The sequence below is a fragment of the Lycium barbarum genome, chromosome 11 (genome assembly GCF_019175385.1).
Source record: "Lycium barbarum isolate Lr01 chromosome 11, ASM1917538v2, whole genome shotgun sequence".
NCBI classification, from domain to species: Eukaryota; Viridiplantae; Streptophyta; class Magnoliopsida; order Solanales; family Solanaceae; genus Lycium; species Lycium barbarum.
The window spans coordinates 23,672,907-23,744,995 of NC_083347.1; the positions used below are offsets into that span (position 1 = coordinate 23,672,907).

At 35.7% G+C, this 72,089-nt stretch overlaps 4 protein-coding genes and 2 non-coding genes across 10 annotated transcripts; 4 read left to right on the forward strand and 2 right to left on the reverse strand.

Moving 5' to 3' along the window:
* The first annotated feature begins 1,061 nt into the window (after nucleotides 1–1,061).
* Nucleotides 1,062–1,167, forward strand: LOC132620584 (small nucleolar RNA R71). The gene has a single exon (XR_009575027.1). It is a non-coding gene; the product is annotated as a small nucleolar RNA R71 (small nucleolar RNA).
* Nucleotides 1,168–3,160: 1,993 nt separating this feature from the next.
* On the forward strand, nucleotides 3,161–3,619 carry LOC132619571 (uncharacterized). Its single transcript, XM_060334431.1, has one exon. The coding sequence runs from the start codon at nucleotides 3,161–3,163 to the stop codon at nucleotides 3,617–3,619; it is 459 nt and encodes a 152-aa protein (XP_060190414.1).
* A 9,833-nt stretch (nucleotides 3,620–13,452) lies between these two features.
* LOC132618953 (cytochrome b561 and DOMON domain-containing protein At2g04850) lies at nucleotides 13,453–15,038 on the forward strand. Its single transcript, XM_060333935.1, has one exon. It carries the CDS (start codon nucleotides 13,530–13,532, stop codon nucleotides 14,850–14,852), a length of 1,323 nt encoding a protein of 440 aa, XP_060189918.1. The 5' UTR covers nucleotides 13,453–13,529; the 3' UTR covers nucleotides 14,853–15,038.
* A 5,899-nt stretch (nucleotides 15,039–20,937) lies between these two features.
* Nucleotides 20,938–21,018, reverse strand: TRNAL-CAG (transfer RNA leucine (anticodon CAG)). Its single transcript has one exon. It is a non-coding gene; the product is annotated as a tRNA-Leu (tRNA).
* A 27,497-nt stretch (nucleotides 21,019–48,515) lies between these two features.
* On the forward strand, nucleotides 48,516–50,767 carry LOC132616970 (uncharacterized). Its single transcript, XM_060331787.1, has one exon. It carries the CDS (start codon nucleotides 49,308–49,310, stop codon nucleotides 50,550–50,552), a length of 1,245 nt encoding a protein of 414 aa, XP_060187770.1. The 5' UTR covers nucleotides 48,516–49,307; the 3' UTR covers nucleotides 50,553–50,767.
* Nucleotides 50,768–53,048: 2,281 nt separating this feature from the next.
* LOC132620327 (heterogeneous nuclear ribonucleoprotein 1) lies at nucleotides 53,049–62,735 on the reverse strand. Of its 5 annotated transcripts, none has more exons than XR_009574775.1 (5): nucleotides 62,389–62,735; nucleotides 61,681–61,906; nucleotides 59,808–61,114; nucleotides 53,564–53,609; nucleotides 53,049–53,469 (listed from the first exon to the last, which is right to left on the reverse strand). XR_009574775.1 is itself a non-coding variant. In XM_060334993.1 (5 exons), the coding sequence occupies exons 2-4, from the start codon at nucleotides 61,900–61,902 to the stop codon at nucleotides 53,596–53,598; spliced, it is 1,425 nt and encodes a 474-aa protein (XP_060190976.1). In that variant the 5' UTR covers nucleotides 61,903–61,906; nucleotides 62,389–62,734; the 3' UTR covers nucleotides 53,049–53,469; nucleotides 53,564–53,595. The 5 variants fall into 5 exon arrangements, 2 of the variants coding, with proteins under 2 accessions (XP_060190976.1, XP_060190975.1); XM_060334993.1 differs by having other exon boundaries at nucleotides 59,926–61,114; nucleotides 62,389–62,734; XR_009574776.1 differs by having other exon boundaries at nucleotides 53,049–53,609; nucleotides 62,420–62,735.
* Between the last annotated feature and the right edge of the window lie 9,354 nt (nucleotides 62,736–72,089).

Here is a 72,089-nt window from a genome sequence, read left to right on the forward strand (position 1 = left end):
CCTTTTACACCCTGCTTGCTTGTGTTATCAGCTTCCTTCACCATCTCTGGAATATCAGCAACCTTCTTATCAGTAGGATTCTCATCAGCATTGATGGGTGCTTCAGACTGCACCTCATCCTCTACATCTATCGGCTCAAGATCAATCACAGTCTCATCAGCCCCCTGGAGTCTTTTACTACTCCTAGTAGTGATGGCAAACACACGGTCTACACCGCCTCCCCCATTCTTTAGATTTAGAATAGTGTCACTCGGAAGTCCTCCCTTTTTAGAAGGGTGCTGCTCTCTAGAAATATCCCTCATCTGTGACTCAAGCTTCTAAATAGCCACTGTATGGGAATCCACTGTTTCTGTCAGCCCAGATAAAGTCCTTTCAGACTTAGATTGGTTGGCCAGAATCTTCTCAAGCATTTATTCAACCTTTGAACTATCTTGCTCTGTTGACTGCCCTTTCGGTGGTATATAAGGATTTGAACTCTTGTTCCCGAAATTGTTGTTGTTGTTGTAGCTCCCTTGGTTCGCACCACCATAATTATTGTTGTAGTTCCCAGAGTTGTTGTAAGCACCTTGACCTTGCTGAGGTCTCCATTGATTCTTATTCTAATAGCCACCTTGGTAATTCTGTCTCTGGTAACCCCCTTGAGAGTTATTAACACAATTAGCATCTTCAACCTGCATAGGTGGCCATCATGGAACGGACCATCTTGAGTATGGTACATCCCTTTTGGCAAAACTGTATCATCCTCACAAATATTTACCTTCTTGATTTGGGATTCATCAAACTTCTTCGTTACCAAGGAAATATTTGTTGCAAGTTCTGCCAATGTTTTTTGGGTGTCTTGATTCTCCTTCACTATATTCTGGATCATAGCACTACCATACGGTACCACATCAGCATTGTTTTTGTGCCAAGCCTGATTATGAGTTGTCAGCTTGTTAAGGATAGTGGTCACTCGTCGATAAGTTTTGTTCAAGAAACATCCATCAGCTGCATTACTAGCAACTGACTGTGTCATTGGATCTAGCCCTCGGTATAATTTCTCCATTAATATTTGTTCCGGAAAACCATGATTCGGGCTCTTCTGCAAATACTCCTTGAATCTCTCCCAGGCTTCATATAGTTGTTCCCCCGGTCGCTGCTTAAATTCATATATCTTGTCACGAATTTCAGTCTTCTTGCTAGGGGGGTACCACTTTGTGAGAAAAGCAGTCACCATCTCTGCCCATGAAGTAATCAAATTTCGGGGCAGCTTCTCAAACCAAGTTCTTGCCTCTCCAGCTAAGGAATATTTGAATAACCTCAACCGAATAGCATCTTGTGGAACGTTGTTCTGGATGTGATTAGCACACACATCCACAAAATTCTGCAAATGACGTTGAGGGTCATTCTCGGTAGAGTTCCAAAAGTGTCCCTCAAGTTTCAACAATTGGTATAGAGAGGAGTCAATTTTCACAGTGGCAGCTCCAACTCGAGGCTGAACAATAGCAGATGCATAGTCCTCCTCTGGAACAAGATCAGCGAAAATATTCTCATCATCTGATTCATTTGCCTGATTGTTCAACTGATTCCCCTGGTTACCAGCACGTTGATTTTGCTGATTTTGATTCATGTTCACCTGGTTTACACAGAGTAGTAAACAAGGTGTGATGGAATAAGAAAAAGACTTCAATCAAAGCAAACACTATTTAGTAATTTCAAAACCGTATTCCCGGCAACGGCGCCAAAATTTGATACGCTCAAATTACACCTATTAATGGTATAACGCGGACGTTGTCAAATATAGTAACCCAACAAGGTTGGGGTCGAATCCCACAGGGAATAAGGTGTGAAAAGGTTACTAAAGTCGTAGGATGCTAAGTTTTAGGTCTAATGTCTTAATCCGATGATTTTGGTAATGATTGTTTTTTCTATAACTAATTGCTATCTATTGCTTTGGTGAAAATTTATGGTAAAAGAAATTAAGGTTGTGCCCCCGTTAGATAGAGTGTATGATCATGGGTATTGATCTTGATATACTTCTAATGGATCATTATATGAATGCACTTAATCTCTATATGAATCTCTACTATTTCCCAATAAATAAAGATTATGTCTTTCTATGATTTTTCCAAATATAAGAAAGTAACTATGAAGAACGATTAATCATGCCAAATAAATTTTTCTTATTCCTAAGTGAATTTATTAAACAAAGTTTAAAGCTTTGAGTCCTTGTTATTTATTCTTACCAACCCTAATTATTTTCCCAAATAAATCAAGGTTTATGACTTTAATCAATGTTTGCAACCATTAATTATGAATGAAGAATGAAGAATAAATAAACCCTAATAATCCATTATGTGTATATCAATCACAACTCAATCACACAACACCCATCATTGGGTTCACAACCCTAGTAAGGGAAATTAGCTACTCATAGAGGAAGAACAATAAGAAATAATAGGAATCATAATGCTTACAATTGATTGCTTGGACTTGAGAAATTACTTGCAATTGTTTGTAATCTCCAAAAGATTTCAAAACTATGAGTAACTAATGCTAAGAAAAATTAAAACTGAGTTCTGTAGTGATATCTCTACAAGAAATCTAAAATCAGGTATTTATAAGAGTCAAAGTCGTGCAAAATTGGATTGACAAAATTGCCCTCGATGGAACAATGTACAGACCGTACATTTTATACGGTCCGTAGAACCAGTGCCAGTCTTCCGTAAAATCTCTCCAGTTGTCAGATGCACGATCCACTTTTACGGACCGTAAATATTATACGGTTCGTATAACTTGCCCGTAAATCCTCTTCTCTTTAAGACTCTTCTGGAATCAACATACGGTGAGTTTTACGGACCATAAATATTATACGGTCCGTACTTTTGCCTGGACTTCCACTTCATGTTTGAACCTTTTCTGTTAAGCATCTACGATATATTTTACGGACCGTGAATATTCTACTGTTCGTATGTTCCTCCGTAAGATCAGGCTTCAGTTAGTTTTCTTTTCTTTGCACAACTTTTTACTCCATTTGCATGACTTGCTCCTGAAATACGTTCAACATCTACAACATGTCACAAACACATCAAAAAGACCAAAACTTGCTTAAAAACAAGTAAAACTTATAGCCAAAAAGTATCGAATGTGCCATAATTTCACGGCACATCAATAAGGAATCATGTCATCCATAGCTTCGGAATCATGTGGTGATGATTTGGAGAGTTATGCCTCTAGTAATGGAGGATATAACTATGATAGTGATGGAGGCTACGGAGGAGATGATATGACTTATGACCATGATCGATATGGTAGTGAAGAGTACATCTCCGGAGGTGAATATGAGACGAGTGGATCTCATGGGCCTTATAAAGAAGAAGACAAAGGAGTAGAAGAGTTCTATGAAGAATCATATGGTGAAGATGAAGATTCTCATACTACACACCATGGACATGGAAGCGACTTGAGGTATATTCCTTCCTCGCACTTATGTTATGAACCAATTGGTGAAGACTTGCATGGATTGGGAAGTTGTGATGAATATGAGTCTTATGGTCATGCACTTTGTGGTGAATATACACGTGAAGATAGTGGATTTGAACATGACCCTTGTGAGGAATCTTCTAGTAGGCATTCATAATTGACTTGTGATCCTTCCTATTCCAAGCAAAATGGTATAAGTGCGTGGGTTGGACAAAGTAGGAGTCGTCCTAGAAGAAGAAAGGAGTATACATTTCCTACTTCAAGAAATACAATAAATCATGCTTCTTTTCCTAATACGAATATGACATGGTCTCACTATGGTTGTGATGTGGGAGGTAGGAGGGAAGTATTGATAGGTGATGAAAGTAGGAGAAATGGCCCTAAAAGAGACACAAGCACAAGTGAATGTCTCAATGTGTTGATGGAGCAAAAGTACTCCTATTGAAGGAAAATTACTCAAGAAGCAACAAATGAAGGAAAGGAAATCCAACCCTTGTGAAGCGAAAGAGAAGAGTGAACTGGAAGGTTCCCTTAACCCTTCCAAAGGTGTACTTGACACTTGTCCCAACTTCCATGAAATTGAGAGAGAAAAGATTGAAAGGAGTAAGGAAGGGAAAAGTGACATCTCTAGAGTGGAAAAAGGAGAGGATGTGAGGAGTGATGTGAGGGAGTTGTCACAACCTCATTCTAACTCTTGTAACTTTTCTTTCTTCTCTAACAATAGTGCAGGTATTCTTGAGAGAAAAGAATTAATGTTGCAGACTTGCAGTCACTAAACTTATGCAATTTTTCTTAAGGAAGAATATTGGTACTTTGAGTATTTCTTAATATAAAAATATTTCCAGGATTTTCCTCTATTTATTGGGATGTTTTAATCCTTAAACTTGAAATTATGCAACCTTTTGGAAAGAAATGTATTGTTTCAGAAAGAAATGTACTCTTTCAAAAAGAAAAATACTTTTTTCTTGAAAATTCCAATAGCTGGCACATTAAGTGGAGGGCTATTCCTGTTATTTATATACTTTTTATTTATGCATTTGAAATTAGAGGATTCATTGCTTCTCTGCCTTTTTCACAAAATTGCTATTCGCCCCTCCTTCAATTTGTCACGGCCCAATTTCACTAAGTCGTGCGGACACCTATCTTTCCCACCTGGGTAGGCCAACGCTTAACTCCACAATCACAGTTGATAGAAAATAGCGGAATAAGTAAAATAGTGAAAGCCTCACAAATATAATATAAGAAAGCGGAAACAATAGAAATCCACCTCATTATCTGGTCTGGTCATACAAGAGCATCTAACTAAATACTACAAGTCTGAATAATAAGTATACATCAATAGTCTCAAAAATATGTCTTAGAACAGAAATAAAGACATAGTAGATAGAGGAGTCTTCGGGCAGCAAACGTCCACATGTTCACCCTGTAAGACTCGAATCGGTAAATCCTCAAAACAGTCAACCACGAGGAGTAGAAGTCGATCCCTCTTGATGCTCTGCATGAATACAGCAAGTGCAGGTCAGTACAAACAACAAACAAGGTATAAGTCAAACACGAGCCAGAATCCAAGTACACGTCATCATCTATGTTTAGCATCTAAACCCAAATGTGTCAAATCACAAAATACTCAGTCAGAATCTGTATATCACAAGTACATCACTAGAATATCATAATAGAAGTCATAGTATAATGTAATGCAATAATATATGAAATGTGTATGCAATGCATATGCTGTGTACACATGTACTCTGATGATGGAACATCACATCTCAGTAGCACAACCCATGGGGGACCCGCGAAGTCCATGTACCTCACGGTTCCAGCAACAACCTTGGCAACCACTACCTCATGATTCTGGCAATAACCTCGGCAATCGCTACGCATATCCTTGATTCTAGGACAACCATCAGACATCGGTCCTCACGTCACTCTCATCCAACTGAGCCCAACTCATAACAGTGTTTCCTCAAGTATCATCAATGTGTCAATAGTATACCATGAAGGATAAGAATGCGTGCAATGTATGAGTTCAATATCAATAATCAAATCAATATCACAAGTACCACGCATTGGCACACTAACAATATCATGAAAAGGCTACACAACAAATCATGATAGAACACGATCCTCGTATCAAACGTCAACAAGTAAGATACTACAATATCATGGTCAAGATATATCAATAGTCTGAATATATACTATCTCCACGTGGCATCAATCTAACAAAAAATAGAATAAGACAAGTCACTACACAACAAGGTGGCTAATCCCAATCACACAACAGGGCCCAACCTAAAACAATATCCACCCCAACCTCATACCCGAAGATTTACATGCTTTCTCGGACAATATCGCCTAAATATATGCTTCGCTAAACGAAGTCTCACCAAAGGGAAAACCGTAACCTACCTGGAAGGTCGAACAGCAAAGTCTCCAGTAATCAAACCTTGGTCTTCCCTTTCCTTTGAGCCTTGAGATAATGAAAGTCTAAACATATCCGAATCACTCAATTAGAATCAAGAAAAACATCAATCAAACCCTATTTCTATTCATGACCCAAATTCCCAACCTATGGAATAGGGTTTATGAACTAGAAAGGTGAAATTAGGAATCTAAAGATCTCAACAAGAAATTAAAGATCTAGGTGCTCAATTCTCAACAATATCGAACTAGAAGAACTAATAATTTCCTCAAATTCATATTCTAGGCAAAAAACCCAAATTTGGGTATAAACCCTAACCTTAAATTCACAAATTAAGCCTTGGAAATGGAAGACTCAAGTTACAATAGCTAATACCCATCGATATCAGGCCAACTCATGCTAAATCCACCAAATAAACAAGGTTTTATCATCATAAGATCATTAGAGAAGAAAACCCACAAAACCCCTTTTTGTTCTTACCATTTAAGAGAAATCTAGGAATGGATTATTGATTAGGAAAAGCTAATTAATGATTTAGAGACAAGATTGATACCATAGAGAAGAAATCAGTGGTAACACTCCAAAATCGCCTCCTTAAGCCTCGAGAATGAAATACGGGAAAATGACTTAGTGTCTAAGGGTTTAACACATTAAAAGGCCTCTGACTCAGCAATTACCACTTCTACGGCGTCAGGACTGTCACAGCGGACCCGCTATGACGGTAACTCAGATCGTAACAGCGATCCCTCAACAAATCACATTGCCACTACAGCGGCCCTTCTGCCGCAACAGCGGCACCGCTATAACGGTTCTGGTGCCGCCATAGCGGGCACTAGACACCAGGTCACATACTCAAATTTCATAACTTCCACCCGAAATCCGATTATCGCTCGGTAAGACCTGCTCACATGCCATATACGCTAACCCCCATAAAAATGCACTACGAACGCGTTCGTAGTCTAGAATCTCCATCGGAGGCCCCATTGACCGAGTCAACCCCCGAAACCACCAAACTAGTAATCCAAACTAAGTCCCAAAATGCACCCGAGTGCATTGGGAACCGAACCGAATATGCACACAAGTTCTAACAGACCATCCGGACCTCTCGGAATCGACGTATTTTTGAAAAAGATCCGTTTACCCAAAAGTCAATTTTGAGTCAACCATTTTTCGCTTTTAAGCCAAATTTCCCAAAACTCACCCAAATCAATTCCGATGACCTTGGGAAGTGTGCCAACGGTTCCTGCGGGTCAAATATGAGCTAATAAAGTTCGAAAAGGATCAAATGGGTCGGAAATGCAGTAATGGCCAAACGGATCGTTACACAATTCCACTGAGATATGACAAAAATACGGCATTTTTTTATAACAGTTTACTGTTGTATGATTTAAATTTGGCTAAATCATGTCATGAAGTTGCGACTAATTTCTCTTCGAGACTTTATGATCAAGGGTAATCTCAGTAAATTTAGTGGCATAAAACTAAATTTTGTAAGTATAAAAAATTTAGTGTTGCCTTTTTATTTTTTGAAAAAGTCAAATATACCCCAGTACTATCATAAATAGTTTAAATATACCCCCATTATACTATTGGTACAAAAATACTCTAACATTATACAATTTGTTTTAAATTGTCGAAAGTGGTCAGGTGACCGTCATGTGACATGTCAACTCATTTTACTTCCTTCCCTTACCTTCTTCCACCACCGTTACGACATATTTGGTACAACTAAAAAAATACATATTCGTATGAGCTTTTTCTAGTGACAGTAGAGTACAATTACTATTTTGACTAGTGGTATAATTACGAATGGATAGTAATCAATTTTTTCTCGATCTTAAATAAGTTCGGTCAGTCAAATCATTTGTATCCATCACTTTGTCCGTCACGTTTTAACATTACACTCACTAATTAATCATTCAAGAAGATCATGTAAATAATTGTAACGTAATTAACAAAGCCCAAAAGCTTAGTTGGAAACATTGGATTTTTAGTTGATTTCATCGGAACTTCAATTAAAAGACAACCCATTGATTCAATCTTCTTCATTTCTACCTGACAATGTTTCTCTATTTAGAGCCCGTTTGGATTGGCTTATAAGTTGCTTATAAGTTGTTTTCAGCTTTTTTGAGTGTTTGGCTGGCCAGCTTAAAGTCATTTTGTGCTTAAAATAAACTCAAAAAAATAATTTGGCCCATTTGACTTAGCTTATCTAAAGCAGCTTATAAGTTGAAAACAGCTTATAAGCCAAAAAAAATAAGTTAGACTACTCCAACTTATTTTTTTTTTAGCTTATAAGCTGTTTGCAGCTTATAGGCATAAGCCCATCCAAACAGGCTTTTAATGGTTTCTCTTGCCTTCAATTCTGTCGTCGCCACAACTTCCAAATTTCTTCCCTCCACTGACGTCCACCGCCAACTCTGGCATCTACGCCTTTTCTCTTCTCCGTCATCTTCCTTACAATGCTGGTCGTCCTCTTTAAGCCTTTGTATTGTTTTTGTTCAAACCGGAGATCTCTATAATTTGTGCCATCATGTCAAATTGTACAGCTCCAACATAGCTTGAAGCTAATTGGTTATCCATTTCGATCGGAGGTGGCTGAGCAAAGTAGAGGCAGTGAAAATGGTGGTGGTCGTCATGGTATTGATAGTTGCAATGGTGGTGGAAAAAGAAGAAAGTGAGGCCGGAGGAAGTAAAATGGTTTGGGATGTGAGGTGGTATTCCATGTGGCGTCTACCTCATCAAAATATCAGTGATACGCGTGAGAAGATGTCCATTTTGGATAACTTAAAATATGAGGGGTATATGTGAACAAATTATATAACGCCAGGATATTTTTGAGCCAATAATATAATGAAGAGTTTATTTAAACTATTTATGATTGTATAAGGGTATATTTGGCCCTTTCCCTTTATTTCATACTTGTTGCCTCTCCAGTAGTTTTCTCTCAATTTCATCCAGTCGCCACTTAGATTTTTGACACCTATTTCATTAAAATTTTAATGACCAAGATCTGTTTGGTATTAACCCTGGTTTACGTACCCTCTCTTCCCTTACCAATGTTTAAAATCCAAAATTGTCAACATCATCCTTCTTCGCATTCTTTTCTCAGTTTCTTAATTCCTTTCTCAGAAGAGAATTAAGGTTAGCAAGAATTATATCCAGAATTTAATTAAATTGATGGAAGTAAAAGAAAAAAAAACAGATTTAGAGATACGGGAAAAGAAGAAATAATTAAAATGTAAAAAACAACTTTCGTCCTCAGTATTTGGGTAGGCAACTCAGAGTACTCTTTTTGGTGCATACCATGAATCCAAGCACAGCTCTCGTTAAATGAAGTTTTTACAAATTGGTTTTAATTTTTCAGTATTGCATCAAGTCTCTTTTTAGTTTTGTCTTATTTTGTTTTGTTCTTCTATCACTACCGGATAAGACAAGAGTTCAGAATTAAAAACTGGTTGGAACATTTAACAGATTCACTTTTACTCATCAGATACTAAAAACTCATTTCGAAACAAGACATGTAATAAGTTCAAATTCATCAAAATTCAACCTACAATCTTTATCAACAGAAAGGTCTTGCACAGATTCCAAATTGTTAAGACTCATTGCAATTTTAAAAGGGAGAGTAGAAGAGGACGATGGCATGGGTGTGAATAATTTGGGTTCTTGAAGTAACTTAACCACAGTTAAGATAAATCAATTCTTCTTGATCATTAAAATATTAGTGGGATACGTGGCAAAAATCTAACTACTGAACTGGACGAAATGGAGAGAACACTATTGGAGAGGAGCTGAGTCCTGTATTAAATTAGTACTATATAGAAGCATGGGTTTGCATTCATGCTTCGTCGTCCGTTTTCCACCAAAAAAAAAAAAAAAGGTGTGGGTCTCAACTAAACATCAACCATTATTTTAAAAAAAAATGTGCAGGCCTCAACTAAACACCAACCATTATTTTAAAAAAAATGTGTGGGCCTCAACTAAACACCAACTAATATTAAAAAAAAAAATGGAACCCGCCATCTCCAAACTCACGGAAAAACAAAAAAACTTCATATTAACAAAATCAAGCAATATAAAAAAAAATGCATCCCATATTAAAAAATCAAACAATATTTATGTAATTTCCAAAGTATCTCATTAAATCAATAATGATGAATTCATTGTCACATGCGTATCAATCCATTAATGGGAGCAAATGAAATTATTGTACAGCAACATACTTATATATTAAAATAAGATAGAATTTAATTACTTTTTCATTTTTTCGTTACTCTAATAAATGTGAAAAGATATTAATGTCATAAAAGAAAAAATAATATTAAATGGAGATCAAATAATTAATAAGGTAAATTAGTGAAATTATAATTCCAATTGACGTTTCCTTAAAAAACCGTGCAAAAGAAAACATGACAAGTAAAATGACTTAAACCAAAAAAAAAAAAAGTAAAAAAAGTGGAACCCACCATCTCTAAACTCACGGGAAAAAAAAAGTGGATCCCATATTTACAAAATCAAGCAATATAAAAAAAAAGTGGAACCCACCATCTCCAAACTCACGGTAAAAAAAAGTGAACTCCATATTAATAAAATCAAGCAATATTAAAAAAAAAAAAAAAAAAAGTGAACCCCATATTAAAAAAAAATAATGTCAAAAAAAAAACTCCAGACTTTGTATTCGTAGCAAACACTAATATAATAAAGTTTTGAATACGGAACACAAATTACAATGTTATATTAATCGTGTTTTGAACATAGTATATATATATATATATTATATGCATAAAAATAGTGCAAACCCAAGCTTCTATATAGTACTAATATATGCATAAAAATAGTGCAAACTAATAATGTCCAAAAAAAAAAAAGTGCACCCATACTAAACAACATCAAGCAATATATAAAAAAAAAAGTGGAACCCACCATCTCCAAACTCACGGTAAAAAAAAGTAGACCACATATTAACAAAATCAAGCAATATTAAAAAAAAAAGTGAACCCGATATTAAAAAAAATCATGTAAAAAAAAAAAAACTGCAGACTTTGTATTCGTAGTAAACACTAATATAATAAAGTTTTAGATACAGAGTATAAACTACAATGTTATATTAATCGTGTTTTGAACATAGTGTGTATATATATATATATATATGCATAAAAATAGTGCAAATTAATAATGTAAAAAAAAAAGTGCACCCCATATTAAAAAATCAAACAATATTCATGTAATTTCCAAAGTATCTCATTAAGTCAACAATGATGGATTCATTGTCACGTGCGTATCAATCCATTAGTGGGAGCAAATAAAATTGTTTTTCTTCAAAAGGTTAAGTAGTCAAACCATACAATTTTTATTTTTTTTTATATTAGCCTGAGATCTAATCTAGATATTAAACTGTTGTATTTGTTATTCCACCATGTCATTTATTTGTTATGTTTACTAAAATAAATATACTTAAAATATTTATATTTTAAAATAAGATAGAATTTAATTACTTTTTTATTTTTATTCTTACTCTAATAAATGTGAAAAAAGATTAGTGTCGTAAAAAAAAATATCAAATGGAGATCAAATAATGAATAAGGTAAATTAGTCAAATTATAATTCTAATCGACGTTTTCTTAAAAAACCATCCAAAAGACAACATGACAAGTAAAATGAGCTAAACCGAGAATATTTACCAAAAATTAAAAAATAGTATTTCTTCGTTTAAATAGAAAATCAATTTCTACTTTGTTTCGTTTTAAACATGTAAAATTAATTTAATAATTTGAATTAGAATTATCCAAATCAAAATTTGATAAAAAATAATAAGTAGTTTACACCTTTAAATTAACCGAATTAAAATTGAAAGTATCAACTGATGCTTAAATATTGCTATTGTTTTATCTCAAAGAGAGGAAAATAGTTTCCTTTTAAACAAGCCTTCTCTTTTAAAAAATATTAATAAATTTGCCGATTTTATATTCATAGCAAATATTAATATAATAAAGTTTTAGATACAGAGCACAAACTACAATGTTATATTAATCGTGTTTTTTATATATATTATCACTATTCAAAGACAACTACATACACATAGATGCACCATAATCTAAAGTGCGCACGGGCATAGGCCGTCTAGTATATATTAAAATTTGGATATTGCTGTAAATACTTTATTTAATAATATGAAGATTTGAGTAGTTTAGTTCAAAGTTCTAAAATATTTCTCTGAAATAGTAGATTTTTTTTTATTATTATTACATAAATATTGTGCTTCTTTTTACAATCTTCAATATTGTCTAAGAAAAAATAAAATCATAAAAATATTCTTAACAGGTTTTGGGCCTCAAAAGCTTGGACGCATAAGGCAAATATTTTCCTGTACCTTTGAGCCATCCTTGTTTATAACTAGCTTTATTTACCTTATCAGTTAAGTAAATTGTAAAATCTAAGTTGATTTTCCATAAATTGTTGTGAGGAAACTATCCTTTATACCCAATTATAATTTAAAGACCACAATAACCCTACAAATATTGTTGTCCCAATTTTAGTTACATTGTGGTTGATACGGCACCAAACGCACTACTGCTCCAGTAGAAAATTGACTTCTAACTGCTCGAAGGCAGGCTAGAAATGATGAGTACCATTGTCTTTAAATATGTTAAGATGAAATAAGACGCAAAATTTTAAATAGAAAGAGAATGTCTTTTATTTGAATCAAGAAAGAATGTTACTTTCTATATATAATAACTTTACTCCGTCTTATTCAAGACTACAAGGTTCAAAGATTATTTTGATATATTACACACATTATTAATTTAAGATCACAATATTCAAAAGTATTTTCTATTTTCTTAAAATTTTGCACAGCTAAACTAAAACACATTAACACATAAAATAAACTGAAGGCAATATTAGAATAGTAGCTTATCTTATCATTATCATCATTACATCATGCAGTATGGGACCAAAATTTACCATGTTGCTTCAGTTGTCCTTTTATTACTTTAAAGCTAAGCAATTTCCTAGTCCCCACCTAGAATATCTAGTTTTGCATCAAAATAGATACAATTTCTAACTTTTCCATCAAGTTTGGTAGTCTAAACTGATTTTTCTTTTATTTCGTTTCAAAAGTCGTTTTAGCTATTTTTATGCTTATAAAGAAAAAATAATAAATATAAAATATAGTTTATTAAATATTCCTATTTAATAAAGGTAGACTGATTCTTCACACCTCTTTAATGTTAAGGATACAGTTAAAAATAATTGTCAACTTTAGTCTTGAATATCTAAAGTGACAATTATTCTAGGACAAATTTTTTGAGCTAAAACGACAGTTAAAATGGGACAGAATTAGAAGTAGAAAAGAATTTATACACGTTAAGTGTATTTTAACATATTGTAACAGATAATTCACTTTACTTTTTAGCTTATTAATCAGACCCTTTATGTATATTTTTTTGTAATTATCTTTTAAACTGTCATTTCATGTAAATTAAACTCATTTTACACTAAATTTGTCAAATTGAATGGTATGCACCGCCTCTATCACTAATAATTAACTAAACCTAAATTCAAGCTGGCTTGCTTCAAAGCTAAGCTCAAATTAGTAAAGCTAGTTCCCTCATGATTCATTCAAGACTAGTGTCCAAGAAGCATGCAATCAAACTCCAATACCTTTAATTTCATCAAAATGATCCAAAATATCCCTCCTTTAATTCCTTTCATCCACCATAATTTTCATCACTCCCAATTCTTCACCATCATGTTTCCCTTCTTCTTCTCCTTTCTCATTTTCCTCTCTTTTTTCCCCTTCACAATAGTCTTTTCCTCCCATTGCACAACCTCAACATCCACAAAAAAATTTGATAAATGTATGCCACTCCCTTCACAAGAAGCCTCTATTGCTTGGACTTTCCATCCACATAATGCCACTCTTGATATTGTATTTTTTGGTTCATTTATTTCTCCTTCTGGTTGGGTTGGTTTTGGAACTAACCCAAGTTCAGCTGAAATGACTGGAACTCGTGCATTAATAGCCTTTCCTGATCCAAATTCTGGCCAACTTGTTCTATTACCTTACATAATTGACCCATCAGTCAAGTTGCAAAAAAATCCACTTCTTTCAAAACCTTTAGATATTCATCTCTTAGCATCTTCATCTACTTTGTATGGTGGCAAAATGGCTACTATACACAATGGTGCTACAATTCAAATTTATGCCACGTTAAAACTTGTACCTAACAGGACCAAAAATGTACACTTTGTTTGGAACCGTGGGATTTATGTCCAAGGCTATTCACCTACTATTCACCCTACTAACATCAATGACCTTTCTTCAGTAGCCACAATTGATGTCCTTTCAGGGTCACAAGCAATTTGTCGCAACAATTTTTTGACACTGAAAGATGTTCATGGTGTTATAAATGCAATTTCTTGGGGTGTTATTCTTCCTGTAGGCGCGGTCACAGCCCGTTACCTAAGGCATATTGAGTCACTAGGACCAGCATGGTTTTATGCACATGCAGGGATACAATTATCAGGAATTTTACTAGGAACTGTTGGATTTGCAATTGGTATTAGATTGGGGCAGCTTTCACCAGGGAGAGTCTATGGACTTCATCGAAAACTCGGGATCGCGACATTTATTTTGGGCATGTTACAAACATTGGCCTTGTTTTTTAGGCCTAAAACTACAAATAAATTTAGGAGATATTGGAAATCTTATCACCATCTTGTTGGATATGCTTGTGTGGTTTTAGGGGTTGTGAATGTCTTTCAAGGATTTGAAGTGATGGGAGAAGGAAGGTCTTATGTTAAATTGGCTTATTGTTTGTGTTTGTCCACATTAATTGGTATTTCTGTGGCATTAGAAGTGAATTCTTGGGTTGTTTTTTGTAGAAAAGCAAAAGAAGAAAAGTTGAGAAGAGAAGGATTAATTGGGAGTTCTGGAAAATTCAGTGGATCAAGTCATGGTTGATTTAATTATGGAAAATTTATTGTATCACATATATGTCATTTTTTTTTTTTTGGTAGTTCAAAATATTTGAACTAGGATTTTGCTTAGTTCTAATGTAATTTTTTTCATAAAGATGATCATTGCTTCTCCCTAAACAAATCCTTTTACTCTATTCTATAAATTGATTTTGCAACCGAATTAAATAAATGTAGTTATGAATCTTGTTTGTGATTAACATTGTGGAAGAACTTCTTGATATATAACTTTAGCATGACTTATCTTAAGAAGGAAATTGCCATTTTCGTTCATTGTTAACATGTCACAAGTGAATAGATATTTTTCTTCCTCTCTTTTTCATATGCCAAAACTTCACTTACAGGAAAACAAGGCCTTCCTTTCCAAATTGCACCTTATTTTCCCTTTTTGGACGAGAAGAGGGCCAGAAAAGAGATAGTGGTGAGGATCAAATTTTGAACCTTTGGTGTATAATGTACCAGCTCTGATAGTTAGTATTAGCTAGCCAATCTCTGCTCTAACTTTCATGTCTTTTTCTCTTACTCATTTATATTAATTTAGGTGCGGGGGAGAGCATCAGAAGCCTAATCAAACTAAGCCGGTAAAATTCACAAATAGTTACTTTTCATTCCTTATAATTGAAAACTAGTTACTGTTAAATTCTAGGACATTGTCATAAAATTCTAGGACATTGTCATAGAATTTTACTTATAAAATTTGAAACTCTATAACAATGAGTATTTTTCTAATACATGACGGAAGTGATTAATGGCGCTATTTTATCAACTAAACGTTAAAAGTTATCTTGAAGTTTCATATATGAAATTTGAAACTTCATGAGTCGTGACAGTGGCTATCTTTTCAAGATATGGCCGAAAAGTAATAAATAAGTGCTATTCGCAGGAATGCCCTTATTTTGGGGTGGTCTTTAATTTTTGTCCCTCAAATTAGTGGTCTATAATTTTTATCCTTCGCCTAATACCATGAGGTTTGGAGTTCAAACCCCGGCTCAGTAAAAAAAAATTGTAAGGCAGAGTTTTGTAGCAAAGTTAGGCCTATTTGGGCCAAAGTTAGGCCTCAAGCAGAGTTTTGTTTTGAATGCTAAGGTAGAGTTCAAAACTCTGCCTGCAGGATAGTTTTCCATTCAAATTCTCCCTGTAGGTAGAGTTTTGCATTCAAAATTCTGCCTGAGATAGAGTTTTGCATGAGTTTTGCATGCCTTGCGAATCCAAACCTATGCCTTGCGAAATTCCTTCTTTTTTTTTTTATTAAGTTGGTGTCATGCCCCGAACCATGGCCTAGGCGAAACACGGCACTAGGTGCCTTACTGCATGTGACCGAGCGAACCACATGACTTGCTGAATCATCATGAGGCATAACATGAGCGGAATTTAACGTGAATGCATGATGAGCCTTTATAAAATGCAATAAGTCCTAATACTTAATCAAAATACTTGTTTAAACATGAGTGCGGAAATAACATGAATGAGCCAAAATGGCTATACGACCCCGAAAGGGTGACATGACATAACTGACTTGTCTAGTCTATGAAACCTCTAATATAAGTCTGAACATGGAAAACATACTCACTGGGACAAGGCCCCTTAGATGCATAGTTAATCATAAAATAAAGAGTTGACTAAACCCCGAATGAGATGGGGCTCACCAATAAGCTGATACGAATGCTGTCCTACTGAGCAGATGCGTCATCCTGTAAATTAGTACCTGCATCGTGAAATGCAGACCCCCGGACAATAAAAGGGGACGTCAGCACATTGAATGTACTGGTATGTATAGCGACTAAAAGAAATAACATGGGACATGGAATAACATGATAAGAATTGAAACTGAAAACCTGGACATGAACATGAGCATGAGCATGAGCATGAGCATGGGTACATATATATATATATAACATAAGTAAAACATGATAAGTAGGGAGAACGTTTCATAAACCGACCATGTGATATCACCACGTGGGTACGTGGAGTCTGGTATCTCGCCGGACCAGCAGAGTCCCCATACCTTGCCAGGGTATAAGGTGGTAACGTGTCTGATGGAATCCATTCAGTGTAAAATTAAGGAATCGTCCTAACTGGGCGGAGCGATCCTTGTCCTACGGTGGCTACGTAGTTTCAGGCTATCTGAGCCTTCTCGGTAATTCGTGCAACTCCCAAAAACATGAACATGATATAATTGGTTAAGAAGCCCATGATTTTCGTGAATTAACTTGTACTTGACTTGTAATCATGATTTCACGAAATAACTTATAAACGTGGTTTCACGAAATAGCTTGTATTTAGCATGTGTGTATCCTGTATCATGGCATGAAAGTAATTATATAATATAGTTACATGAAAACTTGTAGACATGTAGGATATCCATGAAATAATCATTTTTAGCTAAAAACATGCATGCAAGAACCCATGGAATACAAGATATGAGTTTTCATGGATTACGGACTGATTCTCAATAATCATATGGAGTTATTAAGAACACAATGATAGAATAATAGCAATTCATACATAATATAATCATGGACATGGACCTAGGGTTGTTATGAGCATGGTGTAGAAACCCTAGTTTTCGTAAAGAATCATACTTTATGGATTAAGAGGCGTGGGGAAGAACAATGATGTTCCCACACGTAGATAGCAACTCTACATACCTGGTAATGCTCCAAAACTTGAAGAAAAGTCTGAATCTTTGAAGAAGAATTCCAAAAGCTTTGAATTTGGAAACCTTGAGAGGGTTTTCACTGATTTTCGTAGCTACTGTTCGTGGCTCAAAGGGTACTGCTCCGGACCTCCAAATCCAATCTTCACCGTTCATATTTTATACTTATGTGTTATGAACACTCAGTTAAAATTTGGGCTTGATCCAACGGTTAGATTATCGGGAAACACCAAATTAATATGGCTGGTCGGAATGAAACTCAACAGAAAAATACTAGAGTTTTCTCCAACTTTTTACTACTCTTGATTTTTATAGGGTAATGAGATGGATGGATTTATTCTAGTCTTTATAAATGATAAATCTTGTAGAATACAAAGGTTCTTGATTAAAATATTTACCTTGGAGGAAACCTTAGGAAACTAGATTTCCAAACCAAATTCTTGAAGGTTTCTTGATTTTTCTTGATTGCAAGAATGAGTTTCTTGCAAGATTAAAGTGTCTAGGTTCTTTAGGGATGGGGGTAGAGAGAAAAAGAATAGTCTCTTAGGGTTTAGAATAGTGTTAGGGACGTTTTTACTTCATACAATAATAAAATAAGGAGTCTCAATTCGAGTAGGAAAATGCTAAAAACGTAACCCAAGATCTGAAAATTCTGCTCCAACCAGTGATAGTAAAACAGGCATAACTCTTAGCACGAGGCTCCGTTTGTGCTCCATAAGATACCGTTGGAAATCTATTCCAAAGGGATACAACTTTCATGTTTTAAGTTTTCTCAAATTATCAACTAATCAAGGAGTTACGGGTGCCCGAAGTAGGCTGGTCAACCACTTTCGTAATACGTACAAACTTTCAAATTTTTCTCTAAAACTCTAACGTTACGAGTCTAACATGAGTTCTAAGATACGAGGTGTTATAGTTGGGGTTCGAACTCAGAATCTTGAAGTATTAGGTGAAGGGTAAAAATTAAAGGCCACCAATTCGACGGACAAAAATTAAAGACTAGTGCTTTTGAAGGACTATCCGCACAAAAAAATGTTATTTCATCAACTAAACTTCCCTAGGCCCATTAGCCTGGCCCAAGCCTAAACAGCAGTGTTATAGGCATTTTTTGGCACGAAATATCCTTCAAAAGGAATGGTCTTTAATTTTTGGGAAAATGACCTAATAATACTATTTAAAACTACATATTACAAAATATAAAGATACTTTTCTTTATTTACAAAATATAACAATTTAATTACAAAACATATTAGACCTGAAAATATTAAAAGTCCACCCTTCCCCCTTTTTCCTATCCTCTGTTTTATATTGTTCAGATCCGTCCCACCCTTCCCTTCCCCTTCCCCTTCTCCCTGTTCTATATTTCCTTTGAAACTCCACAGCCCCATTCTTCCCTTTCCCTCCCCCTTCTCCCTGTTCTATATTTCCTCCCAAACTCCACAGCCAACACCCTTCCCTTCCCTTTTTTTTTTTCGTTCTCTGTTTCTATTATACAATTAAATATCATCAACCAAATCAAAAGTCTTTAATAAAAATGGAGGGATTGGTGTTTTTTTCAGATCTGCGTTTTTTCACAATTCTGTGTTCTTCAAAGATGCTGCCGGAGCATGGTTTGAACTGGCTAATGTATTAATCTCTAGTTCTCCAATTGGTGCGAAACGGCAAAACAAGGGAAATTTGTATGAAATTTTAAGCCCTACGCGAGATTTGAAGCGTGATTTTTTTTTTTTTCAAATTTTGAAGCGAGATTCAAATTTGTATTTAAGTTGTATGATAATTGTATACCGAGTTTGTATGAAAATTGTATATTGAGTTTCCTATGTTGGTGTTGTTATTGTTGTTGTATCAAATTTGTACGAAAACTATATTACAATGTTACTGTAGTTGTTTTCAATTTTTAAAAAGCTAACATGAACTTATACAAATTTACATAGTTATACAAATTTCATATCCTTTTTATACAGTTTCCATATACGAAAAATGTGAGAATTCTGAGCCTTGAACATGATATACATATTTGATACAGTTTTTATACACGAAATTTTGAGGCGAAATTTTTAAGTTTTGAGCGAGATATACGCATTTCATATAGTTTCCATACACAATTTTGAGCAAAAATTTCCGTATATGTTTTGTAAAACATTTATCGTTATGTTTTGTAAACTGAAAAGTATTGTCATATTTCATAAATATACCCTATTCATACGTATATATACGTCAATCTCCCTTAATTTTTTCCCCTCAAATTGGTGATCTTTAATTTTTGTCCTTCGCTAAAAGCCCTTGGTTGGGGTTCGAACCCCTGCTCAATTAAAAATTAAAAAAAAAAATGACAAGACATAAGTTGGGATTCTCAAGGCATAAGTTGGGTTTCAAACTCTGCCTTAAGGCAAAAAAAAAAAAAAATTACTTTGCTGGAATTTTGCAAACCTCTACCTTAAGGCCTAATTTTGGTTAAAAGTTTGCCTTAAGGGCGAATCCCAACTTATGCCTTGCGAATAATTTTTTTTTTTTTTTACTGAGCCTAGATTTGAATCCAGGACCTCGGGGTATTAAGCGAAGGGTAAAAATTAAAGACCACCAATTTAAGGGACAAAAATTAAAGACCACCCCCAACGAAGGCCATTCCTGCAAATTGGCCGTTATAGAATTGGTTTAGCTGTTGAGGACCATGAGTATGACCATCCCTCAAAGTCTTGACTTGTTTGTACAGAAAAATAAGGTGCGATGATATCTCTTTTCACTGAATGTTGTGTCAACAAAGTGCAAATTAGCTTCTCCTTATACCAGATTAATACGAGGCTACCTTCATATTACCATCCAAAAATAGTGGGAAAATTCTAATTGAACTCCTTCTTGGCTTCTTCTACCATAATACTCTGTCAAACTTCACACCAAAACAAGAAAAAACGCTCATAATTTGTAGGACACATGATCTTCTACTAACCGGCTCGAGTTATAATCCTGGACAGATGTTTGCATTTTCACTTAGATGTATTGGACAAAATAGTTATTATGGTATACGTAATATATGTATTGGTAACCAATCTTTGGTTTTAATTCCAGTATAATTGATATATGTATAGTTTATACGTCAATTCCTATATCATTTTATATCAAGACTAATGTTTTACGATTAGCTATACATGAATAAAGCATTCAAAATAGTAAAAATATATTTGAAACTCTTTTCAAAATATTTTCCAAGCTCATACAATAATTTATACAAAAATTTAAGTTATATGTTGTATATCCAAAAAAAAAAAAAAATCTCTATATTACAATACTTGCAGGTCTTAATTATTAACTAAATAACTCCTTAAAAAGGATATGTGTACTACAAATTACAATAATATTGAAGAAGAAATAAAAATGATCACCGAAACTTCAAATTAAAGAGTAAAAAAAGAAACTCTGTCAAGAATGGGATTTGAACCCATGCCCTTTCGGACCAGTACCTGAAACTGGCGCCTTAGACCAACTCGGCCATCTTGACGTTGTGATTATCATTTCAGTTAGGACACTATCTACTATAATTTCCGTTTTGTTGTAAATATCCCAAGTAGTGGATGTGCATTAACTATCTTGTGCTCATCTTGGAATTCATACGTGTAAGTTTTATGAATTAGTCACCAAGTCTACTTGGTCACTTATCCTTTGTATGTTGCTCCTATAAATAGGAAACACATATGCAATGTTGAGTGGAGGAGAAGTAATATTAATACAAAGCAATAGTTACATACTGTCTTACCTATTTCATCATTTAGTACATTTTGTACTTTATGAATTAAGTTAGTCTTTATTTTATACTACGTTATCAGCACGAGACTCTGTTATCTCGAGCAAATACTTTAAAGGCCTCGAAGGTATTGACTTTCTTTTTCCCTTTAATAATGACAAATCTTACTAAACGTGAATTTTTAGCCTTAGATATATCCGTCAATAGCTATATGTCTTGGATTCTTGATGCCGAGATTCACCTTAATGCGATGGGTCTGGCAGACACCATCAAAAATAAAAATGAGATATCAAACCAAGACCGTGTCAAGGCAATGATATTCCTCCGCCATCATCTTGATGAGAATTTGAAAATGGAATATTTCACTGTTAAAGATCCTCTTACGCTGTGGAATGATCTGAGAGATAGATATGATCACCTGAAGATGGTCATACTACCGCAAGCAAATTATGATTGGCTCCATTTAAGGCTACAAGATTTTAAATCTATTAAGGCATATAATTCTGCAATGTTTAAAATTATTTCTCAGTTAAAATTATGTGGTCAAAATGTTACTGAGCATGATATGCTGGAGAAAACATTCTCCACTTTTCCTGCCTCGAGTATGCTCCTGCAGCAGCAGTACTGAGAAATGAGGTTCAAGAAATACTGTGAACTCATTGCACATCTTTTAGTTGCTGAACAACATAATGAATTATTAATGAAAAATCATGAAAGCCGACCCACTGGTACTGCGCCATTCCTTGAAGTGAATGAGGCAAATTTTCGCCATTCTAGGCGTGGAAGAGGTCGTGGCCCCAGTCGTGGTCATGGTCGTGGTCGAGGAAGGAATTTTAATCATGATTCTCGTCTTGCACCAAATAATACCCTTCACCACCAGCAGTGTAAAAGGAAGGATGAAAAGCATGAAGCTGTGCAAAAGAAAATTTCAGAAAATAAATGCTTCCGATGTGGAGTAAAGGGGCACTGGTCACGTACCTGTCGTACGCCAAAGCACCTAGTTGAGCTATATCATACCTCCCTCAAAAAGGACGAAAAGAATGCCGAAGCAAATTTCATTTATGAAGATAATGTTGAACTCATGCATCTAGATGTGGCAGATTTCTTTGAACAGCCTGAAGGGAAAATAGATCATCTGATCGATGATGGATGATGGATTTGTAATAACTTAGATATTCCATACATGTCGTTTGTATTAGCTAATGTGGTTATGTTTCAATAGTTATGTAAATGAAGTGTGTGTAATGCTTTGTTTAATAGTAATATATGTAATAAAGCGTGTGTAATGCTTTGTCTAATCATAATATCTACTTCGATGTTTACTTTGTCTATTCTTTCGTTTTGAAGAATATATAGAAAATCCTCAAATATCATATGGATCAATGACCAATCGTGAAGATATTTGTGTGATTGATAGTGGGACAACGCATGTCATATTCAAAAATGAGAAATACTTTTCTCACTTGCTTAAGAAAATGGGAAATGTTAGTACAATTTCTGGAAATTCAAAATTAATTGAAGGCTCCGGAAGAGCTACTATATTTCTACCTAAGGGGACGAAACTTGTTATAGAAGATGCATTACTCTCTTCTAGATCCCCAAGAAACTTGTTGAGTTTCAAAGATATCAGCCGTAATGGGTATCACGTCGAGACATTAAATGAAACAAATGATGAATATCTTATTATTACAAAGAATGTCTCCAGCCAGAAATATGTTTTGGAGAAATTACCAACTTTGTCTTCTGGCCTATACTATGCAGAAATTAGTACAATTGAAGCACACTCAATCGTAAACCAGAAGTTTAACGATTCAGGAACTTTTGTGCTTTGGCACGACCGAATGGGTCATCCTGGATCAATAATGATGAGACGAATTATTTAAAATTCAAATGGGCATCCACTTAAGAACTTGAAGATTCTTGAAAGTAGTGAATTTTCATGTGTCGCTTGTCATCAGGGAAAATTGATAACCAGGCCATAACCAATGAAAGTTGACGTTGAATCCCCTGCTTTTCTAGAGCGTATACATGGGGATATATGTGTACCTATTCACCCATCTTGTGGGTCATTCAGATATTTTATGGTTCTAATAGATGCGTCTTCGAGGTGGTCTCATGTATGCCTCATATAGTCTCTCAACCTGGCGTTTGCGAAATTATTGGCACAAATAATACGCTTAAGGGCACAGTTCCCAGATTATCCTATTAAGGCTATACGTCTTGACAATGCTGGATAATTTACATCCCAAGCTTTTGATGATTATTGTTTATCAGTTGGGATAAAGGTTGAACATCCTGTAGCTCATGTTCATACCCAAAATGGCCTTACTGAGTCATTTATTAAGCGTTTGCAATTGATAGCAAGACCATTACTTATGAAAACACGGTTGCCTACTACCCCGTTTGTGGTCATGCTATCTTACATGTAGCATCCCTTATTCGCCTCAAACCGACTCATTATAATAAATACTCCCCGTCACAATTAGTATTTGGTCATGAATCAAATATTGCTCATTTCCGAATCTTTGGTTATGTTGTGTATGTGCCAGTAGCACCACCACAACGCACTAAGATGGCCCCCCAAAGAAGGTTAGGAATATATGTTGGGTTTGAATCACCCTCTATTATTCGCTACCTTGAACCATTAACGGGAGATTTATTCACTGCACGATTTGCAGATTGTTGATTTGATGAAATAAATTTCCCACAATTAGGGGGAGAGAGAAAAGAAGAAACCAAAAGAGAAATTGCGTGGAAAGTTTCATCACTATCTCATTTTGATCCACGTGCCCCTATATGTGAGCAGGAGATCCAGAAGATCATCCACTTGCAGAAAATAGCAAATCAAATGCCAGACGGATTTACTGATTTGAAAAGAATAACTAAGTCGCATATCCCTGCAGAGAATGTGCCTATTCGAATTGATGTTCCAAAGGACAATCTACTAGTGTCATAGCCTCTGAATCTCATCCATGCCTGAAGCGTGGTAGGCCATTGGACTCCAAGGATAAAAATCCTAGAAAAAGAAATACAAACAATGATCAAAATGACTCTATGAAAGGATCTCATGAAGAGATTCAAGATCTGATTAATCCTGATATTCCTGAAGAAATCAGCAAACCCGAGACTCCAGTGAGTAAAGAACTATCATTAAGTTTTACTGGTGATGAGGTCAACTTCAATCGTTTGAAAATTGTGGTGAATAGTGTTTTTGCATATAATGTTGCACTAAATATTATGAAAGGCAATGAGGATCAGGAACCTCAATATGTTGAAGAATGTCGACGAAGATATGATTGGACAAAATGGCAAGAAGCAGTTTAATCAGAATTGAATTCACTTGCTAAACGTGAGGTTTTTGGACCTGTAGTCCAAACGCCTAATGGTATAAAACCAGTTGGCCACAAATGGGTCTTTGTACGGAAAAGAAATGAGAGAAATGAAATAGTGAGATACAAAGCACGCCTTGTTGCACAAGGATTCTCTCAAAGACCCGGCGTCGACTATGAAGAAACGTATTCACCAGTTATGGATGCTATAACATTTCGATACCTCATCGGTTTAGCTGTATATGAAACCCTTGAAATACATTTGATGGACGTGGTTACAGCTTATCTTTATGGCTCACTTGATAATGAAAATTATATGAAAAATCCTGAAGGATATAAAATGCCTGAAGCATTTGGTTTAAAGTCTCGGGAAATGTATTTAATCAGATTACAAAGATCATTATATGGTTTAAAACAATCAGGGCGCATGTGGTATAATTGTCACACCCCATTTTAACCGGGTTAAATCAGGAGTATGACACATTGGTGATTCCTATTTGTTTTATTTAAGGAGTCGCCACCTAATTAATTTAACGGTGAATTAGGACACCCAAATATTAGCTAAGGCAAAGTTAAAAACTAAACCTCAATTAATAATCTGCTTAACCAATGTGATTCTAGGTAAGGGCTCTATATTATCCTAAAGGGAAGGGGTTAGGCATCCTTTAGAATCCGTTAACTTACGGTTATCCGACCAACTTAGGTTGATTAATTAAGGATAGGGATGCAAATATAATATTTAAAGTTAAAGAAAATAGCTTATAAATACTACTGAAATTTTTAAAAAAATATAAATTGTTGCTTGATATAAGATTTAGAGAAAATATAATAATTTACATAAAAGAAGATTTCAAACGTCATTTTGAATAAAACTTATAAAATTGCTAAAAAAGATTTAAATAATAATGCTTCTTAAAATAAGATTTGCATAGAATATATATATAGAAGAAGACGCGGGTTTGTACAATATTTTAATAAATATTTGAAACAAACCAAACGGAGAGATATTAATAATTCTTTTCTGTGATTTTAAGAGCATAAACAAATATAAAATAGCTAATGTGAGTCTTAAGTAAACTCATATTATATCAATACACTTATATTATATCAATACGGTGTTGTAGAAATGCTTAAACTTATTTTTTCTTTAGAAGAAAATTATGACGAAAAAAAAGAACTTAAATTTCCCTCCTTTTTCATTAATTTTTCATTAATTATGTTTAGCTAAAATGATGTGCGATTGATTCCAAATTTTGAAGAGTTATTTGTAAACATAATACTTGATTTTATATTTTTACATACTAATGACATTTTGAAGGTTTAGATAAGAAGAACATAATTTCTTTCATTTAAATATATATATATATATATATATATATATAATCATTTTTTATTTTTTGCAAATAGATCTTTAAATAAATAAATATTAACATTATAAATGGTTTTAACATGAAAAGAAAAAGAAAGAGTAAAATTTATAGAATTGTTTGTTTGCCTTTCTTGAACTAATTACCCTTTGCTAAAACTAACCCACTAATTTACTAGAGTTCATCTAAGTTAAGAAAGCAAAACAAAGTAAAAGGGGTTAGTCGAATAATACAAACCAAATACATAAAGTAAAATAAGATAAAAAGGATGGAAATTAAATGGATCAGCCCGTTTTAGGGACTGCTGCGGCTGTTTTTCGTTCGCTATTGGGCCTTGGCCCAAAAAGTCTTCTATTTTGTTGCGGGTTGGCTGGACACAAGAGAAAGTCGTGTTGGGCTTTTAGCCCAACCAAATGTAGAGGAAAAGTGAGTCCCTCGAACTCGTATGTGATGATCATGCATAAGACGAAAGGAAAAAGATTAGTATCTAATCAACAAATAAAGTTAAAAATGTGTAATGCGAATTAAAGGATCAGACCATTGGATTGCACATATACTACGTATACTTAATGTATACCTCATGTATTACACATTCATAGGGATATATATTTTCATGAACATACTTCAAATATACTTATATACATACTTCAACTTGAATACACTTGCGACAAACACACAAAGTCTAAACAACCCAAACTGAAATTGATAACATCACGTACAGGACCTGCTATAGCACATATTCATTCGCATGAAGATGCTCGGAATATAAGTTAAATGCACTGGCAACATACAACAACTGGAAGCATTCAAATAAGACATGTCGTATCATGCATAGTAAAAAATATGTGCTGCCAATTCATGATTCATACCAAGTCCAACATGACATGCAGATATCTATTGAATTTAGGAAGGGTTTTTATAGCATTTAGGCCCATTTTCCAATCCATATTCTCTACATGAACTAAGCAGAACACTAATATTTGCAGCAAAAAATACATCACCGCCAATGACTTACCATACTGGAACTATGACGAGACATCATCGCATTACTTAGAATGTTTAGCATATTCCCAGGATCATACAAAATTAAACAGAGAAGGTCTTAAATAACAGACTAACAAATACCCAAAGTCTTAGATTTGAATAAGCAATTGGGAAAAATATGCATTGGTTTATCCATGTAGCATTCTAAAGGTAACAACTATATGTAAAAAAATGTTGAATATATTCAGATTCACGGAAAAGAACGCAAGAACATACAACCCAAGCATATCGGCATTTGGGTAGTCAACAAAGGTAGGCCATGAGCAGTTTCGAATACTCAGATTGAGTTTACAGTATCTATTTTTGCACTTGAAACAAACTTTTGTTTCTAAAATCTGGGTTCAATCTGATATTGGCCAGCCAATATTTATTCCTCTTAAAGCAAGTCTTTCAAGTGTACTTGAGCGTAACATCACCAGTTTAGTAAGTCATTACTTTCAAAACTCATCTTAAGCAAACAAAGCAGCATTTCAGCAAGAAAGAGAAGGAAACTACAAACCTGTAAACCAATTGAACCTTACATTGAAGCATGCACAGTCAACATGATCACGAAAACTAAACTAAACAGGACCAAACATGTTTATTGTAACCAAAGTAACTGCAGACAGGCTAAAGCGCAGCTAAGGGGGACAGAAATCAAGCTAGTTTCAGATGACACATCTAATAATGCTTTCAACTATACAGATGGTGTGCTATTTCACTAAAATGGAAGACATACAACCTGAACAAATGAGTTACAACCTTTAAACATGCATTACAAATTATTTAAACATACACCACCAGCTATTCAGATAGGTATATCATCCTTAGTATAATCGTAGATAAACACTTAGTACCTATGGAATCCTCACTGACCAAATGGGATTATATTAACCATAAAGGAAAGCCAAACTTATGAGCAGATTTACTTCTAATCATGCCATAAAGTAACAATGAAGCAGACAGGAAGAGGCTCGGTTTAAACTAAAGATGATATGTGCATGATTTAGGCAGCTATTAATCAATCAAGTATAAGCAGTAATCCATTCCTCTATATTAAAACATTTTTTGGTTATTTTGAGCAGGATTCATCAATTCTAACCATGAGTCAGACACACATCTTGATATATCGAAATAGGCCAAATAGGCATGCTTCAAATCCCACATCAGTCTAATGGAAAATCCAGCTTAATTAAACCAAACCAGCTTAACTAAACATGAGACTGAACTAATCTAACTAATCCATCTGTTCCAAAACCAACACATTGATCATGAAAACAGAGAAAAAAAATAGAAAATAAGAATAAAAAGGGAATTACCTTCTTCGGGTGCAGCGAAATGGGTGCGGGGCTTCGATATCTACTCGAACACTTCGAAATTTGATTCCCAGAAATAAAAGGTCGCATAAACAATTGGGATTTTCTACTTAGGGGGATTTTAGCAACAGAATGGAAAAAATCCCAGTCTCCTTGGGGAATTCTGAAAAAAAAAAAGAAAAGGGGAGACTTTTATAACCGATTTTCGCGATTTCTCAACCTTGATTCTTAGGGGTGGTTTTCTGTTCCAAAAAAAGGGGTCCTTAAAACTGTTCTAGGAACGATTATTTATAGCTCCTCCTCTAGGATTTGGGGCTAGGGTGTTCGTTTTGAGGAAAGGAGAGAGGAGTGGGGGAACAGGTGTGAAGGTGTGGTGCGGGTGTCAGACACACGTGGGGGTATGGGTGTGGTGGAGATGGTGTGACAGAGATGTCGGAGGTGAGTGGAATGTCGATGGGGTGTCGGTGATGAAGTGGGAGCCACGAAGGGGGTATGGGTGTGGTGGAGATGGTGGTCACGTGGTGTGACAGGGGTGTCGGAGTGATGGGTGTGACAGGGGTGTCGGAGGCGAGTGGGATATCGGTGGTGAAGTGGGGATCACGTAGTGAAGTGGGGTGTGTCAGAGATGTCGGGTGAAGTGATGGGGTGGCGACGGAGTGGATTAGTGGAGGTGGTGGTGGACGAGGATGGTGGAGAGGTGGAGAGGCGGAGGATGGTGGAGAAGAGGCGATGATGAGGCGGAAGAGAAAAATGAGGGGAAACCCTAAAAGGGTTCCCCTTATTTTGAGTAAACGAGTCAGACCCGGTCCATTTGTGGACTGGGTCAATTTTTAGACCGGGTATTAAGAGAATAGGCTAATAAATTAAAACACGAATTATTCTAAAAATTGAGATAAGAGATATGGACTAGTCCAAAAAATATTAGGGGTTAATCGGACTTTGATTTGGGGTCCGGTAAGTAAAAATGCGGACCGAGTGCAAGAAATAGTTTGGCTTTAAATTTGAATAAAAGACCCATTTTAATTAATGAATATACCGAGGGTGACAAAATATTACTTAATACCAAAAATGTGTGATTATTAGACTCGGGTAATAAGATCATATGGTGTTATAATAGCCGTGTAATAATATATATTATTTTTCTTTGAAAATCCGCACTAAATAAATACTATTATTTAATTATGCAAAGATAAATGCGTAAGCTGGTAAAAATGCCGAAATGATAAGAATTGTGAATTATAATAATATTAATAAATAATAATAACAATAATAATAATAATAATAATTATTATTATAATAGAATAATAAAATGTCGGTATTGATAAGAGGCTAATAATTATAGTAAACATAATATATATTTTTATTTTTTTCAAAAAAATATTAGAAGCTTAAAAATAGGTATTTTGGCAGAGAGGCGGGACAAAATTGGGTGTCAACAACTTGTCCCTCTTTGCCCGATAATGATGAAAGAGTTGTCGGGCAAAGACGTTGACTCAGTAGCCTATTTTGTCCCGGCTAAAGGAAACTTGAGAGGATTATGACCGGACTCCGGTCTCTGAGTTGCCTACATATCTCGGGCTATACGAGAATCAGGTCGAGTGTAGTTCTGGGACAATTACGACACTTGAACCCCAATTGGCGCAAAACTTGCAAAATATTGTCCCAGTGCTGAATTATGATAACACTGGGTATTGTGATAGAAACTTTAGAATTCTGAAAATTGAATTGCTGGAACGCAAGAGAATACTTGCAATTAGAGACGAGTGTTCGAGGTAGATCTTTGACCCGTGTCGGGAAGTTTGATTATCCTTCCCGACAAATTGCCCCAGTTCGCTGCCGAAGAAATAGTTCCACGATTTGATGTGTGATGCCAACTTTGATATTGCCAAAAGCCATCAGCTAAAAACAAATGTTAGCAATAAAGAAATATATGTAAATAAGGCAGGGTTGGAGAAGTTACACTTGCAACCACTGCTTCGAAAGTTGAATCCACATTCGGAGGTGGATGCCGGAACTGAAATATAAGATTCCCGCATTCGGAGGTGGGTGCCTGAACTTGAAATATAAGATACCCGCATTCGGAGGTGGGTGCCTGAACTTGAAATATAAGATACCCGCATTCGGAGGTGGGCGCCTGAACTGAAATATAAGATACCCGCATTCGGAGGTGGGTGCCTGAACTTGAAATATAAGATACCCGCATTCGGAGGTGGGCGCCTGAACTGAAATATAAGATACCCGCATTCGGAGGTGGGTGCCTGAACTGAACATTGAAATACCCGCATTCTAAGGTGGGCGCCTAAATTGAAAATTGGCATACCCGCATTCTAAGGTGGGTGCCTAATTTGAACATTGAAATACCCGCATTCTAAGGTGGGTACCTGAATTGAACATTGAAATACCCGCATTCTAAGGTGGGTGCCTGAATTGAACATTGAAATACCCGCATTCTAAGGTGGGTGCCTGAATTGAACATTGAAATACCCGCATTCTAAGGTGGGTGCCTAAATTAAAAATCGAAATACCCGCATTCTAAGGTGGGTGCCTGAATTGAACATTGAAATACCCGCATTCTAAGGTGGGTGCCTGAATTGAAAATTGACATACCCGCATTCTAAGGTGGGTGCCTAAATTAAATTTTGAAATACCCGCATTCTAAGGTGGGTGCCTAAATTAAAAATCGAAATACCCGCATTCTAAGGTGGGCGCCTAAATTAAAAATCGAAATACCCGCATTCTAAGGTGGGCGCCTATATTGAAAATTGACATACCCGCATTCTAAGGTGGGCGCCTAATTTGAACATTGAAATACCCGCATTCTAAGGTGGGTGCCTGAATTGAACATTGAAATACCCGCATTCTAAGGTGGGTGCCTGAATTGAAAATTGACATACCCGCATTCTAAGGTGGGTGCCTAAATTAAATTTTGAAATACCCGCATTCTAAGGTGGGTGCCTAAATTAAAAATCGAAATACCCGCATTCTAAGGTGGGCGCCTAAATTAAAAATCGAAATACCCGCATTCTAAGGTGGGCGCCTATATTGAAAATTGACATACCCGCATTCTAAGGTGGGCGCCTAATTTGAACATTGAAATACCCGCATTCTAAGGTGGGTGCCTGAATTGAACATTGAAATACCCGCATTCTAAGGTGGGTGCCTGAATTGAAAATTGACATACCCGCATTCTAAGGTGGGTGCCTAAATTAAATTTTGAAATACCCGCATTCTAAGGTGGGTGCCTAAATTAAAAATCGAAATACCCGCATTCTAAGGTGGGCGCCTAAATTAAAAATCGAAATACCCGCATTCTAAGGTGGGCGCCTATATTGAAAATTGACATACCCGCATTCTAAGGTGGGCGCCTAATCATGTCCACTTCCTATGGTGCAAAAATGTAAATCCATGCCCACTTTTCACGGTACAAAATATAAATCCACGTCGACTTTCACGCCTGTATTATACGGTACAAAATAAATCCGCTTTACTTTCGAAAACGTAAATCTGTATCCACTTTCTACAATTGTAGGTATATTTTCCGTAATATAATTCTATTTTCACTTCCATGCTCGCATCCACAATGTAAATGTAAATCCACGTCCACTTTAGAGATAATATTGTAAAAAGATATCCACATCTTACTCGATGTCCCATTGTGACGGGGGTTAAATCTATAATTAACCCCACAATTTGATATACGATGCAATATTTCGATCTTGTTATCTTATTAACATACTTCATTCTAAAAGAATTTGATAATGATTTGAACATGTATGAAGTGATGACGAAATTGAGGAATTCTAACCAATAACAGGTGATCAAGGTCAGTGTCCATGATTATATGTATTCGATCCATCGATGAATGTCACGAGCTAAAACAACTGCTAGTGATAAGAATCAATAGCTGGGTCTAAAAGAATTATACTTACAGCCCTTGGTTGAGAAGATGAACTTGTGTCCACTGTTGCAATTGAAATTTCGTGATGAGTGGAACGACGCCCACCGTTCGGCATAAGCTACCTTTGCATCCACGCTGAAGAGTATTTGCATTTTGAAGAAAGTTAACTTTTTGATCACGCCCATAATTTAATACATGCACCGTGTTCATGTTAATTGGACCTGTCTCAACAAAGAAAAATTGTGAGTTTAAAAGAAAATTGGTTGACTTGTGCATGTCGGGGAACTTGGCCCTTGAATTGACTTTTGTCTCGGTCGCGTCCACGTTCTTCGATGTCTCACCACATATCTTGCTTCGCCGGGGAGTTTCAGTTATAAAAAAAATGTATTTTGAAAATAAAAGTAATGAGATTTGGATGACTTTGAAAGGAAATACTTAGTGGCTCTAATATGTAACATGATTAAGAAGACTCGATTTTTGAATTTACTCACATTTTAGAAATATGGATGGACTTTTGTTTAAAACCACTTTTATGCTACTTCTAAAAATTTGTCCCAGTTTCAGTCTTAGAGATGCTTGATTCTGGACAATTGAAAAATAAGAACTTATAATGAAAGTTTTCGAAAGTGATTTGACCGACTTCGAAATTTGTCCCAGTTTCAAGTCCTGGAAACGCTTGGTTCTAAACGATCGAAAAGTGAGAAAGTTGTAATGAAAAAATTTTGAAAGCGATTTGACCGATTCCAAAAATTTGTCCCAGTTTCAAGATACTAAAACACATGAATTTAAACGGTGGGAAGACCAAGTCTTGTATAAAAATCCTTATGTATTTTATAGGAACCAAAATGTTTGAACAAACTGAAGATAAAAATTTTAAGATAGAAGGGCCGAACCCGCCTCGGGTTGCCTACGTATCCCAAAGGAATCAGGCCAGACGTAGTTCGTGATGAACATAAAGATTTTTGAGTTTGTTTTGTTTTTTAATAAAGGGGCCGAACCCTATGTGGGTTGCCTACGTATCCAAAAGGAAATCAGGCCATGCGTAGTTCCACTCATACAACAAAAACACTGAAATATTTTGAAAAAGTGGCCGAACCCGATGTGGGCTGCCTACGTATCCAACAGGAAGTCAGGCCAAACGTAGTTCCAACCACAAACAAAGATATTGAAATGATTTGAAAAGAGTGGCCGAACCCGATATGGGCTGCCTACGTATCCAACAGGAAGTCAGGCCAAACGTAGTTCGTTCAAACAAAATGACAGAATCTTAATTTAAAAAGGCCGTAACAAAACATAGAGGCAACATGACAAAAGGAACTAAATGTTCTAGTTGATGCCTCCGGCCTACTACAAAAGGAAATTTAAACTGAAAATACTGAAACTCCCGACGAACCGGGGCTAAGATAGAAGTTCAATTTTGCAACTCAGGTCCTGGCTCAGCAGCCTATAAAGTCAATATTTCAGAAAAGTCTTTGATTATCGCAGCATGATCATTTTCATCTTCCACGAACAGGTTCTTGACTCCCTCCACGATAGCATCATAGGCAACTTCAACAATCAGATCTGAAGGTTTTGAGAAAGTTTGATCAATGGTAGGAATAGGTTTTGGCAATGCAATCTCCTTCCTTTTATTCTTTCGTGCTTTCTTCACTTCTTCCTCAGTTGGCTCATATCCCAAACCGAATGTAAATTGTTGCGTAGAGAGAACGACTGGCTCAACTCGCCCATTTAGTGTTTTCCCTAGCCCAAATCCAGGTTGGTACCCATTTCTCAGCATTTCTTTTGCAACCATAATTGCGGCGCATGATCTTTTGAACTCTTGAGTTTGACACACTTCACTCTCTTTAGTGACATTCACAACCTCCCAAGCGTGGTAAGCTGCTCCGTCGAACCCTCCTTCTGCCTCGACGAATGGGGTGGATTGCTCTAGATAGAAAGACGTGTCTCCTTCTCCGTGTATACATATTTGTTGTTGATCCCACTCGAATTTGACAGTTTGGTGCAAAGTAGATGGTACGGCCCCAGCCAGGTGAATCCACGGCCTACCTAACAGCATATTGTATGATGTAGAAATATCAAGTACTTGAAAGTCCATAATGAATTCAACAGGGCCAATCAACACTTTCAACTCTATTTCCCCAATAGGGCGCCTTTGAGCCCCATCAAATGCTCGAATATTCATATCACTGGTCTTGAACTCACTAACATTATATCCGATCTTCTTCAGACTTGCTAATGGACAGATGTTGAGTCCAGAACCCCCATCAATCAATACTTTAGCCACAAACATGTTACGACATTTGACAGTTATATGGAGTGCTTTGTTATGCATGCATCCTTCTGGCGGCAGTTCCTCATTATCGAAACTGATTCGATGACTATCAAGCACGCGCTCAATCATCCCAGCTAACGCCTCACTAGTTGTTTCGCTTGGGACATATGCTTCATTCAAAATCTTCAACAGTGCATTTCTGTGCATATCCGAACTCAAAAGCAAAGAGAGAATAGGAATTTGAGCATTGGTCTTTTTCAACTGATCCACAACTGAATACTCACTAGCCTTAATCTTCCTCAGAAATTCTTCTGCTTCGAATTCAGTCACGACCCTTTTGGGAGGTACATTGGTTTCCTTAACTTGCCCCAATCTAACTAGCTCTTCTGGAGAATAGCATCTTCCAGACCTTGTCATTCCTGATGTCTTAACCTTGTCAGTGATCGTGTCCTTTCCTCGACATTCCATCACAGTTTGTTGATAATTCCACGGTACGGCTTTTGTATCGAGCACTGGTAACTGATTTGGTGCTTGAACTACTTCCACAGGCGTTGATGAAGCTCCTAATATCTCGACAGGCACACAACCCCTTATCACTACAGCCGGAGAAGCAACGGCTACAAAATCATGATCCTCCACACGATCCACAGGCACTATAAATTCGGCTGGGTCGTCAACATTTTCATCTATTCCAATCATATTTATCGTGGCCCCATCATGGGTCGGGAGTGGATTGTTAACCACATTTGGTGTTGGTGGTTTGACCGTGATCTGTTTTGCTTCAATAAGATCCTCAACCTTATGCTTCAATGCGTAACAACGATCAGTGGAATGGCCTTTTACCCCCGAATGATATGCACATGTTTTAGTGGGATCAAAGCTTCTGGGTAATGGATCTGGAATTCTACCTTCCACGGGATATACTAAGCCTGAAGCTTGCAGTCTTTCGAAAACAACGCTCAGTGGTTCTCCCAATGGTGTGAAATTGCGGAACGGTGTATTTGGGCGAAGTGCGGATGCATTGTTTGGATGATGAGTTTGTGATGGTGGAGCTGGATATGTTGGCGGTCGTGGAGCTCGATATGCTGGTTGTGTGTTGTAAACAGGGTAGGATATTTGTGGTGATTGAGGTTGGTAAGATGACAAAGCTTGGTCGTAGGGATGTGGAGAATATTGGAAATATTGTGAGTGGTGAGTGTTAGGCTGGTATCGCGGTGGTCGTTGATGGCGGTATGATGTGTTTCCCAAGGCCATCACCGATGCTGCTTCTTTCTCTTTTTTCTTTCCATTTCCGAGAGTACCAGTTTGTATAGCCCTACTGGTAGACTGCAAAGCTGCTAGACTTGTTATTCTCCCTGTCTTAATGCCATCTTCGATCATGTCCCCAGCTTTGATCACTTCTGCAAAAGTTTTTCCACTCATTGTCACCAAACGTTCATAGTATTCCGGTTCTAGTGCTTGAATGAAGAAAGTAACCATTTCTGTCTCCTCCATGGGTGGGTGTACCCTAGATGCTTCTTCCCTCCACCGTATAGCATATTCTCGAAATGATTCGGTGAACTTCTTCTTCAACTTTGTAATTGAGATTCTGTCAGGAGCGATCTCAACATGAAACTTGTAGTGATCCACAAAAGCATTTGCCAAATCATCCCAAGTACGCCATTTGGTTGTATCTTGCTTAGAATACCACTCCAAGGCTTTTCCACTCAAACTCTGATTGAATAGTTTGACTCTTATCCCTTCATTCTTCCCCACACCAATCAACTTTTCACAATAGACCTTCAAATGGAAGAAAGGGTTCCCCGACCCATCAAACTTCTCAAATTTTGGAATCTTGTAACCTGGTGGCAATTCTACCTCAGGAAATGCACATAATTCTTCATATCTCACGCTTTGGTTACTACCAAGTCCACGCAAACTTCTCATGGCATCTTCCAAACTTTTGAGCTTTCTATTTATCATTTCATCATTAACTGACCGTGCCTCATTTTCAACTTCGACATAATGATCAACATCTGTGCGACATTGTCCTTGAATCTGTGTCATGGGTGGAGCTGTGGTATAAGTATACACCGGCGGAACTTGATGTGTGTCATGTGCTGGCGGTATGAATTGAGCTTTTGAAGAGGTGGTTGTAAATAAAAAGGGAGCATTTTGAGTGAGGTGTTCGGAACGAACTGGCTGAGAAGTGGTGAAATAATTTGCTTGGTTAAATTCGTCCAAATTTGGGAATGGATGTGGCACAAGCAAAGTTTGACGAACTCCCTGGGACGGAGTCATATGTGGCGGTGTTTGAGAAAATGACCGGTTATGAAGTACCATATGACTTAGTTCGGCAACTCGTCGCTCCAGACGAGCAATGGTCTCCAAATGTGTTTCTGGTTCATTAGAGGATGTGGGATCACTCGTGATTGGTAAACTAAGAGATGGCTCAGATGAAGTGGTTGCATTGATCAAACTTTGCTCCATTTTAGAACGAGTCCTTTTAGTTAACCAGGTGATTAGTGATGAGTCAGAATCTGATTTCTTGGCTTTAGACCGTGTGAAATATGGATGCTCCGCCAGTTCCCTTTTAGCACAAGTCAACCTTCTTCGTTTTGAAAATAAGTTTAAAAAGAAAAAAGATAAAAACAAGAAAAAGAAAAGGAAAATGAGTCAGTATACGGTAAGGATAATATTATTGCATATAAACACATTATTGCACATAATACATCGCGTTTTATAATGCAAGGGACCTCTTTATGCCAGAGGTAGGCCTAACGAACATTGAAGGACAAACATGTCTTTTATGTATCATTCCATAACTCTTCTTACAACTAATTTACAAGAAAATAAAATTTATTACATGCCAGTTTAATAATACAATTTAAAGTTGATCCAGGATATCTAACGCTTTATCTCCACTAATTTCTTTTAATTGTCTTCAACCTCCGACATTAATTTTAGATGCTCCACGTCAACCTGCAACAAAAGGTCAGTTTTTCTTGAAATACTTATCTATAGAGTACTAGGTCTACATATTCCACATATTTATCCTTCAAATAATGCACATAGATAGTGAGTAGTGTCACTTAGAGTCATGGACTCTTTTGGACATTTGGTAAGGTTGACTAATGAACTTAATACACCAAGGGTATTAAGCCTCCTAGGTTTAAAATGATGCATGTTCTTACAAGGTTTTGGCTTCGCTCTACCCTAAGTAGAATAAGAATGGGTTTGCTAGACACAAGGTTCCCGAGCGGACTGCTCGAGTGAGAAGGCTACGCGGTCCCCGTTATTCGGGCACCCCCGCGCATGCGCCAACTCCCTTAAAATTTGGATTCTATGAAGAAATTTGCGGGTGCGCTAAGCACACCTCGCGTGTACGTGTGATAGTGTGAATTTTCCAAAAGTGGAGGAAATATGAACGGAATGCCAGTTTAAGGAAAGCAGTAATAACATATTACACAGAAAATACATATAAGGAATAAAAATACTTAAAAGCATATAAAGCAACAATATAGACAAAATAAAGCAAAATAAACAAAGCATCCAACAAATGATTTATTAACCTAAGTTGTTATGGTTAAGAGCCTAAAATCCCCAGCGGAGTCGCCAAGCTGTCACACCCCATTTTAACCGGGTTAAATCAGGAGTATGACACATTGGTGATTCCTATTTGTTTTATTTAAGGAGTCGCCACCTAATTAATTTAACGGTGAATTAGGACACCCAAATATTAGCTAAGGCAAAGTTAAAAACTAAACCTCAATTAATAATCTGCTTAACCAATGTGATTCTAGGTAAGGGCTCTATATTATCCTAAAGGGAAGGGGTTAGGCATCCTTTAGAATCCGTTAACTTACGGTTATCCGACCAACTTAAGTTGATTAATTAAGGATAGGGATGCAAATATAATATTTAAAGTTAAAGAAAATAGCTTATAAATACTACTGAAATTTTTAAAAAAATATAAATTGTTGCTTGATATAAGATTTAGAGAAAATATAATAATTTACATAAAAGAAGATTTCAAACGTCATTTTGAATAAAACTTATAAAATTGCTAAAAAAGATTTAAATAATAATGCTTCTTAAAATAAGATTTGCATAGAATATATATATAGAAGAAGACGCGGGTTTGTACAATATTTTAATAAATATTTGAAACAAACCAAACTGAGAGATATTAATAATTCTTTTCTGTGATTTTAAGAGCATAAACAAATATAAAATAGCTAATGTGAGTCTTAAGTAAACTCATATTATATCAATACACTTATATTATATCAATACGGTGTTGTAGAAATGCTTAAACTTATTTTTTCTTTAGAAGAAAATTATGACGAAAAAAAAGAACTTAAATTTCCCTCCTTTTTCATTAATTTTTCATTAATTATGTTTAGCTAAAATGATGTGCGATTGATTCCAAATTTTGAAGAGTTATTTGTAAACATAATACTTGATTTTATATTTTTACATACTAATGACATTTTGAAGGTTTAGATAAGAAGAACATAATTTCTTTCATTTAAATATATATATATATATATATATATATAATCATTTTTTATTTTTTGCAAATAGATCTTTAAATAAATAAATATTAACATTATAAATGGTTTTAACATGAAAAGAAAAAGAAAGAGTAAAATTTATAGAATTGTTTGTTTGCCTTTCTTGAACTAATTACCCTTTGCTAAAACTAACCCACTAATTTACTAGAGTTCATCTAAGTTAAGAAAGCAAAACAAAGTAAAAGGGGTTAGTCGAATAATACAAACCAAATACATAAAGTAAAATAAGATAAAAAGGATGGAAATTAAATGGATCAGCCCGTTTTAGGGACTGCTGCGGCTGTTTTTCGTTCGCTATTGGGCCTTGGCCCAAAAAGTCTTCTATTTTGTTGCGGGTTGGCTGGACACAAGAGAAAGTCGTGTTGGGCTTTTAGCCCAACCAAATGTGGAGGAAAAGTGAGTCCCTCGAACTCGTATGTGATGATCATGCATAAGACGAAAGGAAAAAGATTAGTATCTAATCAACAAATAAAGTTAAAAATGTGTAATGCGAATTAAAGGATCAGACCATTGGATTGCACATATACTACGTATACTTAATGTATACCTCATGTATTACACATTCATAGGGATATATATTTTCATGAACATACTTCAAATATACTTATATACATACTTCAACTTGAATACACTTGCGACAAACACACAAAGTCTAAACAACCCAAACTGAAATTGATAACATCACGTACAGGACCTGCTATAGCACATATTCATTCGCATGAAGATGCTCGGAATATAAGTTAAATGCACTGGCAACATACAACAACTGGAAGCATTCAAATAAGACATGTCGTATCATGCATAGTAAAAAATATGTGCTGCCAATTCATGATTCATACCAAGTCCAACATGACATGCAGATATCTATTGAATTTAGGAAGGGTTTTTATAGCATTTAGGCCCATTTTCCAATCCATATTCTCTACATGAACTAAGCAGAACACTAATATTTGCAGCAAAAAATACATCACCGCCAATGACTTACCATACTGGAACTATGACGAGACATCATCGCATTACTTAGAATGTTTAGCATATTCCCAGGATCATACAAAATTAAACAGAGAAGGTCTTAAATAACAGACTAACAAATACCCAAAGTCTTAGATTTGAATAAGCAATTGGGAAAAATATGCATTGGTTTATCCATGTAGCATTCTAAAGGTAACAACTATATGTAAAAAAATGTTGAATATATTCAGATTCACGGAAAAGAACGCAAGAACATACAACCCAAGCATATCGGCATTTGGGTAGTCAACAAAGGTAGGCCATGAGCAGTTTCGAATACTCAGATTGAGTTTACAGTATCTATTTTTGCACTTGAAACAAACTTTTGTTTCTAAAATCTGGGTTCAATCTGATATTGGCCAGCCAATATTTATTCCTCTTAAAGCAAGTCTTTCAAGTGTACTTGAGCGTAACATCACCAGTTTAGTAAGTCATTACTTTCAAAACTCATCTTAAGCAAACAAAGCAGCATTTCAGCAAGAAAGAGAAGGAAACTACAAACCTGTAAACCAATTGAACCTTACATTGAAGCATGCACAGTCAACATGATCACGAAAACTAAACTAAACAGGACCAAACATGTTTATTGTAACCAAAGTAACTGCAGACAGGCTAAAGCGCAGCTAAGGGGGACAGAAATCAAGCTAGTTTCAGATGACACATCTAATAATGCTTTCAACTATACAGATGGTGTGCTATTTCACTAAAATGGAAGACATACAACCTGAACAAATGAGTTACAACCTTTAAACATGCATTACAAATTATTTAAACATACACCACCAGCTATTCAGATAGGTATATCATCCTTAGTATAATCGTAGATAAACACTTAGTACCTATGGAATCCTCACTGACCAAATGGGATTATATTAACCATAAAGGAAAGCCAAACTTATGAGCAGATTTACTTCTAATCATGCCATAAAGTAACAATGAAGCAGACAGGAAGAGGCTCGGTTTAAACTAAAGATGATATGTGCATGATTTAGGCAGCTATTAATCAATCAAGTATAAGCAGTAATCCATTCCTCTATATTAAAACATTTTTTGGTTATTTTGAGCAGGATTCATCAATTCTAACCATGAGTCAGACACACATCTTGATATATCGAAATAGGCCAAATAGGCATGCTTCAAATCCCACATCAGTCTAATGGAAAATCCAGCTTAATTAAACCAAACCAGCTTAACTAAACATGAGACTGAACTAATCTAACTAATCCATCTGTTCCAAAACCAACACATTGATCATGAAAACAGAGAAAAAAAATAGAAAATAAGAATAAAAAGGGAATTACCTTCTTCGGGTGCAGCGAAATGGGTGCGGGGCTTCGATATCTACTCGAACACTTCGAAATTTGATTCCCAGAAATAAAAGGTCGCATAAACAATTGGGATTTTCTACTTAGGGGGATTTTAGCAACAGAATGGAAAAAATCCCAGTCTCCTTGGGGAATTCTGAAAAAAAAAGAAAAGGGGAGACTTTTATAACCGATTTTCGCGATTTCTCAACCTTGATTCTTAGGGGTGGTTTTCTGTTCCAAAAAAAGGGGTCCTTAAAACTGTTCTAGGAACGATTATTTATAGCTCCTCCTCTAGGATTTGGGGCTAGGGTGTTCGTTTTAAGGAAAGGAGAGAGGAGTGGGGGAACAGGTGTGAAGGTGTGGTGCGGGTGTCAGACACACGTGGGGGTATGGGTGTGGTGGAGATGGTGTGACAGAGATGTCGGAGGTGAGTGGAATGTCGATGGGGTGTCGGTGATGAAGTGGGAGCCACGAAGGGGGTATGGGTGTGGTGGAGATGGTGGTCACGTGGTGTGACAGGGGTGTCGGAGTGATGGGTGTGACAGGGGTGTCGGAGGCGAGTGGGATATCGGTGGTGAAGTGGGGATCACGTGGTGAAGTGGGGTGTGTCAGAGATGTCGGGTGAAGTGATGGGGTGGCGACGGAGTGGATTAGTGGAGGTGGTGGTGGACGAGGATGGTGGAGAGGTGGAGAGGCGGAGGATGGTGGAGAAGAGGCGATGATGAGGCGGAAGAGAAAAATGAGGGGAAACCCTAAAAGGGTTCCCCTTATTTTGAGTAAACGAGTCAGACCCGGTCCATTTGTGGACTGGGTCAATTTTTAGACCGGGTATTAAGAGAATAGGCTAATAAATTAAAACACGAATTATTCTAAAAATTGAGATAAGAGATATGGACTAGTCCAAAAAATATTAGGGGTTAATCGGACTTTGATTTGGGGTCCGGTAAGTAAAAATGCGGACCGAGTGCAAGAAATAGTTTGGCTTTAAATTTGAATAAAAGACCCATTTTAATTAATGAATATACCGAGGGTGACAAAATATTACTTAATACCAAAAATGTGTGATTATTAGACTCGGGTAATAAGATCATATGGTGTTATAATAGCCGTGTAATAATATATATTATTTTTCTTTGAAAATCCGCACTAAATAAATACTATTATTTAATTATGCAAAGATAAATGCGTAAGCTGGTAAAAATGCCGAAATGATAAGAATTGTGAATTATAATAATATTAATAAATAATAATAACAATAATAATAATAATTATTATTATTATTATAATAGAATAATAAAATGTCGGTATTGATAAGAGGCTAATAATTATAGTAAACATAATATATATATTTTTATTTTTTTCAAAAAAATATTAGAAGCTTAAAAATAGGTATTTTGGCAGAGAGGCGGGACAAAATTGGGTGTCAACAATAATCGCCTAAGTGAGTACTTGATAAATGAAGGATATATAAATGATGTCATTTGTCCATGTGTTTTTATTAAGAAAACAAAATCAGGATTCATTATACTTGCTGTTTATATTGATGACATATATATCATTGGAACACCAGAAGAGCTCCAAAAGGCGATTGAATATTTGAAGGAAGAATTTGAGATGAAAGATCTCGGAAAGACAAAACTCTGTCTTGGTCTGCAAATTAAACATTTCGCAAAAGGGATCTTTATCCATCAATCTGCTATACTGAGAAAGTTTTAAAACGGTTTTACATGGACAATGCGCATCCTTTAAGTACTCCTATAGTTGTTCACTCAGTTGAAGTGAGCAAAGATCCGTTCCGACCTCAGGAAGAAAACGAAGAGCTACTTGGTCCTGAAGTACCATATCTTAGTGCAATAGGTGCACTTATGTATCTTGCTAATGCTACAAGACCTGACATAGCATTTTCTGTTAATTTGCTAGCATGATATAGCTCTTCTCCTACACGGAGACATTGGAAAGGGATTAAGCATATATTGCGATATCTGAAAGGAACTAGCGATATGGGTCTGTTTTATGCTAACAATAGTAGTACAGATCTAGTTGGTTATGCAGATGCAGGTTATTTATCTAATCCACATAAAGCTCGATCTCAAACGGGCTATCTGTTTACGTGCGGAGGTACTGCCATATCGTGGCGATCTACAAAGCAGTCTATTGTAGCTACTTCATCAAATCATGCTGAGATAATAACTATACATGAAGCAAGCAGAGAATGTGTGTGGTTACGATCAATGATACATTTCATTAGAGAAAGATGTGGCTTGAAATGTGATACCAAAATATCCACGATATTATATGAAGACAATGTTGCATGCATAACTCAACTAAAAGGGGGCTTCATAAAAGGAGATAGAACGAGCACATTTCACCAAAGTTATTCTTCACACATGATCTCCAGAAGAATGGTGATATTGATGTACAACAAATCCGTTCAAGTGACAATCCTGCAGATTTGTTCACCAAATCTTTGCCAACTTCAACTCTTGAGAAGATGATACTCAAGATTGGAATGCGAAGACTCCAACATCTGAATCATGGTCTTGATCAGGGGGAGTAGAATACGCGCTGCACTCTTTTTCCCTACACCAAGGTTTTTTTCCCATTGGGTTTTCTTGGCAAGGTTTATAATGAGGCAGCCCTCAAAGCGTATTACTAGATATGTGTACTCTTTCTTTTCCTTCATTGGGACTTTTTCCCACGAGATTTTTTCCTAATAAGGTTTTAATGAGGTACATCATCTATTAATGGACATTCAAGGGGGAGTGTTGTAAATATCTCAAGTAGTGGATGTGCATTAACTATCTTGTGCTCATCTTGGAATTCATACGTGTAAGTTTTATGGATTAGTCACCAAGTCTACTTGGTGACTTATCCTTTGTATGTTGCTCCTATAAATAGGAAGCACATATGCAATGTTGAGTGGAGGAGAAGTAATATTAATACAAAGCAATAGTTACGTACTGTCTTACTTATTTCATCATTTAGTATCTTTTGTACTTTATGAATTAAGTTAGTCTTTATTTTATATCACGTTTTGTTTTATTACAATTGTTGCATACAAAATATTACGTACATATTCCTTGACTAAGAAACGGAGATAATCCTCAAACTACGTAACCGTCACATCTTCACGACAAAAATATTCTTCCATCACGAGTACGGGTGGGCACAGTTTGGGCCAATCCGAAATCCGAAATTTTTAAATATTTGGTTTGGATATTTGGATTATGGATTGGATTTCGGATTTTATTTTTAAAATTTATGGATTTCGGATTGGATATGAATTTAGTACTACGGATTTTTGGATATCCGAAAATCCAAAATTTTTATACCTTATATCTTGCCCTACCTATATCATATGTGCCCAGTACTAATAAGTCTAGTTTCTAAAGGTCCAATGGATTAGTACCTAAGACCCTGCCTATTAAACTATTAAGTCCAATATACAATTCTCTACTAAATCAAATATAATATAGGGTTTCCTTACTTCTCATGTCTCAAAAGTCTCATGTTAGTGTGACCACGGCAGAGTTCGTTGTTATTTTTCCAGATGACTACTTAGAATTTATTTTGTTCATTTCCATGGATTTTATTTTTTTCATTTCCACTTTTCCAGAATGCTTTTGTTTGGTATGGATTTATTATGTTGGACATGACTTGGATTTGTTAATCCTAATTTGAACGGGAAGGCTTTTTTTACTGAGCAATTAAGATTTAGATTTACCTCTGTGAAACTAACACATGAATTTTGTTTTCATAATAAGTTTTCCTTAAGTCTCAAGAGTCAAATCCGAAAATCCGAAATATCCACCGAATAATCCGAAACTGAACTTAAAATATCCAATCCAATCCGAACTTATTTGGATTGGATTTGGATTATAATTTCTTCAATCCGAAAACCGAATATCCAAACCGAAAATTTCATATCCAATCCGATGACCCGAACGCCCACCCCTAATCACGAGTATACGAGTTTGTTTGATTCATTCTTCAAATTTCAAGCTTGCATAATAAATCTAAATCTTTAGAGAAAAAAGACTATGCTCATTTAATTGTGGTTTAAAGTGAAATTAGAGCGGATTAAAGGTTTAATCGTTTAATTAGCATATGAAATTCATGATTGATTGCTGAAAGTGGACATCTTAAAATATAATCCAAATCTAGCGTATAGTTGCAGGATCAAAATAAATGGGATTTCTACACTGTCAGTTAGCCCAGCAGAGCTCATAATAATAATAATTAAAAAAAAACCTTAATCTTTATTTTAAACAAATTTATATATAGGTTATACACTAAGTACACACGGCAACCTCTTCAAACGATTACGGCTATGCGAAATTGTTTTTTTTAACCATCTAGCAAAAAATGTTAAGATCGTCACTACCATATGTGCGGTTGTGGCTATGTAGCTCGTAATATAAGATGAATCTGAATTTCGTTTGATTTTTCCTTTTCAGTTCTTCTGGTTCTTCCATTACTTATTTAATTTCATCTGGTATAATTTGTAAATGCATTTACTCTCTTTCACCGAGATTGAAATCAAGTTAATACTGATTTTTAAATGGCAATTTTGTACTCCCTCCGTTCACTTTTACTTATCCAGTATTCTAAAAATATATTTGCACTTTTACTTGTCACTTTTAGATAAAAAAAAATTTCTCGTTTTACCCATAGTATTAATTGCTCATTGTAAATTATTTTTTAAATTCATTAAAAATATGCACCAATTGATATGGATATCATGATAAATTATGCACTTCATTTATTATTTCTTAAGGAGTTTGCAAAGTCTATAGTGGACAAGTAAGGGCATGTTTGGAAAGCCACCCAGGTAATTGGAATTTGGTGTAATTACACAGATTGACTTATTTGTTTGACCAAGTAATTACAAAGTTAGGTGAGAATTGGATGTTATTGAGAGGCTGTAATTATAATCTCCAATTCTCAAGGGGGAGTTGAGAATTGGGTGTAATTACACCCTGTAATTACAGGGTTACTTTTTAGTTTGTTTCTTTTTTGTTTATTTTAATTTCTTTTTATTTGTAATTTATTTTTTATGTCTATTATTTTATTTTAATTTATTTTTTGTTTCTATTATTTTCATTTATTTTTACTTTTTAATTATTTTTATTTTTTAAAATGTATTTTTCTTTTTATATTATTTAATTTTCATTTCTTTTTTTCTCATTTCCAACTTTTACTTCCCGTGGTTCCATATAATTGCTCGTATTTTTTTATTTTATTCATTTAGCATAACCGTGTTATTATTCTAATTTTTGAAACTACACCTCATAATATTGTAAAGAATGAGTCATTAACAAACTTGACATACAACGAGTGACGTTATTAAAGTAGAATTTCGTTGTGAATGACGTTATAGACTTATCTTTTCCCTTTCTACTTAAGTTACGTTGAAACTTACTTATGTAATGTTGGAATTTGACATAAGAGTATTATGTTAAACTTTTTCTTTTGGATTTTGAATTTAGGTTATATTTTCAATTTTAAGTTATTTGTTTTCACGTTGCATATTTTTTATTTTTCACTTACATTTGATGGTCTTTTTGCGTCAAAAATTTGAATAATGTTATGGCATTATATTTATAAATATTATTTTTTTTGTCAAACATCCAATCCATGACGTTCTCACAAAAAAAGTCTTCTTTTAAGTTTTATAATTAATTAAAATTAAATATTCTTAAATTGAAAAATATATATATATATCAATTATTTTTTACAATATTAGTTACAAATATATGATTATTAAATAATATATTTTCAAGAAACAATGTGTTATTAAATAACTAATTCACTATCATTTATAAAGGCAAATATTTTTTTAAATTTTTTATAATTAAATTTTATTTTTAAATTGAACTAACTATGTAATTACACTATGACAAATAAACATATCGTTGTAATTACACTTTTGTGTAATTACTAAACTGTATAATTACTACCCTAGTAATTATACCAATTCCAATTAGCAAGCGGCTTTCCAAACAGGCCCTAAACGTGAACGGAAGGAGTATATGGTTTCGTTGTATAATGGCACCGAAGGTAATATGATATGCTTCAAAAAATAATTGGATTTTGCAATTAATTGTGTTCACATTATCTCTCTGTTGAGTAAACAGTTTAGTGCTTTTATTGCGTTCACATCATACTGTTGAAAAACAAGTATTACCACACATATGACAAAACACGGTAATTTCATAATGATGGTGACTGCAATTCACCTTCTTGGGACCAAATCAATTATTCCACACATATTTATAGTCAGATTAATTAAAGATAAAGCTAATTTTATGAATGGTCACGCAATTTTCATCTTACTAGACAAAAGTTATTGACATTTGGTATGACAAAACCAAGTTTTATTGCATGAATTCTTTAGTATTTGTCTAGAATGTTCATAACAAAAAAGTGTCATACATTATTTATTGAGTAATTTTATTTGGATTCAATTAAAAGTAAACCCCCCAAAAAATCATACATGCCTTAATCAGATGAACACATATACACATAAGTCTATGATGTTAGGTGTAACAAGGTGTGAAGTCCAATTTGGATACTTCAATGCACACAAGTATACAGATTAGCCGACAAGTACCAATTCTAAGTCAAACAAGTATATTTAATTTGCACAATAGAGGTCATAGACCATCAAAAGTTACCGTGAATGATAAATATCTCTTCATCAAGTTTTGAATTCGAACCTTAGAAATAAAATCATCAAAGACATTTTATACTAAAATAGAACTTCCTAAGTGAATTCAGATTAATCAAACTCTAAAATAAATATCCAAACACCAAATGAAAAACTAAAACAAAGACTTCATAGGTATAAGCATAAACCTCCAACAGATAACCGGACAAGAGAAGTAATTTGCTTTACGTTTGTTATTTTCAAACACATTGAAAGTAGTAGTCGAATTGTCAAAAGTCAGGTCAAAGTAAGGAAACAGTTCAAAAATTTCAATAATTGAGGTCCATTATTATTTCAACAAAAAAACAAAAAAAGTGGTTCATTATTAAAATCTACATTCTAATCACAACAGTATTGGGATACAAAATAAAATTGGCAGCACCAGGTACTGATACATAATTAATTGAGCCTATGACTATTTTAAAGAACTGATAATTCTCTACAGTTCAGTTCAGAGTTGTACAGTTCTTGAATTTTTATTAGCCACCTAAATTATTGGCACTCAAAGAGATTGACTTTTATGCAGAAAAAACACAAAAAGCAAGATTTTTTTTTTCTTTTTTTGTCTTCATACTCCATAACGAGTATACTAAAACACAAAGATACCTAATACCCCTTTCATATTTTACTTTTGTTTCTCTCTCTATATATGTGTCCTCATATTTTCTACAATCTTCTAGATATTTGTGTACCATTAGTCCCCCTTTTTCTTGAATTTTTTTGCTTTGAGTTTTCATCTTGAATATGGTGTCCTAGTGGTTACTTTTATTGGACTTTGTGCTGCTTGATTGAGTCTTGATATGTTATCCTTGGCTTAATTGGTTGTTCAACTTTTACATTTCTTGGTTTCTTGAGTTTGCTGCCTTTTTGTTTTTTTTGGGGCTCTAGAGAAAGTTTAGAATTTAGAAAAGAGTCACTCAATATTAAATTCTTGATTTGGTCTGCCAGTTGTGCTACAATTGTTGTTAAAAATTTCAGTCTTTTTTTGACTTATATAAGCAGTGAAATCTGAAGTTGGAAGCTGGGACAAAGTTCAGTTCTGGCTCTTTACTAGGTAAGTGCTAAACCAATTCTGTCAATTCCCAAAATCGTAAGTTTTGTGTTACTGTTGTTTAGCTGTCTTGAAGTTCACTTTTTTCATTTGGGGTTTTAGGAAACTGTTAATCTTTTACCTTTGCATAGTCTTTCTGTACCTTTCACTTTGGAATTTCTAGCTGGCACCTTGATTTTGTGAGTTCAAAGAATTGAGCTTTTTATAATGGATTGTCATCAAGTAGTTGTTCATGATAAACCAAAATCTGATTCTATGGATAGTCAAAGGAAGGGTGGTGTGATTAGAAATGGGGAGGGGTTTATTGGGGCTCTTGATGTTCATGTGCACCAAGCTAGGGACATTCATAACATATGCATATATCATAAACAAGATGTGTATGCCAAGGTTTCCTTAACGAGTGATCCAAAAGAAGCTGTTTCGACCGATACTATTAATGGTGGGGGCCAGAATCCAGTTTTCGATCAGTGTCTTCGACTCAATGTCAAGACTATTGAAACATCAATTAGATGTGAGATATGGATGATGAGTAGGGTTAAAAATTATTTGCAAGACCAGTTGTTGGGATTTACTTTAGTCCCTGTTTGTGATGTTCTTGCTGCTGGGAATGGAAAGCTAGAACAAGAGTTCATCTTGTCCTCAAGTGATCTCTTCCATTCTCCGTCAGGTTATGTGAAATTGACGATAACATATACTGGTGCAACCCCGGAAGTCTTAGAGATTCCCACACCAGCCCATTCTTTGGCTGCAGCAAATGATAGTGATGAAGATGTTCCATGTGAACTGGGTAAGATTGAATTCCCGGATCCCGATATTGTGAACGAAAATGAAAGAATGGTTACTGAGTATTATGCAATTCCCTGCACTGAGATGGATAGTCAAAGCTCTGAGCATATCAGCTCCACGGAAAATGTTGAAGATATCTCTTCCAAAAACGTTGAGGTTACACCAAAAAGTGTGGCTGGTGAAGGTCAAGATGCCACTGAAAACAAGAAGTTAGACACTCCCGCTCTGAGTGCTTCAGCCGAAAGTTGTCCATCAAACTCAATTCCCATAAGCTCATCATCTGTTAGTGCCACCAAACAGACATCTGGTGCTTCGAACGAGGAATCTGTGCTGCCTCTGAAGGATAGTAAAGACAGTGGCAAAGAGGTAAATAGCACCTCGACTGCTGTGGCTGTTAGTACGTTCACACCGCCAGTTGTTAGCGTGAACATTGTACCTGAGCAGAAGAAGGTTGTGCAGCAAGATTTTGTTGATATTTATATGAAGAGCATGCAGCAGTTCACGGAAGCTCTAGAAAAGATGAAACTTCCTCTGGATACTGAAAATGGATCGCCCATCCAGAATGGAAATGACAAAACGGAGAGCTCCAGTTCAAGTGAGACACCACAGGCGCGCCCAATCGGCCAAAGCCCAAGAGTGTATTATGGTAGCAGGGCCTTCTTCTGAACCATAGTTCCAATTGAAAAGGTTAAAAAATGAAGTGCCTTGTACTTTTAATCTAGCTGAATTTACTAGCTTTTCGTTGAGCAAAGACTGAATGTTTCCAGTTTAATTAGGATAAGTTTTCCTTGAACTTCTGTGTTTGTTGTATTAGGAATGGTGTTATTTAATGTAACCCTTTTATTGGTTCCTATCAATTAACAATCCACTGTCTTTGCATCTTTTATTTTCTAATGCTGATTTCAAGAAATTATGAACCTTTCATTTCCTAACCCTTGAGTTCTAGCCTTGGTGATAGCTTAATTCATGATTTGCTATATTATGTAAGATTAGATAATTCATGCTATGCAAGGATGAATTCATTACTAAAAAATAAGATATCCGTTTGGTGTAATCTTCTGCTTTTTTAATGGACACTCCATGATTTAACTGCGATATAATCTTACTCTTAGTCCTACTTCTTGTCTCTTCTTTTCTTTTTCTGCCTAGCGCGAGCCTTATTGAAAACTGCCTTGCTAACGAGCAATCTTTCTAAAGCAAGAAGCAAGGGCGCACCAGCTGCATGAAAGTTGTTGCTTCTTAGGTCATATACTCGTTCTCTTACTCATTAGCGCTCGACTGGTTTTAATCAATACTGTCTTTGCAATCTATTCCTTTTGTTTGGAAGTTATGCATCCTTTTATGTTGTATGACTAAAAAGGTAGAATTTTAATCAAGGCATTAACGTTTTACTATTTGTATTTCAACTCTGTTAATTCAGACATTCCAAGGAGTGCTCTGCTTAATCTCATCGTTTTGAAGTCTGAATTTTCGAGTAAACGATATCTAAATAGTTTGATGTTTGTGTCCATGACAAACTGGAATTTGAAGAAGGCCGTATGTGCTTGACGGCCCCCCATAAGACGCTCACTTGGGGACTTCTTACTCCAGCTGTTCCAAGAGTCTCCGCTAGTTGAACCACGAGCTGCAAGAAATGGATCTGGATTTCAAAAAAATTCCTTTTCTTCTATGTTATTGAAATGGCATTCCATATCACAGAATATGTTGCATGATTGATGTCACTCACTTCCAAAATATATTTTGCTTGACTATATTCTACTTGTAAATTTGATATACAAGGCAAAGCCTTTGAAATTCCTGAATATTATGACACAAAATATCATTGCATTCCAAAACATAAAAAAAACATTTGTAATTACAATCCATCCACCATTGTATTACATCAAAATTATACAACTAAAAGAGCAGATGCAATTACAAACATCTTTTAAAGACTGTTTTCACAACAAGAGCATCATTTTCCCTTTTCAAAAGATTTTTTTTTACTAATGATAATACCATTTTTATTTTTCAATTTGTTGTTCTTTCTGGATATTTTTTGTCTTCTCAGTCTCAATATCTACACAATAATGGATGCAACAATTACCGGAATAAAACATAAACATAAAAAAGGAGATAACTTATATTAGACTTATGACATATGAAAAAATGTCTCCCGCGGTGCTCAAAATTGTGATAATAATAATAGAAAGAGTATCACATCTTAAGCATTTATACAGTTTCTTACATAACATTCAATGTGGTTTGGCTCTTTCGTGAACTTCACGCATAACCGAAATTTAGTAGAATTATTTGAAGCTCATAAGTGAGATGGAGTGCAGTAACTCCACGTCCACAAACCCTTCCACAACTCCACATTCACAAACCCTTCCATAGCTATTTGAAGAACTCGAAGCTTCTGACATTTCATAAACAAGTGAAAGAATAAGAGAGAAAAGTGAGGGGTTGTACGATAAGTGTGGAGTTTCAAAATGCAGTTGCAATAAATTATTGGCTAGCATAAAGTGCACTACAAAAAAATCCGAGAACCATTTGTGCCGTAATATTCAGGAATTTCAAAAGCTCAAATATGCCCCTATACTATGCGAACTGAACAAATATGCCCTCCAAAATTTTCCGTTAACTCAAGGGCATATATGGCAAAAAAAACGTTAGGAGCATCTTTACACCAACCTTTTAACGACGGGCAAATGTGTGCAATTTCATATAGTTCAAGGGCATATTTGAGCCTTCGCCGATGTTATAATGGGGTAACAATAGTTGACATTTTTCACATGTAAAATGTTCAAATGAGGTAATAAAATTCAAGTTTGCTAGATAAATGATAAATTTATGCTTCGATAGTGTGGAAAAAAAAATGAATACATCACGTGAAATCCAAAAACTTCTAAAGCAGTATTATATAGTACATGAATTTGGTATTTTCTAAATTTGTTGGATTTTCTTTCAAGTAAATTAGTCATAAGTGTGGTTTAGCATTGATGTGTACATATAGAAGTCATCAAAATAAGAAGCTATAATATTAATTAGATACTCTAATAAGCTTCGTTCAAGGGACCTATCATGACCCCAGCATGCATGTTTCAGGGCTGGTGAATTTGAATTTGAATTTGAATAGCATCAATATGTGTAAGTAATTCAATTCAAATGATAATAACTAAATGAACATCAGAATATGCAGTAAATTATTCATTAGGGGACCCTAGATGGGTATCCCTAAAATGTATCACACTAAATAACAACCTTCCTTACATCCAAATGAGAAAGGAAAATCCCACTTAAGGGAAACTACAGAGCAAACACATTACCAGATAAGAATCTGCAACTTTGCAGCGACGTTACAGCAAAAACATTAAATCTAAAAAATTTACGCAAAAATTTCTGTCTATTTTGTTGTGTATGTATCGCTGCCTCACCAGAGATGCACGATACATTTTTGACTATATGCCGCAACCTGATTTTACACCTCACTCGAAGGAAAATAAAAGAGGAATTCCTAAAGACATAAAAACAAAAAACCCTTTAGCACAAAATCTTGTAAACTTCTATCTCTAGACCTTCAAAACAGGCACTCCAGTTAGCCCTACAAAAGGATATCCAATTCTTTAACCTCTCAACTTCATCTAGTTATAGAAGTATGCGAAATTCATGATTCAAATTCTACACCAAAGTTTCACCTAATGTAACACCCTTGCTTGCCAATATTCTCCTAGCCACCAATCCCTGCATCAATTCAAAATCAGCAGATTAATAATAGCGTGATTTGACACCATATGCAATAAATAGTGAAAGTATAAACAAGAACGAAAAGAGGGGGAGAAAATAAATATGTGAACAACAAGCAGGACACAAGGAACTACCAAAATCTTTAGGTCAGACAGTATAAGGCACCAAGCAGAAAAGCAATAACCAAAAATTGAGAATAGAAGCTCAGGAATATGTATCTGTAACATGTTTTTTCGGCCATCACTACCTTGTTTCTCCTTTGAAAAGTTTTGTAGATTTACATTAACCTATCAACACAGATTAATTCACTCGAAGAAGAATACCAAGAGAGAAATTAGCATCTAAATAATGTAGAAAAACAAACAATGTTAAGCGAAAAGGACTTCCATGTGCTCCAGTAGCTATCAACAAGGATAAAAATATTCAAGTCAAATCCTTGAATTTATTTGTTCCTTCTAAATTGATGGGTATTAACACCTCCCTAGATCTTTATGGAATGGTTTGATGGTTAGCAAATACAGAATGTTCAATGATCCCGCAGCCATGTTCCGTAAGCATTATTGCTCACAGGCTGTATATAGTTCGAGAAAAGAAAACGTGACACCAGTATTAGTTTTTTCTAGTCAGATGAGTGAACAACAAATAAAAAGCAGTAGTGGAGCCACAGAAAATAGTATCTGCTCCCAGCCTAGGACAAATCATCAGCCATACTCCGATCCAATTTTAAATAGCTCTGTCCCGCGTCATTAGAGAAGTATAAACAAACTTTGATGGTCTTTTCCAGGGACACGATGCGATAGAGCAGCCACGGGTCAAGCACTCTATCGACTTTTGTTCCATTCGGCTCCAAAGGTCATATTAGAGCCTAATTATGTCTAACCTTGTCCGGTCAATACAGATTGGGGCTGAAAGAGATGGCAGACATATTGGGCTTCAGCTTAGGGTCTCTCCCCGCTACCTCTCTAATTATTCCTTTGGGTGCAATGCATTAATTAACAAAGGTATGGAAGTCATTAAGGAAGTGGAGATCTCAAACTGGAAAAAGAAGAAACTTATTAACAGCGTTCTAAACTCCCTTCTTTTCATACATGATGTCCCAGTTCCCATCCCAGCAACAGTGGAGAAAAGGGCTAGACAGATTTGAAATGAGATATCACTCTTTGCAGCAAATGCTACCAGTGAGAAAGGAGCTCTGACCGCATAATCTTGAAAACGCGATTCAATCAATTGAAGACTGCTGCTATTTGAAATCTAAGTGAAACCCCTGATCATCTGTGTTTGCATTGCCTATCATCTCGCGGTTATGAAGGTTATTTCACGGCAAAGGTAGTACAGACTACAGAGAATGAATACTAACCGGTCCACCAAGCCTAGTATTTAAGTGGAGGAGAGTAGATGAATGGGCCAATTCAAAGCTAGAAACAAAGGATCACTCAGTTATTGAAGGTCTAAAAATAAAGGTTATTTCTAAACATCTTCAGAATGTGAAAGAAGATTTGGATCACTGTCCTGCCAGTGTTCTGTCGATTATGTCGAAAGAGACAAGTGCTGCAGGAACTGGTCATACTTTTTATACCTACTAGCATTATCTTAGAGATTGTTCTTGCTACTAATAAAATATTTTCCTCTCGTCAAAGACCTACTTATGTCTGACCTCTAGCTGCCAAAGTTTCAGTCCTCAAATTTGGTACTGCCGTACTGGAAGGCACAAACAAATATCCTTACAAATTGTTCCCAGTTCCATATATTTACAAGTAATCTATAATTCGTGAAGATGTCCACAAATTAGTAGTATTATTTGTAAGAGAGAAAATCACCGGCTTTGAAGTAATCATATAACACCATATGAGAGAACTGACAATTGTGAGGAAGAGAAGAAATATGTTTGATCCTTCATTTTGACAAGTTTAGGAGACAGAAGATATTAAATATGGGCTTAATTTCTATGCACTGATGGTGTAAAAGTTATTTACCTAACCAGGTAACTTAAAAGGGAATTCCGCATAAATCTCTAAGATAAGCATTAACTGGTAACCTACCTTTACCTTATCCCCAAAAACATTCATCTATAACAAAAACAATAGATGCAGAGATTCTAGTACCAGAAACTGGAAAAAAGAGTCTCTTGTCTCCAGTTTTTTAATTAATCAACCATTAGTGATGACCGTTCTGGCACATTCAAAGAAGCATGGCAAGAAAAATATTACTCCCTCCGTCCCAATTTATGCGGCACCATTTGACTTGGCACAAAGTTTAAGAGAGAAAGGAAGACTTTGAAATTTGTGGTCTAAAATGAAGCTTAGAAATTTGTGTGGCTATAAATCATTTCCTTAAGGGTAAAAGGGGGGTTTAAAGTCAAGTTTTTCTAATTATAGAAATGTGACATCCTTTTTGGGACAAACTAATAAGGAAAGGGTACCATAAATTGGGACAGAGGGAGTAATTGGTACGCCTAACCTTCTATCACACGTTAAACTACACCGGTAGTGTAAAAAATCTTTTCATTGTTTGTGTGTATAACTTAAATCAATTAAATAAACTAAACGGTTCTAGCTTTCACTGAGCAGTTAGGTTTCATAAAAATTAACTGGCCAGCAACTTAGGGAAAAGATGAACACAGCAAAAAAAAAACAAAATAGAAAGAGTGTGATATTGAGCGAAAGAAATGAAGGTTTATTTGTCAACCTAAAATCTTTTTGCAATGCAGATGGTAATGCATGACAAGCTATGTCCAGGAATATCACTTTACCGCAATAGATTTTAGTACATCAAAGTATCACTGATGTTAGTAGTTTTAGCTCAGTAAATTAGGAAAGATCATACGTCAGTAATTTGAGTATATGTAATTGATTAAGCAGCTTTTTTATCTATTCTTTTCTGCCCTTTTGGCTTACAGTCTGTAAAATGCAAGAACAACAATCAGTAATCTTCTAACACAGCAAACAAATACTTTTCAGACTTACATTAAGCTAGTACTTAAATTTGAAGAACTCAAAACCTAACACATGTTAAAAGGTGCCGCTATTTGCAACTTATAGGCTCAAAATAATATGTAACAAAAACCTTATAAAATATTTTTTATAGGGAAGGAAATAAAAACCATGTAAAGTACATTGACATCAAAAAATCGTAATTAGAAAGCGAAATAAGTTAAATCAACAGTAGAGGTCTTTGACACAGATTAAGTACATGGGCATTTGAAATTGGGCAACAAATTTCAAACTGGTTGTAATATAATTTAATAGTCAAGTAATGTAAGTTGTAACACTTTTTGGAGGGGGACTACACATTGGGATGCTGTGAATTTATAGTCTAACTGTTACCATTCTCAAATAAAAAAAAAAAAAAATCCATTAAAAGGAATAGAAAAACGAAGTTATTCCAAGGAAGAACCGATTCTAAAATTCTGCGCATGGCATAACTTGAAAAGGTGGGTGGTTGATCAGTGATTGAGCTCAATCTACCTGAACATAAAAGTGTTACTGGCTTTGGTAACTTGCTTGAAAAGACAATGCTATCTCAAAGATTTTTCCGATGGAATGAAAGGAGAAAATCAACTCAAGCTACTTAAAGACAGCTTTGGGATAGAATCCATGGGTTTTAAATGTACAAGCACACTACTCCCTCTGTACAAGATGGTGGCCAATTTCGCTTTCTGTGGAGCTAAGAAAGTAATCTTTAACTAATATTCTTAAAGTATTCTTTTGTATCTTGACATGGAAAAAGTCACAACCTATAGTACTTCACGTACATTCAGAAAAATAAATAAATTAATCTATGTCCAAGAACCATAATTCGATGAACTGCAAAAAAACTGTGGCAGCACCGCAGCAGAACTCGATAATAGCTTCCAGACAAGATTCCCAAATTTATTCATTCCACTATGATGTATCAAAGCTACAAGCCATACACTAGGTACAAGAATGAGTAGTTCTATGGTAACTAAGATTTATTAGGAACTTACAGGATTGAAAGATGGGGGAATCCAAAGTCTAGCGGAACTACTTTACAAGCAGAGAGTATCGCATGTTGGTGATGGGGCACAAGGAGAGAAGAGATGTTCTCGGTTAAAGCTTAACCAGAAACTGTTGGTGAGGAAGGAGGTAACTTTTCTGCATTTGTAGATATGGATACCACCGGAGCCTAAAAATTGTGTTTTCTAAGTGGCTAGCAGCTAGGAAGCCATCCTGATGATAACCTGAGGAAGAGGAGGATTACACATGTTTGATGGTGTTTTATGTGCAGGTAATCATGAGAAGATATAAATAACCTCCTCTTGCATTGTCTCGTGGGAAACTACTTTATAGTGGACGGTCTTGAATTGGTTAAACTACTATGGGGTAATGCCAAACACAGTAAAGAGAGCGTTGTGAAGTTGGGATTTCAGGGGGAAAAAAAAAAAAGACCCAGGGCACAAGATGTAATCCCTCTAGCCCCGATGTGGGTGATTTCAAAAGTGATGAATATGAAAGTATTCGAAGGAGTTGAGAATGACATTGTATACCTGAGGACTAGCCTTGTGTTTTTAGTTTCTTTTTTATGCAGCCACGAGTTTCCTACTTGTATGGACGACTGGATGACTTTTGTAGAGAACCATGTTTTGGTATAATTCTCTACTTTTTGGCATACTACTTGTAAACAGGAGTTATTATCCCAACATCAATAAATTATTTACCTTATTAAGAAAGGGATAATTGTCCTCTATGGAAAAGTTTAAATTATACCAAAGCAAAAGAGTACTCCCAAGTCATCCGAGTGTATCAAAAGGATTGTATGAGACACCACATAGAAGAAAACTTATTGTATCATATAAATTGTATAAAGAATTAGGCATGAAAAAGATCCGGTATAATAATGATCTATTAAAAAAGAAAGTTCTCGAATTCCATCTCTTAGTTTTCCCTTTTATCCTTTAAGATCTGGAAGATCTCAATTTCTTGAAATATTTCATGTTAAGTTCAAAATTTCGAGATGATATTCTATCATCTGCTTATTCAACAAACTTGTTGATGATTTTGGTCTCTGATCCTGCACACAAATACCAACCAGTGGTTTAATGGTAATTCTGATTGATAATGGATCTATCTGAACACAACTCCAGATAAATTACTTCACCTGAGAAAAATGTACCATAAGCATCACTTTAGACCAATGAGTGCCTACAGGGAACACAACCAAGCAGTACAACAATTACTTCTTTTTTTTTTTTTAATAATCGTGGTGTCCGGACCAGCTTGCGCTCACCTCGACTGATTCCACAGGATACCTGCTACCTCCCACCAGCACAGGTACCGGGTCAATCTGTCCACCAGAGCTTGAACATAAAGAAATCACCTAGTGTTTTTGCCTCCGCTGGAATTTGAACTTGAGAACTCATGGTGCTCAACTCACTTCATTGGCAACTAGGCTACACCCTTGGGTGCAGTAGTACAGTAATTACTTAGACTACACAATTCACTTGTATTTTCTGGTTAACATCTTTGATACACAGTGGAACATAGAAGTCTAACAATAACGACAGAGTACATCATCAGGCTTAAATACCCGCAGAGAACGAAAAAAGCTCATTATCATCTTTTAAAGTTGGGTTGAAAGAAACATGTGCTTATCACTTAATGTTCAAAGAGTACGCTCCTTTGAAGTTGCATCACTTGCTTTATATCGCTTTGTCACTTTCATCGATTAAGCAAACGGTTTTAGTAATACAAGCTAGAATTTTAACATTGCAAAGAAATAAGCAACTAACTAAACCTAAAATAAATCAGAAATGGCCAACTTGTAGCTCCTTTTAAGCTTCCTTTTTATCAATGGTTCAACTAATTCCCAGAGATCCTTCTTGTTTTAATCCACCGAAAATTTGAAAATGACATAAGACTCTCTTTCCGTTAAGTAAATGGAATTATGTACATTGATTCACAATGTTGCACTTCTAATTCAATAATGCAGCTTTCAAGGTGAGTATACAAGAATCTGAAGCACAAGCATGCTCTAGATAAAGAACTTGATTCGGAGTTAAAATAGTTAGATATCAGAACACACATGCAAGCATGAGAGATGCTTCTCTACAGAGTGAACCCTATAAGGATTCGTGCACTTAATTTTGAAAAGAAAAACTTTGATAACAAACTCAATTAGACATAAAAACATGTAAAGAGACAAAGGTAGTAAGTCAAGAGGAGGAAACACGTTAATCACCTGCTTCTAATCACAAATCATGGTATCAACAAGATTAATCCAAGTTCATCAGAAACTTCAATGAATATTTAGCAAGGTGAAGCTACCTCTGGCTTTATAGGGTTAGTGAGAAGCTTACCGCTGTTTGTCTGTCTTTTACCAACACCATAACTGCCAACATAACTAGCAGAACTTTTAGGTGGCATGTCTGAGGGTGCAGTTCCAAGTCCATATCCAATTGAACCAGATCCATCTCGCTCAGAGCGCCAAGTGGAATCACTATATCCCAAACCACCACTGTACAAATCAGCAAGAGCCCCATCATAGCTACCATTAGATGCAGAATATGATGATGTAGGAGGAGCCCCGCTTGTGACATTTCTTCCATAGCCTCCTCCAGTCAACCCATATAAACTGTCATCACCCCCATAACCAAGATTTCCACTTTGGTTAGAAACAGTTCCTCTACCTTGAGAGGATATTGAAGATGAACCCCAAACTCCAGTGTTGCTAAAGTTTCCTGCCCCAGTGTTCCCACTTCCAGATACTGCAAAGTTGCTAGAGTTGTTGGAGTTTGTTCCATAACCCAAACCCCCATTTCCCCACAAATTGCGAGTTGCTGAGCTGAAGAATGAACTACTTCCTCCTCCATTTACTCCATCAAACCCAATAGGACCACCAAATCTATTTGAACTATTAACATAATAAGGACTCAGTCCCCGTCCGTAGCTCAAGTTGCTGTTAAAGTTTGCTGGACTTCCCCCATATCCTGGGCTTAACCCTGGTTCAAAGTTAAGACCCATTCCATAACCAGAACCAAACGGAGCAAAACCACTCCTACCTCCAGCAATGGGGCTAAATCTACCATCCATCCTAACTCCATATCCTGCAACTGTATTTGGAGAGTATCCTCCTTGTGTGTTGTATCCATTAAGGAAGTTACTGATCCTACCTAATGGATGGTTGAACCCAGTAAGTCTTGGACCTGGTGATAACTCTTTCGGGACAGCACGTTTGACCTCGACCATTTTACCATTCAGCTCATGGAAGGTCTTAAGCAATACTTGATCCACAGCATCCTCTGAATCATAAGTTATGAAACCAAAGCCTCTTGGTCTCTGAGTGTTATGGTCGTACATAACTACTACATCTGTGATCGTTCCAAATTGCTCAAAGTACTGCTTAAAGTCAGCCTCAGTTACTGTGGATGCTAAACCTCCAACAAATATTTTTCTTGTACGTCCTGGACCAGGAGAACCCTGAATGCTAGGACTACTTCTACCTATTGTGCTCTGGTCATCCCTTGGAACAGCCTTCTTTGCTTCAACCTGAAAAATAAGTAGACCATGATGAGTAAAAAGAAGAATGTAGAGAGTTAATGATAACCACTCTTCCAGTCGAAGTTCATATCAAAGAAAGGGCAGAAAAGCATTGATGTGATATGCCATAAGAATGGGAACAATGTGACAGTTTTAGTGCAAGTTAAAATACCAATTGTACCAAGAAAACTTAGATATATAATGCTAACTCTCCGGCACCCAAGGATGCGGCCTAGGGGTCAATAAAGTGGGAGAAGAACTATGAGGTCTCAGGTTCAAATCCCAGCGGAGACAAAAAACACAAGGTGATTTCTTCCCATCTGTCTAAGCCATGGTGGATAGAGTTACCTTCTATCTGTCGTTGCTTGGAGGTAGCAAGCATCCCGCGGAATTAGTCGAGGTGCGCACAAGCTGGCCCCGACAAAACGGTTATCAAAAAAAACATATAATGCTAACTCTCCGTTACAATGTCATATTTCCCTTGATTTTAGGTGGCATACAAAAGTATATTCTTATCATTAGTTCAAACAACAACCTTATGCTCCTTGTTCAATAAATCAAAAGAAACAGCTTACCATCCTGCCATCAATATTGTGTTTCTCCTTGATAACCCGATCAGCAACAGCAGGATCAGCAAAGACAATAAAACCAAAACCACGGGCACGTCCAGTAGTCCTATCCTTCATAATTACAGCCTCTAAAACCTCCCCATAAGTACTAAAATACTCCTTCAGCCTCTCTTCATTTGTGTCCCATGAAATTCCACCAATGAATAACTTTCCAAGATCAGATTGCATTTTCCTACAAGCAACAAATCAAAATCCTCAAAACCTCATCTCCAATCATCATTCTAAAATATTTTATTTACAACAACAACATACCCAGTGTATTCTATAATATTTTATTTAAAGCTGAAAAAAAACTATCATTTTCTCATGTGTATAAAGACCCCCAAGCAGCATAAAAATGACATAGCTTGATGTAATCAAAAAGACACCACACAAATATTGGATCCACTTTCAATTCCCAGTTGATTAGATGAAATGCAGATTGAAAAAAAAAAAATACCAATCAAAAACCAAAAGTCACACCTTTACAATGATTAATAAAGTACTATGACAACCTTAAAAACACAAACTTTAGAGTCAAGAAACCAATCTGACATTATCAGATTCAATCAAAAAGTATCGGATCCTTAGACGATCAATCAGAATTTAGAAACAGAACAATGAACAATGGTCTAATAACAAACCCCAAATACAATTAAGAAAAATAATGATTACCCAAATCAAGAATCAACCAATTAAGCAATACCAAGATGAGAAAAAAAGTAAGATCTAAATTAGGGGGCAATAGTAGAACTTGAGGATTTGTTCTATATTTTGCCCCCCACTCTTTTCTCTTCTCTTTCCAATCTTTCCAATCAATTTATGAATACTACAATAATATGTTCAGCTAAGAAAAAAGATTGTTTTGTTTTTGTTTCTAGCCTTTAATTTTTTACAATTTTTTTTTTTTTTTTTTTTTTTTGGTAAGAAAGAAAGAATATGTGGTGTAGTGAGGAAAGAAGGAAAGGAAAATAAAGAAATTTTTGGGGGTGTGATTTGATCTGATAAATTTGGAAGAGATTGCTTGTGTTTCATTTTTTTTTATATATACTTACTGGAAAAAATCTTTTAGCACATTTTCATATGCTAATGTTTTTTTTTTTTTTTTACATGCTAATAATGGCTATACTTTGGCCCCACCACATCTTATATGGACCTGTCTATGAGTAAAAATCTACCACTGATTTTAAGCAAGTTGTTTGAAATTTAATTTTAAGAATCACACATGGTGATACAGGATAATGATTTGATGAACGGTGCTGATTGATTCTATTTCCTCCTTAATTATTTTTCATTGTTGATTGGTTAAAATTATATAAAATATTTTCCTCCCTAAACATATATACACAAAAATAGGAGAATTGGCTACTGTTATTATAAATATACGAGGCGAGTGCAGGTGCAATATTCAACCAGCTTGTATCCAGGAATTCCCCCTAAGGACACGTCCCTCAGCATCATTCTTCCATATTCATCATAGACACCAGATTGACAACACACAAATCTTCCCGCAACACTTGAAGAATAACAGGCACAGAGCACAACCTACACGCAATACGCTACACGCAGCACAAACAACAACTCTTACCCCTTTTTGGCATCATCGAAAAGAACATTAAGCACAAGTGTAAAGAAGTTCAAAAATTTTAACTCAGACCACAGAGGCAAACTCAGAGGAACATTAACAGATGCAACCAAGGTAATGCAGAAAAGAAGCATAACCACAAAACAAAGAGAGTGTTAGTGAATTAATATTCAAACGAGCTTAGCAGGCAATCTATACCACAAACATACAACATAAACTTGCCATAGTGCCGATGTCATTAGTTAGACCAGAACAAAAGAAAGGTATTTTCAAAGACAAGGACAAGGATTAACAACGAAGATGAACTGAGAGGATTGAATCATGGAATTGCAGGTTTGATGGGATTGAAGGCTTTGAGCATCATGTCTAGCCTTGCATCTGCAGCTTTGTGAGTGTCCAAGATTTGCTCCTGAAGTTGTTCAACCTTTTTCTTCAGCTGAGCATTATCTTTTTTCAATTCAGCAATATATGTTGTCTGCACTTCACTCGAACCAGGTCCTTCTACCTTTAACTTAGCAATGTCAGCTTTCAATAGAGCATTTTCAACCCGCAACCTTTCCACTTCAGCCAAGATCCTCTTGTTTACCTTAATAAGACTAGAAATAGGAGAGATACATCTTGCTCTTCCTTTCTTTTGCACAATGTCACACTCCTCTAGGGTACTCAAGGAAAACATCTGTTTTTTAATTCCTTTGGTAACCTTTCCAGTGGTTACTTTGAAGTGATCAAACACTTTAGTTAGGGGAAGCCACAGGGGAGACCATGTTTGCCATCCTTTGTGTCCACAATTTTTATCATGTGCTCGATCATGATAGAAAGTAGATGGCCAAGTGTCCTCCATCCAGAATCTCCATGAGGAACAGGTCCTTCTTAGATGCTATATATCTCTTTTCATTCCTAGGCAATAACATTTTTTTGACTAGCTCGAAGAGAAGCTGATACTGTGGCTTCATCTATTTCTTGTACAGAGTTTCAGTGGTCACCTACTCTCTTATTTGGACTATGCTACCTTTGAAGTCATCTGAGGCTTTGATGTCTTTGTCATTTCCCAGTTTTTTAATTCCTTCAGTTGGGACACTTAGAATTTTTCCCAACTAAGCTTTATCTAGTGTAAACTCAACTTTTCCAACCTTATAGACCAGGTTATGACCATTAGTATACTGCAGATTCACAAAGAAATCTGTTACTGCCTTCTCACAGACTAATGTGGGCCCTTCAAGAAGATGATCCCAACTCTGAGCTCTCAAGATCTCCACTAAATCATCAAATTCTTGGTGGCCAATTGCCTTTGGATCAAACACTTTGTCAAGCAACACTTTTTGACCTCTTAGATTTTCTTATCTCAAGTTTTCTTCATCCCTTTTAGATTTTCCTTTTTTGCTCGAACCAGGTCCCTTAGTCGAGATTACTTTTCTTTTGTTAGAGGGACCTGCTTCCCCACTGATTGGGCTCTTTCTCTTTTTAGGAGAAGGGGTCACTTCCTTTTCCTTTCTTATTTTTCAGTGACTTTCTCAGCTTCCACCTCACCCACATTTTCCTCTTCATCAATCACAGATCTATTCTTTCCTTTTGAATTTCTTCTTTCTAGAGAAGCTTTCTCCTCTGTCTCTTCTTCTTCTTTATCAGACACAATCACAACTTTCTCTTTATCTATCAAACGACTCAAGTTGACTACTTTTGCCAACTTTCTACTCTTACCAGTACTCTTCTCCTTATTACCTTGAGAAACAGAGTAGAGTTGTGATGTGGCCCTTCGTCTAGTGATGGGAGGTCCCTTTTCTAGAGCAAATGTGGGTTTGCCTTTGCTTCTCCTTTCTTTTGATTTTGCACTTCCAGTTCTACGCTTGAGGAACGTTCCCAACGCTACATCCTCATCTGAGTTTATCTCTTTTCTTTCAGGATTTTCCTTTCCAGATGATTTTGTGAGATCAGGTTCCTTTTCTGAGGGGTTTTCCTAGGAGACAACAACTGTGGATAGAGGTACAATATCCAAACAATCTCTTTCAGGACCAGGTCCTTCGTTTATCTCCTTTGTTCCGCTCGAATTTTCCTGTTCTCTTCCCGTTATCACGACTTCCTTTTCAAATTCTTCTTCAATAGAAAGCTCTCCGAAAACTTCATCAACAACATCATTCACAACCTTTTTGACAATTTAATTAAGGTAGTCACTCTCCATTTGCAATTCCAGTCCCGATTTGTCATTGATTTCCACATTTTTAGCATTTACTTCTCTTAATTTCTCTAAGTTCCCACCCACTTCTGACCCCTTTTGTCTCTCTTCACCCTTAGCAACTATGATATCCACAGTTGTCTCTTTAACAATAGGAGCACTCCAATTTTCCGCTTACCCAGCATTTAGAGCTTCTTAATTAACACATCTCTCTACAACTTTCTCACTATTTAGAGAATCCAGGTTACCTGAATTTTGATACGACTCCTTTGGAACCCTCACTTCCCCTTTGAGTAGGTCTTCTTCCACTATCGAGTGGTCTTCGGTGATATCCTTGCTTGTCACCTCCCTCCGTCATCCTTCTCAACGGTTTCCTCATAGAGATCAAGGTATTGTGAGGTTGTCATACTCCCTTGTGAGTCAGGCTTTTCTGAAGGTTTTGGGATCATGGCGATGGAGGAGTATTTTTCATGAGTTAAGCACCGGTCAGTAGTAGAGGGACCGGGAACATCTGTTACAGGGGAAGATGAGATAGGGTTTTGGTCGGATAAGTTTTGAGATTTTGTGGAAATAGGGATTGACTTTCCGATGAAATGGGTGGTTCTATCAAGGAGGATGAGGGGTTAGATTTAGTGGGGGTGGGAGGTAAAGATTTTAGGTCAGACATGATTAAAAATTGTGCTGAGGAGGAAGAGAATGAGCAGAAACGGAAAGAGGATTTGAAGAATTTGAACTTGTAAGAAGAGAGAGAAAAGAGTAGTAATTAGATTTTTGTTGACTTAAAGAGAATAAGAAGCTTGGTTCTTATTGGTTAAAGAGAAGAAACGGGTCGGTTCTGAGAAGATGAAGCATTTGGCTCATTTTAGAAGAGGCGGGAACTAATAGTGACATGGTACTAAGGCAAAATTAAAGCGTATGTAAGTGCTTGAAAAGACTACTAACCTGAGTCAAAGGGACCTGGTCCCTTGACACTTTTGACAACAGCTTAGGCATAAATTCTGATGAGTGTTATGTCTCTAATATTTGGTTGTCCTGAGATTGCCCTGTGGGCATACCTGTAATGGTAGTGAGTTAGATACCTCCAAAAAAAACCACTTCACGCATTGTACCTTATCTCTTATCATAACCCAATCACAAGGAACCGTTAGATAATCTTGAATAACACTGACTCCAAAAGATTTTTATTGATATGCACCCAACTTAAGGCCTTGGTGACGAAGTGATCAAACTGATATATGATGCAGACCCTTATGTAAGATGTCATTTTATATTCACTCAAGATATCTCATTCCATGTGTGCTCCTCAAATTCATAAGGAATTCGGTTCGAAAGATTTCAGCATATCTGACAAACTGATGCTAGTTGACTGAAAAGGAGTAGGGACCAAGTCCTTTCTTTCCTTGAAACACTGTTGTTCCTTGTTAGCTATTGCCAAGGAGAGCCCCTCGAATTTAGTTGAGTTTTGCCATCCATCTCAGCACTTAGTACAAGAATTTGTGGGTGCTGATTATTAAGAGATTCACTTGACTAGTGATCTTAATGCCCTTTTATCTTGACCTTTTGAGCAGGTTCTTGATTTCACTTGGGTTTGATGGCTGCTATTGGTTAGACCAGAGGAAGATTCTTGTTTGTCATTTCTTCTTCAGAGATTTTCTGTCTACAAGCTGGATACCCTTCTCTGTTCTTTTTCCATGTCATTTCTGATGTTATCTTCTTCAGACTCCAAAGGAGGTTGGCTGCACATGCTGAAGGAAGTGAGTTCTTTTACATCTTCTGAGCACTTTTCTAAACTCTCTTCACTTTCTATCCTTAGCTTGAATCATCATATTGACTTTTCATTCTATCCTCCTCTGCTTTTGTGATTAGTTTCCCTTTAGTATCGATCCTTTTTCAAATCCTTCTCACGAATTGAGACTGAAGTGTTTGTAATAAGCTTGGGCTTCTTTTCCATTCGACAGCTCACAGAAGGTCTTCTAAAGTAGAATTCAGATCAAGCACCCATCTAACACATAACATACAGAGAATTCTATCCTCCATCAACATTAATGAGGAAACTTAAGTATCCACTTGGAACATAACATGAGATACCGCTTAGTGCACTTGTAGTTCAAATCTTCAGCTTGGTACACGCATTCAAAATCATAGGAGAGTGTCTTGCCAATTTTGCTCACATAAAAAGTATATCGTCTCTTCATGTTACCACTTGACATACTCCCACATTTTAAGGCTTTATGTGAGAGAACAAAAATGTTTATTCTTTCAACCATACGCTCAGAGCAGTCACCATGTACTACACTATTGACTGCCCGTCTCTCACTTCAGCCTTTGCACATGATCACTTGTTAAACTTAGGAACCCAAACCAACTTGGTTCCGAAGTACTGATAGAATGGGTGAACTAGTGTTCGCCCATGCTGGTAATGCACTCTTCTTTTTATGAGGATAAGGTCCCGATTTTCTTGGTCTGTTATCAACATCCTCTCTGTTTTTTCTAAGCAAACTGAACTTTTGCTTTACTCAAGCCCTTGCAATGAGCAATATGATTATAATAAGTGAACCACTGGTTTTGAGTCACAGAGGAGCATTCACCTTGCATATGACAGGAATTCGTAATCATTTTAGCACTAAAGCTCTGTTTTCTATTATCACTTTTGCAGGCAACAGAGGTTTTATCCAAGGGCAAAATCTAAAGGAGTGATTCTTCAAGTTCACTCTTGATTTGTTTTAGCTCCTTTTGAAGTAGTTCATTCTTATCTACTTCATCAGTGAGACTCAACCTAGTCTCTTCAAGTCTCCTTTCAATCTCAAGGTGAGTCTTACTGTCCTCCCTTTCTTGCTTTCTCCAAGGCATGTTTATCCCTTTTTTTCATTTGGTTGTTTAGCAAGGCGTTATCTCTAGACAATTCCTCAACTTGTTTCCTTAGATCCATTATAGTGACTGCCATGCCATCTCTTGCTTGCTCTAAGTTAACAACTTCCTCATCTAGAGAGTTTTTCTCATTTGCGAGACTATGATATGCATTAATTAATACATTTGCAAGAGATATTAACTTCTTTCGAAAGTAGTTTTTTAGATTTCTTTGAACATCAAAAAGATTTACCTCACTCTTACCCTCATCTTCAAATCTTTCCACAAGTGCAAATAAGGAGTCACATTGTGAAGATTCCCCAGTATCATTTTCATCGTCTGAGGTATCTTCCCAACCAGCCAGAGCCTCTTCTACCATGATGTCAGTAGCAGTTTTTGAATTGAACTCCTCGACCGGGACCTAGTTCTTTTCCTTTCTTTCTTGAGCATTTCTACTGAAGCATCCTATTTTTGAAAATTTCTCAGTAATAAGAGTTAATTCAGATTCCTCGTTTCCCAGGTTATTTTTGTCCTCATTCTTGGCAACTTTCCTTTCTAGCTCATACGCCTTGAGATCGTCTATAAGTTCATCAAGAGTTATTTTTGCCAAATCTTCAGATTCAACGATGGAACATACTTTCTCCTCCCATGAAGCTGGCAGTGCCCACAGTAATTTGCGGTTAAAGGATTCTTCATCATATGCTTTACCCAGAGAGCAAAGCTCATCAATGATTGAGGAAAATCTAGCATACATGTCAAAAATTAACTCACCATCCTTCAGTTTGAAGAACTCATATTCAGTAGTAAGCATCTCAATCTTTGGCAATCTTGCCTTCCAACGTTCATAATATCTTGGTGGCCTATTGATATATTCTTCTTCTCCACGGTTTGGTGGACCAGACATAGCGTGAGATCCTTTCTAGGTATTACCCTTTTAGAAAGCACCCGCTCTGATACCAATTGATAGAACCTATGAGTCCACCCTTTTAGTTCACCACCTGAGAGTTCACCAAAACAGTCTAAGGGACCTGGTCCCTAAGCTGTTTTCACAGATAATGATGAAAAGTAAATAATACAAGATATTTACGTGGAAAACTCTTTGCTTAAGGGATTAAAAACCACGACCTACCCCAGTAGGATTTCCGACTTCACTAAACTGAGCAAAGTGTAAGATTACAAGTTTTTGTCCTCGGAATTAGTTCCTAATTCTACCCCTCACAACACTTCTATTGTAGGTGAATCTAGACCACTGATCTCCCCTCACAAACAACTCCACAACCTTCACCCCTTTTACTCCTCTAGGCCGAGAAACTAATACACCTAGAATATAGTACAATCCTAGTGTACCACTCAAGGACACCCCTTAAGATTTCAAACCACAACGACTAACTCTAGCCAAGGCATTAACACACTGTTTGAAAATAAGGAACAAGAAAATACCTACAAACAACCCTTCTTAAAGGAATATAGGTTTAGAATGTAGAGATCATAAAGACTAGACAATTTTAGGACTCAAAACATCTTCCATTGTTGAGATCTGGTCCTTCAAATCTGTCTTAGCTTGTTCTTGAAAGCCCCTAAGGAGAACTGTGGCGGCTGCACTTGTATAAGTCAAATCTTTTTAGATTTTCAAGTGTTAGTTTGAGTAATGCTCAACATGTTGTATAAATATGAGACCAATAGAGAGAGCATGTGAGAAGCATGTGACCATGGACACACATACAGCTGTGCTGCTGCAGTTCTGCTAGACCGTGCAGCAGCTTTACAGTTGTTAAGTGTCATGCAGTGCTCCCAAGGGACCTGATGGAGAACCTGGTCCTTTGCCCGTTTGTCAAATTATCAAAATTATGAAATGCTATAACTCATCATAAACCTAAAAAGTTATATTATAACAAGACACTTTAACAATAATAGTACGTTAAATTTATAGTGAGAATTAATAACGAGTGAACGAAAAAGAATGAAAAATAAATATTAAATCGTAACTCATAAAATAAATTATTCTTATTTAACATTACACATAAAAATAATTATTAATTGTTTAACATTACAACATAGAGTTATATTGTCAAATCTATCTATAGAAGCTCCCTATATAACAATATTTCATTATAATATGCAAGTTCTTTTTGGAACTAATTTTATATGTTATATTCTATCTCCTTGTAGAGATTTTTTTTACCTAAACCAATAAGATGTTGTTAAGATCGAAATAGCAAGGTGTCATGCGAGATAAAACAAACTTTGGACGACAATGAATTAAAAATAAAAGAAAGATATATTAAAAGATAATATCATAATATTGTTAGCTCAATTGATCTATATATGAGAAAACTAATAATAAAGAAAAGTATAAAAATTATCGACATAATATTTACCCTATAAACATGACCTTTTTAAGGATTACATCATGGATTCTGTTGATTTATTGTACGAAGGAAAGATACTCAATTTAAAAAAGTCCAAAGTCCCCTTTTCTCCAAGTAAATGATAGTTTTTTTTTTTTTTTTTATATATAAGTAAAACGCAATTATGGTTAAGGAAATCCTAATAAGGAAAGAAAATAAAGACAAGCCCCAACACATGCATCAATATAATGATACATTTTTTGTATTATCTCTCTATAACAACCTTACCCAAATATTTATGAATTTATTTTGTTATAATAACCAAAAAAATAATATACTCCCTCCGTTCACTTTTACTTATCCAGTATTCTAAAAATAAATTTTCACTTTTACTCGTCACTTTTAGCATATCAATAAAAGACAGTTTCTTTTTCCTGTTTTACCCATAATATTAATTACTCATTTCAAACTCATTAAAAATATACCCCAATTACTATGGGTATCGTGCTAAATTATGCACTTCATTTATTATTTGTTAAGGGGTATGCAAAGTCCATAGTGGACAAGTAAAAGTGAATGGAGAGAGTATCAATTATATTCTATCGGAGACATAATTTTGATAAATTTTGTAAGTTCCAACAAGTAAGGTGAAACATTAAAACTCTTGTCAATTCGAAAAAAAGAGAAATTAAGAAAGTTGCAGACTCAAGGTGGAATTACGTGGCTTTTGGTGAAATATACCACATATTACAGTTGAAAAATAAAATTAAGAAAATGAAAAAATAAACATTCTTCAAGTTGAGGCGTGGATATCTCGCTCTTTTTAAGGAGATTCAAGCCCATTGCGATATTATATTCTTCACCGGTCCAACAGTATAACTCTGACCTGTCCCCTCCAAGATACAACAGTCCATAAACATTGTATGACTCAAATAACTCCGAACTAGTTGAAGTGTCCAAAGCTCCGGCATAAGAACACCTTCCTTCAACATAAAAGTACTCTCTTTTGCAGTGAATTAGTTGGAGACTTAGAATATTTTTCTTTGTCTCAACTCTCTCTCTCCACTAATCTCAAAATATAAACACAACATAATAATTTTATCCACTCCTCATCTACTTTTTTCCCATACAACACAAGGATGAAAACATCCTTTATATAGGTATAAGATTTCTTCCGCAAGTAAATGTTAAGAAAGTGGAAGGTCATTTGAGGTTTAGCGGGATAATTAGCAGGAGATAAATGTGGGAGAACATGCTAGAATGGTTACAAGAATAATGACACCACTTTCTCCACTTTATGACCACTAATAAGACATGCACTTTAATATAATATAGATTTACAATATTAAAATGTTCATAAATCCAACAATCCCCCATTCATTTGTTAGGATTTAAATCTCAAATCCGACCTTTGTAAGCAGGTTCC

Excerpts from the sequence above, each read along its gene's own strand:
- LOC132619571 (XM_060334431.1), top strand. The coding sequence starts at position 3,161 with ATGTCATCCATAGCTTCGGAATCATGTGGTGATGATTTGGAGAGTTAT.
- LOC132618953 (XM_060333935.1), top strand. The coding sequence starts at position 13,530 with ATGCAATCAAACTCCAATACCTTTAATTTCATCAAAATGATCCAAAAT.
- LOC132616970 (XM_060331787.1), top strand. The coding sequence starts at position 49,308 with ATGGATTGTCATCAAGTAGTTGTTCATGATAAACCAAAATCTGATTCT.
- LOC132620327 (XM_060334993.1), bottom strand. The coding sequence starts at position 61,902 with ATGCAATCTGATCTTGGAAAGTTATTCATTGGTGGAATTTCATGGGAC. Across the intron at positions 61,115-61,680 it reads ACAATATTGATGGCAGGATG|GTTGAAGCAAAGAAGGCTGT; the intron begins GTAAGCTGTTTC and ends CTTATTTTTCAG.